The following is a 72,089-nucleotide window of genomic DNA, read 5'->3' on the forward strand; positions in this document are numbered from 1 at the left end:
ACAACTACTAAAGCCCGAGTGTCCAGATCCTGTGCTCTGCAACAAGAGAAGCCACCGCAATGAGAAGCCTGCACACCACAACGAAGAGTAGCCCCCGCTCTCCGCAACTAGAGAAAACCTGTGCACAGCAACAAAGACCCAACGCAGCCAAAAATAAATAAATAAAACTTTTAAAAAAGAGTGTCTATATGTGTAAAAATGAGTCACTTTGCTCTACAGCAGAGATTGGCACAGCGTTGTAAATCAGCTATACTTCAATTTAAAAAAAATGATCACAATGATAAATCAGGTTACCATCAGTCACCATACAAAGTTATTACATTATTATTGACTATATTACCTATGTTGTACATTACATCTCCATGACTTATTTTATAACTGGAGGTTTATATCTCTTAATCCCCTTCACCTCTTTCACTCATACCCTCCCCCCCACCCCTCTGGCAATGACCAGTTTGTTCTCTGTTTCTGTGAGTCTGTTTCTGTTTTGTTATGTTTATTCATTTGTTTTGTTTTTAGATTTCACATGTGAGTGAAATGATACAGTATTTGTCTTTCTCTGTCTGACTTATTTCACTTAGCATAATACTCTCTAGGCCTATCCATGCTGTCACAAAAGGCAAGATTTCATTCTTTTTTATGGCTGAGTACATTCCATTGTGTGTGTGTGTATATGTATGTACACACACCACATCTTCTTTATCCATTCATTTATCAGTGGATACATAGATTGCTTCCATATCTTGGCTACTATAAATAATGCTGCAGTGAACATACGGGTGCATACATCTTTTAAAATTAATGGGTTTTTTTTTTTTTGAAACATATTCAGAAGTGGAATTGCTGGATCATATTGTAGTTCCATTTTTAAATTTTTGAGGAATCTCCATTCTGTTTCCCATAGTGGCTGCACCAATTTACAATCCCATAAATAGTGCACCCTTTTCTCCACATTCTCACCAACACTTTTTAAATGTTACCTTTTTGATAATAGCCATCCGACAGGTGTGAGGTGAGATCTCATTGTGGTTTTGATTTGCATTTCCCTGATGATTAGTGATGTTGAACATCTTTTCATGTATCTGTTGGCCATCTGTAGATCTTCTTTGCAAAAATATCTATGCAGGGCTTCTGCCAATTTTTTAATTGGGATTTTTTTTTTAATGTTGTATGAGTTATTTTGCATATTTTGGATATTAACCCCTTATTGGATATATAGTTTGCAGATATCTTCTCCCATCAGTAGCCTGCTTTTTTGTTTCATGATCATTTCGTTAACTGTGCAAAAGCCTTTTAGTTTGATGTACTCCCATTTGTTTATTTTTACTCTTGTTTCCCTTGCCTGAGGAGACAGATCCAAAAACATTTTGCTAATAAGATTGTTGTCAAAGAGTGTACTGCCTATATTTTCTTCCATGAGTTTTATGGCTTTAAGACTTACATTTAAGTCTTTAATCCATTTTAAGTTTCTTTTTGTATATAGTGTCAAAAAGTAGTCCAGTTTGATTCTTTTACACATAGCTGTCCAATCTTCCCAAGGCCATTTATTGAAGAAGCTATCTTTTCCCCATTGTATATTCTTGTATCCTTTGTTATAGGTTAGTTGACCATATAGGTATGGGCTCTCTGTTCTGTTCCGTTGATATATGTGTCTCTTTTTGTGCCAGTACTATACTGTTTTGATGACTGTAACTTTGTACTATAGTTTGGAATCAGGACGCATAATACCTTCAGCTTCGTTCTTCCTTCTCAAGATTGCTTTGGCTATTTGGGGCCCTTTATGTTTCCATACAAATTTTAGAATAATTTGTTCTAGTTCTGGGAAAATGCCAATTGTGTTTTGATAGAGATTGCATTGAATCTATAGATTGCCTTCGGTAGTGTGGTCATTTTAATAATATTAATTCATACAATCTGTAAGCATGGCATATCTTTCTATTTGTTTGTGTCATCTTCAGTTTCTTTCATCAGTGTCTTAAGAGTTTTCTGAGTACAGATGTCTACCTCCTTGGTTAAATTTATTCCTAGTTATTTTATTCTTTTTGATGCAATTGTAAATGGGTTTGTTTTCTTAATTTCTCTTTCTGATGGTTTGTTGTTAGTATATATAAATACAACAGATATCAGTATATTAATTTTGTATCTTGCAACTTTACTGAATTCATTTATTAGTCCTAGTAGTTTTTTCATAGCATCTTCAGGATTTTGTATACATAATATCATGTAATCTGAAAACAGTGCCACTTTTACTCCTTCCTTTACAATTTGGATTTCTTTAATTTTTTTTCTTGTGTAATCACTGTGGTTAGGACTTCCAATACTATGTTGAATAAAAATGGCAAAGTGAGCATCTTTGTCTTGTTCCTGATCTTGGCGGAAATGTTTTCAGCTTTTCACCGTTGAGCATGATGTTGGCTGTAGGTTTGTCATCTATGGTCTTTATTATGTTGAGGTATGTTCCCTCTATACCCACTTTCATAAGAGTTTTTATCATAAATTGATGTTAAATATTGTCAAAAGATTTTTCTGCATCTATTGAGATTATTATATGATTTTTATTCAGTTTGTTAACGTGGTTTGTTACACTGTGGGTATTGACTTGTGGGTATTGAAGCGTCTTTGCGTCCCTGGGATAAATCCCACTTGATCATGGTGTGTGATTGTTTTACTGTATTGCTGAATTTGGTTTGCTAACATATTGTTGAAATTTTTTGCATCTGTGTTCATCCATGATATTGGCCTGTAGTTCGTGTGTGTGCGTGTGTGTGTGTGTTGCCTTTGTCTGGCTTTGATAACAGGGTGGTGCTGCCTTGTAGATGAGTTTGGAAGCATTTCTTCTCTTTCAATTTTTTGGAATAGTTTGGGGAAAATAGGTGTTAATTCTTCTTTAAATGATTGGTAGAATTCACACAAGAAGCCATCTTGTCTGGACTTTTGCTTGTTGGGAGTTTTTTAAAATTATTGATTAAATCTCATTACTGGTAATCAGTCTGTTTATATATTCTATTTCTTTCTGATATAGTCTTAGGGGATTGTACATTTAGGAATTTACCCATTTCTTCTAGGTTTTCCATTTTATTGTTGTATAATTGTTCATAGTGATCTCTTATGATCCTTTGTATTTCTATGATGTCAACTATGATTTCTCTTTCATTTCTGATTTTATTTATTTGGGCTCTCCCTCTTTTTTCCTTGTGAGACTGGCTACAGGTTTACCAATTTTGTTTACATTATCAAAGAATCAGCTCTTAGTTTCATTGATCTTTTCTGTTGTTTTTAGTCTCTATTTCATTTATTTCTGCTCTGATCTTTTTTTCTCCTACTAGCTTTAGGTTTTGTTTTTTCTTTTCTAGTTCCTTTGGGAGTTTGGTTAGGATGTTTATTTGAGATTTTTTTTTTTTTTTTTCTTGAGGGAAGCTTGCATTGCTGTAAACATCCCTCCTAGAACTGATTTCATCCCATAAATTTTGGATCTTTGTGTTTCTGTTTTCATTTGTCTCCTGGTATATTTTCTTATTTCTTCTTTGATTTCTTCAGTAACCCTTTGGTTGTTTAGTAGCATATTGTTTAGATTCCGTGTGTGTGTTTTGCAGTTGTTTTTTCTTGTAGTTGATTTCTATTCTCATATAGCTGTTGTCGGAAAAGATGCTCAGTATGATTTCAGTCTTAAATTTATTAAGACTTGTTGTGTGCCCTAGCATATGATCTGTCGTGGAGGATGTTCCATGTGCACTTGAAAAGAATGTGTATTTTGCTGCTTTTGGATGAAATATTCTATATATTTCTATTAAGTCCATCTGGTATAATGTTTCATTTAAGGCTAGTGTTTCTTATTGATTCTCTGCCTGGATAATCTGTCCATTGATGTTTGTGAGGTATTAAATTTCCCTGTTATTATTGTGTTACTGTCAATTTATCTCTTTATATTTGTTAATATTTGATTTATGTATTTAGTTTAGTGCTCCTATGTTGGATACATTTATATTTACAATTGATATATCCTCTTGTTCAATTGATCTGTTGAACATTATGTAAAATTCTTCTTTGTTTCTTGTTACAGTCTTTGTTTTAAAGTATATTTTGTCTGACATAAGTATTGCTAACCCACCTTTCTTTTCATTTCAATTCATATGCAATATCTTTTTCCATCCCCTCACTTTTGCTTGTGTGTGTCTTTAGATGTGAAGTGAGTCTCCTATAGGCAGGATATATATGGGTCCAGTTTTGAATTCATTTAACCATCTGTGTCCTTTACATGTCATTTACATTTCAAGTATATGTTGATAGGCTTGTACTTATTGCCATTTTGCTAATTGTTTTCTGGTTGTTTTTGTAGTTCTCTTTTATTTCTTCTTTTGTTTTCTTCCCTTGTAATTTGGTGACTATCTTTACTGTTATGTTTGGATTTCTTTCTCTTTTGTGTGAGCGTGTCTATTTTAGATTTTTGGTTGTGGTTACTATGAGGTTTATATATAACACCCTGTGTGTATACATGATTATTTTAAGTTGATGATCTCTTTTTTTTTTTTTTTTTTTGTGGTACATGGGCCTCTCACTGTTGTAGCCTCTCCCGTCGCGGAGCACAGGCTCCGGACGCGCAGGCTCAGCGGCCATGGCTCACGGGCCTAGCCGCTCCGCGGCATGTGGGATCTTCCCAGACCGGGGCACGAACCCGTGTCCCCTGCATCGGCAGGCAGACTCTCAACCCCTGCACCACCAGGGAAGCCTATGATCTCTTAAGTTCAAACCCATTCTAACATCTTGTATTTTTACTTCCCCAGCCACACGTAATGTTTTTGACATCATGTTTCACATCTTTCTGTTTTGTGTATCCCTTAACTACTTATTGTGGATATCGATTTTACTACTTTGTCTTTTAATCTTCCTATCCTACTGGCTTTATAGGTGGTTACACTACTACCTTTACTGTATATTTGCCTTTACCATTGTGAGTTTTCATTTTGCAATTTTCATATTTCTACTTGTTATGTTTTCTTTTAGGCTTTGAGAAGTCACTTTAAGATTTCTTTTAGGGTTTGTTTAGTGATGTCGACTTCTTTTAACTTTTGCTTGTCTGTAAACTCTTAATCTCTCTTTCAAATCTGAGTGATAGCCTTGTCAGGTAGAGCATTCTTGGTTGTAGTATTTTTCCTTTCATTATTTTGAATATATTGTACCACTTCTTCTGGACTATAGTTTCTGTTGAAAAGTGAACTCATGGTCTTATGGGAGTTGCCTTATATGTAACTTGTTGCTTTTCTCTTGCTGCTCTTAAGAGTCTCTATCTTCAATCTTTGCAGTTTTAACTGTAATGTGTCTTGGCATGGACCTCTTTGGGTTCATCTTGTTTGGGATTCTCTGAATATTTGTTTCCTTTCCCAGGTTTGGGAAGTTTTCCACTATTGGTTCTTCAAATAATTTCTCTGCCCTTTTATCTCTCTCTTATTTTCCTGGGACCTCTATATATTAGTATTCTTGCTGCTGTCCAGAGGTCTTAAACTACCATTTTTTACAATTTTTTTTCTTTTTTCTATTCAGCATGAGTGATTTCTATGATTTTGTCTTACAGTTCATTGATCCATTCCTCTGTATCATCTAATCTTTTTATTCTTTCTAGTGTATTTTTAAAATTTCAGTTATTGTGTTGTTCAGCTCTGTTTGGTTATTTTTTATATTTTCTAACTATTTTTTAAACTTCTCACTGTGTTCATTCTTCTCCTGAGATCAGTGACCATCTTTATGATCATTATCTTGAACTCTGTATCAGGTAGATTGCTTATCGTGACTTTGTCTAGATCTCTTTCCGAGTTTTTTTTTTTCCCCTTTGTTTGGAACATATTTCTCTTTCTCATTTGGCTTAATTCTCCATGTTTGTTTCTATATATTAGGTAGGTTAGTAACATTTCCTGATCTTGGAAAAGTGGCCTTATGTAGGAGACTGACTGCTGGTGTGTGGGGCTGTATCCTGAGACAGTTGCTTGTGGTTCCCAGGGTGCTTAAGGCTGATGCTGATCCACTGGTCAATGGGGCTGAGTCTCTGGGTCGCTGGCTTTGGGGGCCTTTGGATCAGGGGCTGGTGCCAGCCTGGTAGTGGGTGGGCTGGGCCCTTGCACTTCTGGCTGCTTAGCTTATGGGGTCCTGGGACCACGGATAACCAGATAAGCCCCAGTCACTAATAAGCTAGAGGGAGGACTCCAGAATGGTGCTAGCTAGCACCAGTTTCCTGGTGGTTGAATGAGCTTTCACAAATGGCTAGTGCCAAAATTTATGTCCCCAGGGGACATCTCACTTGCCTCCTGCCTCTCTGGGAGGCTCTTCAAGATCAGTAAATGTCTGAGCCAGGCTTCTTTCAAATTACTGCCTCTGTGCTGGTACTCAGAGAGTGAGATTTTGTGTGCACCCTTTAAGAGCAGCATCTCTGTTTCCTGCAGTCCTCTTGCTTTCCCATATGCAAACCCCACTGGCCTTCAAAGCCAGATGTTCTGGAGCCTCATCTTCCTCATGCAGGACCCCTGCACTGGGTAGCTTGATATGAGGCTCAGACCCCTTGCTCCTTGGAGAGGACCTCTGTAATTGTGATTATCCTCTCATTTGTGGGTTGCCTACCTGGAGGTTTGGGTCTTGACTGTACCACATCTCTGCTCCTCCTACCCACTTGTTTTGATTTCTTCTTTGTATCTTTACTTGTGGTAAATCTCTTCTGCTAGTGTTCAGGTCATTTTCATTGATAGTTGCTTTGTAAATAGTTGTAAATTTGATACGCCTGTGGGAGAAGGTGAGCTCAGGGTCTTCCTACTTCACCATCTTTGCCATGCCCTCCAAGGAATAATTATTATTATGTTAAGGACAAGGATATTTTGAATGGGTACTATCTGGCTTATTTATTAAAACTTTTCTTTTACCTTGATTGATCAAATAGTAATACAGATTTAAGCATTTATAAAAACTACAAACTATAAAGCACTGCAGTTACATTAGTTATTAATATTATGAATAAATGATTTTTAAAAACGAAATTTTTCTAGACATTCGTGAAAACAAATCATTACATCATTGCTTCAGCATGGAATAATAGAATTGTTCAGTTATAAGACCCTTGAAGTGAAATTTTCTTTCCAGTTTGCATTGATACACAAGAGGATTACATTTTCATGATCTCAGATGTGAAATTTTATCTCATATACAGAGAACTGAGCCTTCCTCTATAATTTTTTTGCATATTTAGCAGTGCTCCTCTTGTCAAGAATTTCTTGTTTACATCCCAGCTAAATCTCTCTTGCAGCAACTTAGGCTCATAGCTTCTTATTTTGTCCTCAGTGGAGAGGAAGAATAACTGATAAAAATCCACAAGATATTCTGGTATATATTCTTCTTCCACCACACCCTCCCCACCAACGCCAGAATACTGCGATGATGTTTAAAAAATTTTTTTTTCCTCATAAGTAGTTTTCTCTATTTAAAAAAAGTTGGCGAGGGATATTGTACCCTTTTATTTTTTTATATCATTTAGGTTCCTTAGCTTTCATTCTCCATATTGCACACATACTAATAGTTTTTGAATATCAGTTATATCTAGGCCAGTTTCAGGTAATACAAAGGATTTTGTGAGAACTTTATACTCTCTAGAGCTAAGAATGTGCTACCAACCCTGGTCTGGAGCAGTGGGGGAAAATATCTTTCCAAAGGCAGATGGAGAAATTCTCATCTCAAATCAATACGTTTCCTTTCTTTGGTAATGGAGTTGAATTATAACTGACTAAAAGATCATTGTTCCCAGGTGTAGCAAGGACAATAGTGTATAGGACTCCAGAATAAGAACAATTACTCCACTTTGTATAGCATCGCTCACAGTAAACTTCCAAAACCTTTGCCTGATAATGTGTTATCCCAAACTGGATACATGTAAAACACAGTTTCTTTTTGTTTTTTTTTTTTGTGGTATGCGGGCCTCTCACTGCTGTGGCCTCTCCCGTTGCGGAGCACAGGCTCGGGCGCACAGCCTCAGCGGCCATGGCTCACGGGCCCAGCCGCTCCGCGGCATGTGGGATCTTCCCAGACCGGGGCACGAACCCGTGTCCCCTGCATCGGCAGGTGGACTCTCAACCACTGTGCCACCAGGGAAGCCCAAAACACAGTTTTATTATTGGGTTGGCCCAAAAGTTCGTTCGGGTTTTTGTAACATCATACAGGAAAACCTGAACGAACTTTTTGGCCAGCCCAGTATTTAACCCTGGGTCACATTTAGGATACATTGAAAAAGATTGTTGGACTATCAAGAGAGGCTTCATTCTTTTACATGTAGCTGTCCAGTTTTCATGGTACCACTTATTGAAGAGAGTGTCATTTCTCCATTTTATATCCTTACCTCCTTTGTCATAGATTAGTTGACCATAGGTGCGTGGGTTTATCTGTGGGCTTTCTATCCTGTTCCATTGATCTGTATTTCTGTTTTGGTGCCAGTACTATATCGTCTGAATGGCTCTAGCTTTGTAGTATAGTCTGATGTCAGGGAGTCTGATTCCTCCAGATCCGTTTTGTCCTCTCAAGATTGCTTTTACAATTTGGGGTCTTTTTGTCTACATACAAATTTTAATATCTTTTTTCTAGATCTTTAAAAAACGCCATTGGTAATATGATAGGGATTACGTTGAATCTGTAGATTGCTTTGGGTAGTATAGTCATTTTCACAATATTGATTCTTCCAATTCAAGAACTTGGTATATCTCTCCATCTGTTTGTGTCATCTTTGATTTCTTTCATCAGCATCTTATAGTTTTCTGCATACAAGTCTTTTGTCTCCTTTGGTAGGTTTATTCCTACGTAATTTATTTGTTTTGTTGCATTGGTGAATGGGATTGTTTCCTTAATTTCTCTTTCAGATTTTTTATCATTAGTGTATAGGAATGCAAGAGATTTCTGTGCGTTAATTTTGTATCCTGCAACTTTACCGAATTCATTGATTAGCTCTAGGAATTTTCTGGTGGCATCTTTAGGATTCTCTGTGTATAGCATCATGTCATCTGCAAACAGTGACAGTTTTACTTCTTTTCCAATTTGTAATCCGTTTATTTACTTTTCTTCTCTGTTTCCTTGGCTATGGCTTCCAAAATTATGGTGAATAATTGTGGTGAGATGGACATACTTGTCTTGTTCCTGATCTTAGAGGAAGTGCTTTCAGTTTTTCACCATTGAGAATGATGTTTGCTATGGGTTTGTTGTATATGCCCTTTATTATGTTGAGGTAGGTTCCCTCTGTGCCCACTTTCTGGAGAGTTTTTATCATAAATGGGTGTAGTATATTGTCAAAACCTTTTTCTGCATCTATTGAGAGGATCATATGGTTTTTATTTTCAATGTGTTAATATGGTGTATCACATTGATTGATTTGTGTATATGGAAGAATCTTTGCATCCCTGGGATGAATCCCAGGTGATCATCGTGTATGATCCTTTTAACGTGCTTTTGGATTCTGTTTGCTAGTATTTTGTTGAGGATTTTTGCATCTGTATTCATCAGTGATATTGGTCTGTAATTTTCTTTTTTTGTAGTATTGTTGTCTGTTTTTGGTATCAGGATGATGGTGTCCTCGTAGAATGAGTTTGGGATTGTTCCTTCCTCTGCAATTTTTGGGAAGAGTTTGAGAGGATAGGTGTTAGCTCTTCTCTAAATGTTTCATAGAATTCACCTGTGAAGCCATCTGGTCCTGGACTTTTGTTTTTTGGAAGATTTTTCATCACACTTTCAATTTCGTTACTTGTGGTTGGTCTGCTCATATTTTCTATTTCTTCCTGGTTCAGTCTTGGAAGGTTATACCTTTCTAAGAATTTGTCCATTTCTTCCAGGTTGTCCATTTTATTTGCATAAGAGTTGCTTGTAGCTGTCTCTTAGGATGCTTTGTATTTCTGTGTGTCCGTTGTAACTTCTTATTTTTCATTTTTTGTTTTCTTTATTTGAATCCTCTCCGTCTTTTTCTTGATGTGTCTGGCTGAAGTTTTACAATTTTGTTTATCTTCTCAAAGAACCAGCTTTTAGTTTTATTGATCTTTGCTATTGTCGTCTTTGTTTCTATTTCATTTATTTCCCTCTGATATTTATGATTTCTTTCCTTATACTAACTTTGGGTTTTGTTTGTTGTTCTTTCTCTAGTTCCTTTAGGTGTAAGTTTAGATTGTTTATTTGAGATTTTTCTTGTTTCTCGAGGTAGGATTTTATTGCTATAAACATCCCTCTTAGATCTGCTTTTGCTGCATCCCATAGGTTTTGGATTGTCGTGTTTTCGTTGTCATTTGTCTCTAGGTATTTTTGATTTTCTCTTTGATTTCTTCAGTTATCTCTTGGTTATTTAGTAACATATTGTTTAGTCTCCATGTGGTTGTGTTTTCTACGTTTTTTTTTCCTACAACTGATTTCTAATCATAGCGTTGTGGTCGGGAAAGATCCTTGATATGATTTCAGTTTTCTTAAATTTACTGAAGCTTGACCCAAGATGTGATCTATCCTGGAGAATGTGCCATGTACACTTGAGAAGAAAGTGTAATCTGCTGTTTTCAAATGTAATGTTCTATAAATATCAATTAAATCTATCTGGTCTGTTGTGTCATTTAAAGCTTGTGTTTCCATATTAATTTTCTGTCTGGATGATCTGTCCACTGGTGTAAGTGAGGTGTTAATGTCCTCCACTATTATTGTGTTACTGTTGATTTCCTCTTTTATAGCTGTTAGCATTTGCCTTATGTATTGAGGTCCTCCTATGTTGGGTGTATATATATTTATAATTGTTATATTCTTCTTGGATTGACTCCTGATCATTGTGTAGTGTCCTCCTTGTCTCTTGTAACATTCTTTATTTTAAAGTCTATTTTATCTGGTATGAGTATTGCTACTCCAGCTTTCTTTTGATTTCCATTTGCATGGAATATCTTTTTCCATCCCCTCACTTTCAGTCTGTATGTGTCCCTAGGTCTGAAGTGGGTCTCTTGTAGAAAGCATATATACGGGTCTTGTTTTTGTATCCATTCAGCTAGCCTGTGTCTGTTGGTTGGATCATTTAATCCATTCACGTTTAAGGTAATTATCAATATGTATGTTCCTATTACTATTTTCTTAATTTTTGGGTGTTTGTTTCTGTAGGTCCTTTTCTTCTTTTGTGTTTCCCACTTAGAGAAGTTTCATTAGCATTTGTTGTGGAGCTGCTTTGGTGGTGCTGAATTCTCTTAGCTTTTGCTTGTCTATAAAGCTTTGATTTCTCCATCAAATCTGAATAAGATCCTTGCCACATAATCTTGGTTGTAGATTCTTCCCTTTCATAACTTTAAATATATCGTGCCACTCCCTTCTTGCTTGTAGAGTTTCTGCTGAGAAATCAGCTATCTTATGGGAGTTCTCTCGTATGTTATGTGTCATTTTTCCCTTGTTGCTTTCAATAATTTTTCTTTGTGTTAAACTTTTGTTGATGTGATTACTATGTGTCTTGGTGTGTTTCTCCTTGGGTTTATCCTGCCTGGGACTCTCTGTGCTTCCTAGACTTGGGTGGCTATTTCCTTTCCCATGTTAGGGAAGTTTTCGACTATAATGTCTTCATATATTTTCTTGGGTCTTTTCTCTCTTTTTTATCCTTCTGGGACCCCTATAATGTGAATGTTGTTACAGAGATCTCTTAGACTGTCTTAATTTCTTTTCATTCTTTTTTCTTTATTCTGTTCCATGGCAGTGAATTCCACCATTGTGTCTTCCAGGTCAGTTATCTGTTCTTCTGCCTCAGTTATTCTGCTATTGATTCCTTCTAGTGTATTTTTCATTTCAGTTATTGTATCGTTTATTTCTCTTTGTTTGTTTTTTAATTCTTTTCAGCGCTTGTTCTTTAGTTCTTCTAGGTCTTTGTTCAACATTTCTTGCATCCTCTCGGTCTTTGCCTCCACCCTTTTTCCGAGGTCCTGGATCATCTTCACTATCATTATTCTGAATTCTTTTTCTTGAAGGTTGCCTATCTCCACTTTATTAGTTGTTTTTCTGGGGTTTTATCTTGTTCCTTCATCTGGGACATAGTCCTCTGCCTTTTCATTTTGTCTGTCTTTCTGTGAATGCATTTTTCATTTCACAGGCTGCAGAATTTTAGTTCTTCTTGCTTCTGCTGTCTTCCGTCTGGTAGATGAGGCTATGTAAGAGGCTTGTGCAAGCTTCGTGCTGGGAGGGAATGGTGGTAGGTGGAGCTGGTTGTTGCTATGGTGGGTAGAGCTCAGTAAAACTTTAATCTACTTGTCTGCTGTTGGGTGGGACTGAGTTCCCTCCCTGTTGGTTGTTTGACCTGAGGCAACCCATCACTGTTGCCTACCCAGCTCTTTGGTGGGGCCTATGGCGGACTCCGGGAGGGCTCATGCCAAGGAGCACCTCCCAGAACCTCTGCCGCCAGTGTCCGTGTCCCCGTGGTGAGTTACAGACACCCCCACCTCTGCAGGAGACCCTCCAATACTAGCAAGTAGGTGTGGTTCAGTCTCCTATGGGGTCACTGCTCCTTCCCCTGGGTCCTTATGCACACAGTACTTTGTGCTCTCCAAGAGTGGAGTCTTTGTTTCCCCCAGTTCTGTTAAAGTTCTGAAATCCTGCTGACCTTCTAAGTCTGGTTCTCTGGGAATTCCTCCTCCTGTTGCCGGACCCCCAGGTTTAGAAGTGTGACATGGGGCTCAGAACCTTCACTCCAGTGGGTGGACTTCTGTGGTATAATTGTTCTGCAGTTTGTGAGTCACGCATCCAGTGGTTATGGGATTTGATTTTATTGTTATTGCGCCCCTCCTACCATCTCATTGCGGTTTCTCCTTTGTCTTTTTATGTGGGGCATCTTTTTTGGTGAGTTCCAGTGTCTTCCTGTTAATGATTGTTCAGCGGTTAGTTGTGACTCTGGTGCTCTCAGAAGAGGGAGTGAGTACACGCCCTTCTACTCTGCCATGCTGAACCAATCTCTCTAAGGTTTTCATTCTTGTGGGAGAGATAGACAATAAAAATGCTGTTGAAAGAGTCACAAAAAAACAGATTAAAAAGGAGAGAAAGTGAATGAGTTGAAATGATCTGCCTAACATTTGTGTATGGAGAGACAGTAATCTTTGGGTCTATTTCACTCTTACAAATCTTGCTGAGTATGCCAGACTGCAAGTCCCTGACTGCTATTACTGTTTTTTAGGTTTGTTTCTCAAGGTTGAGAAATGAGGTAATGGCTCTCCCCTTCCTTGGACAAAGAACAGACGTGCTTACTGAATTGCTGTTAAAAACTGTGGATTCCCCAAACTCAGTGTTCTTCAGCTGTGGTGAAATCCTGCTGCTCATGTAGCATCCATATTAGTTTATCGTTTTGTCCCTGTGGAAATTGGGGCAAAAAGATCCCATGCAAATGTGATGACACTTATGCTCCTTTTTGTACTGTGAGTAATAAAGACAATTGTCTCTGACCGAGAAATCTCATGTCTTCTGCTAGTATCCATCACATAGTTACAGGCTGACTTGTAAGTAAAGTAAAATCCCAGACCTGATGATCAGAGTCAGCGAGGTGGGCATATGGGATTCAGATCCAGGCCTTTTTGATTCCAGAGCCTACCTCTTAATCACTCTAGCAGTTATATTGGCTTCATACAGAACTAACAATATTTTAATGCCTGTTTACTTTAAGCCTATTTACATTTATCTATTTATGTTTTCAATGGTTTATATTTAATTTCTGTGGATTAAAGTATTTTTTTCTGTCATTATGCTCTTATTGGCTATCAACGAATTTCCCAGATATGTTACTTCATATCTCATAAACATAGCCAAACTTTGTTACTTTTTTTTTTTTTTTTTGTGGTACACGGGCCTCTCACTGTCGTGGCCTCTCCCGTTGTGGAGCACAGGCTCCGGACACGCAGGCTCAGCAGCCATGGCTCACGGGCCCAGCCGCTCCGCGGCATGTGGGATCTTCCCGGACCGGGGCACGAACCCGTGTCCCCTGCATCGGCAGGCGGACTCTCAACCACTGCGCCACTAGGGAAGCCCTGTTACATATTTTGTATTACTAATATAAAATAAAATTATATTTAAATAAAAATAAGAGCATAAGCAAGCTATACTTCTCATTTCATTGTTTTGATCATTTATTATGTTCTAGATACTATGTAATGCTGAAAGACCACAAATATTATTAGACACAATCTTTGTTCTTGAAAAGTTCAGTATGGTTTCTTCTTCTCTACTCCTGGATATATTGACCTATGGTTATAAAAAATAAGCTTGGAATAGCTACATGTGGCCAAATTGTGACTTAATTGGCAGTCATTGCCAAACTTTATTAGGGAGCTCTATTACCCAGTGGTGGACCACAGAAATGAGGACACAACTATATTAATGACAGTGTTACCTATATTGGCCTCTTATTCTTTGTTAAACTATATTTTGAGACTTATGTATAGATCCAGTATAAAGTCAAACAAACATTAATGATTTTATTTTATTTTTTTATTGAAGTATAATTGATTTACAATGTGTTAGTTTTTGGTGTATAGCAAAGTGATTTAGTTATCTATCTGTCTGTATATATATATTTTTCAGATTCTTTTCTATTATGGTTTATTACAGAATATTGAATATAGTTCCCTGTGCTATAAGTAGGACCTTGTTGTTTATCTATTTTATATATAGTAGTTTGTATCTGCTAATCCCAATGTCTTTATTTTTTTTTAATATGTAAACCAGATTCACTTCTGTTGCCTCAAGCTTCTCTCTCCTTGTTATAGTGCCTACTCTTTCTCTATCTGCGTCTCAGCCCTGTCTAGTTTCTGAACCAATCTTGATGGATTTTAGGAGGAAGTATGTTAATGACCTTTGCTTCCCATCTGTCTTGAAATAGCCCATCAAATGTGGGATCTAATGGCCCTAACTGTTAAACTCCAGGGGTTCTTTCTGTGACTCTTCTCTAAGGATAATCAAACATGAGAATAAGCCTAAATTTTTTTCAGAGTTATTGTCAGCATTACTCCCTTAACTTTCACATACTGGTCAGTCCCCAGGATTGAACTTATATTTCGGACCGTGCTCTTCAATTCTACCTGATTCTTTCAGTCCCTTTAAAAACAGTATTCTTCCCTGAACCTCAGTTTTGAATGGGGAAGGTGAAATAGTTAATAGATTTCTTTGGTTTATCAATATATGCATTGTAAAATTGTATCAGTTTCCTGCTATACACATAGAAGTTACTCATATCAACAGTCTTTAGAATTGTTCAACATCTGGAGTGAAAACCTTGAAATTTGGGTTTAAGGACTCTTGTTTTGGGTTTAAGGACTATAAGTTACAATATTATGTCTTAGTACTTAAACTGTTATCTTTGTTCCAAGGTGCAAGATTAAAGAATGATGTTCAATGTTAATTAGAATGACAAGCAAGTTTTCACTTTATTTTTCCAAAGTGATATGGCCTTCTGTTTATCCATCTATTTCCCATCTGTCTATCTACTTTCATATTTTTATGTTGTCTGTGTTTGAGTTAAGCAGATTCTTTTTAATTATTACCTTCTAAGTCCATGCATATAAAACCAGGAGAAAAGGGCAACAGATGCTTTAATTACTCTCCTTATGTATTTGATATTAAAAAACAAAATTAGTTTATCTGAAATATGTACACAATGTCAATCCCATATGATTTTAATTTGGAGTTAGAGTTGGCATTAATAAAATAAGCATTTGTGCCTATCGAGAATTTTAGATTTATTTTGTTGAACTATGCCTGACATTTAGCTTAGCTTGGGAAAGGTAAATAAAGCAGTCCCTTATTAATAGAAGAAATCATGTTTTATGTAGGTTGTAATTGTGAATGCTCACTAAAAGAGCTATAATAATGAAATATTGAAACCAGAAAAAAGCGGTACTTAGTGTTTAAGTAGAACAGACATAAGCCAGTTAAAAATCTAACTTTTTACATATGAAAAAGCCATGTTAGAGGCTAGTTTGCACCATAGTAGAATGGAATTGGAGAGCATATACCTTGCATTTTCAATCCTCCTTGTATATATAAGCTGTACTCTGGTTTCACTCCAGGCTCCAGTCTTGACTTACCAGTCTATTTTTTTCTGTTCTCACTCAAATGAATCCAACCGTCTACCACCTCCACTGCTACCCCTGGACTTTACACAGATCAGTGCACATCTTTACGACTATAAACTTAAGAGTTCTCCAATCTCATTTGAGCCTTCAGAACTATTTGGAATCATTTTTCTTTTCTCTTTTCAACTTCCATTTAAATTTCCATAATATCTATACCAAAACCTTTATTCTGGATCCTATTGTACTTACAGTACAATCACACTCAATAGATCGTTAATTCACAAGAAAGCCAAGATTATCAGGTGGGAAATCCTGTAACTTTGTATTCCCTCTTCTGAATACTACTGTCCTCATGTTCATTCTTCTCTTCTGACCCAGAGGCTGAGGTGCTCTCTCTTATCTACAGAGGTAGCTGCTTCTCCTGTACCCTAGAGACAATCTTCTGCTAGGTCTGTGAAACCCAGCTAGTCTTTTCAGGGGTCACTTCTCCTAAGCCTTCAAGGAAGCTCAAATATTCTCATCCTTTATCTACCTTTCCTTCAAGCCCTACTTCCCTTATTCAATTCTTTACCAAAATTTATGACAATGTAGCCTAGGCTTGCTTTTTCAAATTCTGAATTTCTATCTATCTATTAATTACTCTTAAACTGGGAATGTTTAGTGCCTGATGAAGCTGTCTTCCTATAGTCACCTCTTAATTGCCAATAGAGCTGCTCTTTTAAACCTCATCTTACTCATCTTTTGCCCTTGATACTGTTGATCACCCTCTCCTTGAAGAATTTGTACCATTAATTTCCAGGATTTTTTTTCTTAAAATTTTTATCCACATCTGAAAATTGCTTGTAAGGGTCCTTTAATAGTGTCTCCTTTGCTTGTCCTTTGGATTTTTGTATTCTCCAGAGTTCAATTCTTTAATTCTCTTTTCTTATTCTAACTTTTCTTACTCTAACATTATCCCTGAATATCATTTTGTATTTTCTTTTTTTAAAACATTTTTATTGGAATATAGTTACTTTACAATGTTGTGTTAATTTCTACTGTACAGCAAAGTGAATCAACTCTATGTACACATATATCCCCTCTCTTTTTGATTTCCTTCCCATTTAGCTCACCACAGAGCATTGAGTAGAGTTCCTTGTGCTATACAGTAGGTTCTCATTAGTTATCTGTTTTATACATAGTATCAATACTGTGTATATGTCAATCCCAATCATTTTTGTATTTTCAATTGCCATGTAAACCTGTATATCCTGAAGCTACTTCAAAATTAATATGTTAAAACCAAATGTGTTATTTCTCCTCTTACAGCAGGTTTCTATTCTAATATTTTCTACTTGAATGAAAATACTACAGTCCGCGCCATCTTTTAATCTGGAATCTGGGGGAATGCTAGGCTTTTGTGTTTTCCCTTCTCTTTCCCTCTTTCTTAACCTACTTTAATCAGTTCTAACTCTGAAAAATTATTGAATTCTAACTCTGAAAAATCATTGAATTCTAACTTTGAAAATTTATTGACTTTAGTTCTTCTTTTCATCCTCTCTGAAACTGCCTTTGAAGTCTTCATCATTTTTTTCCCTTTGGGTAAGCCATTTTATCTGATTTTCCTATATCTAATCTCACCCTCCTTTAAACCATCATCCACTCTGTCTCCTGAGTTATTGTCATTTCTCTATCAAAAATTCTCTTTAGTCTCCTTAATGTCCCCAGGATTCAAGTTCCTTGACTTGCCTGAGAAAGCTTTTTACAATTTAGTCCCAACCCAATTTTTAGTCTCATCATCCACTAGCCTGTATATGCAACTTTATTTCAGTTAAGTTCATTTTTTCATCTTTGCTCATCTTTGGTTCACTCTGTCATTAAAGCTACTTCATTCCTTCTTCATCTTACAAATTCTTTTTTCCTCTTCAAAGCCTAGTCCAAATATCAGTTTCTCCATGTTGCATTTTACAACTCCTCAGTGGTAACTGAACATAAGATATTGATTTAGGAAATCAAATAAGGTCTTTTTTTTTTTTTCAGAGGAAATGAGTATGACTAGACATAGTTTTATCTTTCAGAAAGATTTTTTAAAAGTCATGCTTTCTCTTTTACCTGACTCTGCTGTGTCTTACCCAAAGGTAAGGAGGTATTCCATTTTGCATGTTATCTAGGCACGTATTTCAATAACATATTATTTATCATGGGTCTATGGGTTGCCTGGACTAGGCTCAGGTGATTTTGTCTGGGCTTAATCATCATTTGTGGTCACCTGGGGTTGGGTGTGGACATGTTGATATAGGTGATTCTACTGAATAAATTGATTCTGCTTCAAGTTGTATCTCATCCTCCAGAAGGCTGGCCTGAGCTTGAGCTCATGGTAGAGGCAGAGTCCCAAGAAAGCATGGAGGTACACAAAAGCTCTTAAAGCCTGGATTTGAAACTGGCACTCTGTCACTTCCATTCCATTCTGTTTGGACAAAGGAAGTCACAAAGCCAGCCGAGATTCAAGGGGGTAGTGGGACAGATTTTGAGCCATAAAGGGAGGAGAGCTGCAAAGCAACGTTACTGAGAAAAAATGGAGAATTTGGGCATTTTTGCAGTCAATCTACAATAAACTGAAGGGGATATTTTAAAATAAGATATACCAATCACATAATATTCTATAATTATTGAATCTTTTAGGAGTGAATGAGTAAAAAGAATAACATAGGGCTTACCTGGTGGCGCAGTGGTTGAGAGTCCGCCTGTCGATGCAGGGGACATGGGTTCGTACCCCGGTCAGGGAAGACCCCACATACCGCGGAGCGGCTGTGCCCGTGAGCTGTGGCCGCTGAGCCTGCGCGTCCGGAGCCTGTGCTCCGCGACGGGAGAGGCCACAACAGTGAGAGGCCCGCGTACTGCAAAAACACACACAAAAAAAACAAAAAAAAAACAATAACATAGAAATAGGATAGGAATAATATGTTGTTGTTATACTGTGTTATGCTGTGTATATTGTAATTCTGGGTTACCCCTCAGATTTCAGTTATTGTAAAATTTTAAATTATAGGGATTCATTAAAGTTTGATTCTTAATAGTAAATTGAAAGATTTGAAAAGATTAAAAATATAACATTAAATAAAAACCATTTTCCTGGAATTAAAGTTATGCTAAAGTGCATCTTCAATATGATGACAGGGAGTTGACAATAAAATATCATAGTTTGAGAAAGTCAAGGAAAAGAATCTTAGATTATTCTAAAAATATTATCAATAGTGCTCCTGAATAATTTTGAGAACTCTTCTCCAGCAGGTATGTGGAAATTACCTGCAAGATGACTGGCTACAGTTGATATTGTCAATTTGTTCATGGCATGGCTTCCAAGGACTAGGCACCTGAAGCTTGCATTCAGTTGACAGAGAGGCATGCTTCACTGAAGTGGCATTGGAATACAAATAAACTGGATACCACTTAGAGATGTGAAATGCTACTGTGAGATGAAAGGCAAACCCCACTGAAAGTGACAGCAATATTTTCTTTTCTAGCTAGGGAAAATATATAGGAAAAAGATGAGAGACCTTTTTAATGGAATAAAGAAAAATGATACTGCTTCCATAACCCAGGCCCCATGGTTCTTAATACAATTCAGTAAATGCCTCAAAATAGAAGTACATTAAACTTCAAGGCACTCAGAACACAAGTACTGGATTGCACAATGTGGTAAAAGAAGTGATATTGAAAGCTGGTGAAGATACGTATAAGAGCTATGAAGCATCAACGATTTTGGAGTCATTTGACAGTCTCTCTGACGGTGCATAGTGAATTAAATGTGTTGTCATCCTCATTGAATATTTTTTGTGTGTTTCAAAATATGCCAAATGATAGATTTCTTCTTTTCTTAATAAATTTGAAGTTAATTGATCTCAAGACACTGACTTCACATCAAACTTAAAATCCTGACATTTTACCCACATAAGCCATAGCCTGCTAAATAGTCTCATAGAAATGCACACTTCATTTTTAAACTAATCAAGCATGTCTTGCTCATTTCTCAAGACATGGTGGCATATTAAATGTCTAAAGGTTTAGCCATTAAGCTTTTGAGATATGAGTCTGAAGTAGTTGGCAAGAATGGCATATTAGCTACAGTAGAATAAAACTTGTTTGAGTTTTATTAAATGGAATGTGTGATTACAGTTTTAATCATCAAATTCTCATATAGCTACTTTTTACACATCCATTGTCTTGACATGAAATGCATGTGTATATATACACATACTGATATACTTAAGGGCTCATATAATATATATTCCATATAAATATTCTACATGTGTGCATGAAAAATATACTATGCCTATAGCTCTCTTTATATATATCAAGATAATCTTAACAGTTTGTTTGACTAGCTTTCCCATATTGAAAAAAAATCTTCTGAAAAGTTTTTGAGCATTTTTTGATTGCGTTTAAACAACACAAGCATGTACTAACATACTATAGTATAGCGATAATTACTTGTTTTACAAATAGCCAAGATGCTGTTTGTTTTTCTACTTCTAAGTTTTAAGTGCTTGAGTTTTATGTGTACACAAGAATGTGTTGACTAAGTCTTGCTCAGATTGTGAAATTTAATTTTCATGAATTTTAAGAACATATAAAATTTACAAGTATATCTCTACCTACTGATGGCCAAATGAAGACAGGATATTTATTATAAACAAACAAATAGATTTAGTTATAGAAATATAAAGACATATAAATAATTGATTATTATTGAATAATTGCTTCTGCAGGATATGGATTTCTGGCAGTGTTTCAAGGCCCCGTCTGGTTGCAGGGGCTGAATGAGGGTGGGAATGGGGAGGTGGCTCCTAGACTTTTCAGATCACAACACCTAGGTAAGCAGCCTTTTACTCCATCTACATATGAGATAAAATAACCATATTATATTTCTCAGATGTTTATCATGTCTCAGGACTGCTAAAGTTAGGATTTCCTCATATAAATATTTCAATATAATTGCTTTTTTACTCCATTTCATTCTTCATAACAGCATATTATGAAGAAAGAGATTTGTTACTCATCAAAATCTTTGCTATAGGTCATCACTAAATAGTGATTTGACCTTGGAAACTGTGTTTCTGACTTTCATTATTTGTAAAATAAGTTCAGACTAGCCATCAATAAAATTTGCCTAGTGTAAACATTCTTTGATTATGTTAGGTTTTCCAGTAGAGAATAAAGCATTTAAGAATCTAATATAGGGACTTCCCTAGTGGTCCAGTGGTTAAGAATCTGCCTTCCAATGCAGGGGACGCAGGTTCCATCCCTGGTCTTGGAACTAAGATCCCACATGCCACAGGGCAGCTAAGCCCGTGTGCCGCAACTACTGAGCCTGCACATTCTAGAGCCCCTGTGCCACAACTAGAGAGAAGCCTGCATGCCACAATGAAAAATCTCACATGCCACAACGAAGATCCCACGTGCCACTACTAAGACCCAACACAGCCAAAAAAAAAAGAAAAATAAAAATAATAATCTAATATAAAGTCTATGGAGCAGACATTAGTAATGTGGAACCCCTATCTATCTGTCCATCCATTGACTGATGGATAGATACATTAAAAAATGCATAGGGAGAAAAAGAGTGTTACCTTCATTCATATGTAACTCCCATTTCATATACAGACACATATGTAGAGGGAAAAGTGCATAGGTGTTTGTGTAGGAAATAGGAGTTACATATGGATGAAGGCAACACTTTTCAATGAGAAGCTAGATTTTTAACATAGCTCATCCTGACTACTAATTGTGATTTAGAGGAACAGATAAGAAATGATAAATTAGTTTTTGGTTTCGTGCAGTTCTGTGTTGTTTAAGCCATCCTATCACATCTTATTCCTATTGGAGTAACACACATGGGGAAAGTAAATTACTTTTGACATTTTAACACACTTGAAGCACAGAGTAAACCTAGATTATAGTGTAGTGCCACCATTTTCTCCCTACTCTGCCCTATGTCTTTTCTCTCCACCACTTATTTACCTTTTTTCCATTATAGGTTTTTTCTTCTAGCTGCTTGCTCTCCTCACTTTACTCATTCAATTTCTTTTCGTTGAGATTTTGGAGCAAGGTGAAAAGAAAGACTCAGGAACAAGGAAATAGAAGTAAAGTCAATTTTGGAACAGTAATAGAGATAGCCATTGCTTAGAGGATAGCGATTGACTATCCTCTAAGCAAGGATGATATGAAAGAGAAAGCAAAGGCCAATGCTCTTCCTAATTCAATGGGCTGTAACATAAGGACTTGAATCTTTAGGATTACTTACAAAAATGCTATGCTAGGAAAACCACATATGTTGGAAACAGTGCTGCTGAGTTAGTTCCACCACCATGGAAGATTAATACTGCTTTGTGAGGATTTTCAAATATTACCAAATCCTATTAATGAGGACACATCATGATTTCCTTCCTCTCTGCTTTTGACATTAAGATACATCAGCTAGTTGGTTCATATGGTATCATATTGGGCCTATCTTAGAATCTCTTGGGAGTGCTTTAAAAAAATAATTAGATGAGATCCACGAAATCAGAATCTCCAGGTTGCATCACTCTTTTTTTTAAAGCTCCACAATCATTCTCTTTTGCAGCTAGGTTCAAGAACTGCTGAACTATAATAAGAACAAGAAGAGAAAGGAATAGCTTCATCCTAGACCTCCAGCAAATCCCCAGGAGAAGTAATAAATTTTAGTACTCTATAGCATACTCTTAAGGAATGGCTATTTACTGAATGCACTGGACTCTGCTAGCCAGAACCCCCTTTCTTTTAGCAGCTAATCTGTCTAGACAGAGCCCTGGAATATCATGTTTTCCAACCACATAAGAAAGTACATGACCAAGTGCGTTTACCACATGGCAGAAGGAGTCTCAGGAGAGCCAAAGAGAGACCAGATTATTTGACAAAATTTTTCTATAGAAGTTCTGCCTTTGGTTAATGTGGTGTATTGGATGATGTTTTTTTCCCAACTGTGTCAGTCAGGTCAGTTACTTCTCCCAAGCAGTAAAGAAATGGGAGAGAGGGGACAGTTTTGTTACTTGAAAATTGTTTTATCCTGGCATTTAACATGAAAGTCCTTCATGGAAGCATGGTGACAAGGGAATTAAAAAATCCCTGTTGCCTACATTGGGTCCCAATCAAAAACTGTGCTAAGTGTCAACGGGTAGAATTGGATCTTGGTGTCACATTTAAAGACCTTACAGTTCAAAAACTAATTTTAATTAGTTTTTAATTAGATGACAAGATTTCTTCCATTTTTGTAGAATAAGTCTAAAATAGTGATATTGTTAAATGTAAGGACATTTAAAATATAAAAAAATTATATATATTATGTATATATAAAATATAATTATATATATTGTATAAAAATAATTTTTAAAAGTTTCAGTGTATCCTAAGAAAGCTATCAGATATTGATTCACATTATTTAGTGCAATGTCATTTATAATTATGGAAAAAAGAAAAGAATCTCAGTTACCAACACTAGGGAAGAGTGAAAAATAAGTCATATCAACACAGTGGAATAGTATGCTGCCATGATAACTGTGCTACAGAATATTTAATAATACAGAAATGCTCATGATAGTTTAAAAATAAAAAGCAAGTTAAAGAGCATATAGATGATGTTCCTATTTCAGCATATATGTGTATATATGTAGATAGATATAATTATATGTGCATATACACACACACATACACACCTATATGTATACATGTACACATATATATACACTATATTAGTTTTCTGTTTCTGCTATAACAAATTACCACAGTTTTGGTGGCTTGAAATAACAAATTTATTATCTTATAGCTCTGTAGGTTAAAAGTCCAGCACCATCTCACTGAACTAAAATCAAAGTGTTAGTTGGCCTGTGTTTCTTTCTGGAAACCCTGGGGAAGAATCTGTTTCCTTTCATTTTCTAACTTTGAGAGGCCACCTGTGCTGGTTGGTTTGTGGCCCGCTTTCATCCATCTTCAAAGCTGAAAAATATGTTGAGTCCTTCTCATATCACATTACTCTTTCCTCTTTTTCTGCCTCCATCTTCCACTTTTAAGGACTCTTGCCCTTACATTGGGCCCATCTGAACAATCCAGCATACTCTCCTATTTTAAGGGCAGTTGACTAGCAACCTTAATTCCATCTGCAACCTAATTCCCCTTTGCTCTGCTACCTATCAGATTCACAAATTCCGGGGATTAGGATGTGGAAATCTTTGGGGGGCCATTATTCTCCCTACCATGCACACACACACACACACACACACACACACACACACATATACACACACACATACACAGAGAGAAATTCTAAAGATATATATCATAGCATTAATAGTAGGTGGCTGAGTTGCGGTATTCTCCTCTTTATATTTCTGTTATTTAGATTTTCCATAGTAAGTACAATTGAAAAAAGTCTAATAAATCCTATTTTTTTTTTACTGCCTTTAATTTATATTTTGCTACTCATTTACTGGATATTTTCAAGACAAATATCATCCATCGAAGTTTATAACTTGAGCATTTAAAAAGTAATTTATTTTAAAGTTGATGATGCACTGAGTGAACGTCACATACTCAGAGGCTTAGAAAAGAGGCCAACCAGCAGAGGAGATCTGGCCTTCTCGGCCATTGATTTCTGCACAATCAGTTGACTCGGATCATGCAGTTAATCCAATTCAGTAATTAAGAAAATGGAAAAGACCAGCAGTGTGGTTTTTAGGTCCAGTTTTCTTTCTTTCTTTTATTTTTTTTATGAGACAGAGAAAGCAATGTCATTTTTTCCAGCCTGTCTGCAGAGTCACAAAAGTGAAAAAACAAACAAATCAAAGGCATTTTTCCCCTTCTGCAGTGAAATAATATTTTCTAGAGACAATAATAAAATATATATCACTAATTCTCATGGGAACCCCATGTAAACAGAAAATAAAGCTATAGTAATATTATAATCTGTGAGTCATACTAAAGTTATATGAATACTTAGCTTAAGGAAAATAAATGTAAGTCAAAATAGAGCAACCTCAGCTTGTTGAAGCCTTTACAGATACCTTTTCATATCTGAAATGGAATAATTCCATTTGCTCTGAAATAAGAAAAAATATAAACAAGTCAAATTTGAGTGCCAGTAAGTATGATGGTAATAAAGTAAGTGTGGTCTGTATGTCACTCCTCATTATAATTTGATGAATAATTACATTCAAACATCATGTAGAAAAGAAAATAAATATTTGTTCTTTTATTCTCTTAAAATACAGAAAATGGCTTAATTAGGTACTGTGCTAAAAGATGCATGTTAACAACTATTGGAATTATAACTAGTTTGCTCTTTGTGAAATTAATCCTTTTTTAAAATCATAAAATAAGACCTTTACTTCTCTCTACATCTTTATTAATTACACAGTATTTCACAGGCTTTTGTTGAATTGAAGAAGGAAAATTAGTCAAGAAAAGGTCACTTTATTTCTTTACCGGTTGTATGCTAATTAGGAACAACTTGTGAGGTGATAGAATATTTGAACTGTGGTAGATAATAAATGATAAAATATATAGATGAAATGAGAAACATGGGAAGAACATGAGGTCCTATTATCACAGCTGGGAAAGTTTCGCTCCTACTTGAAGCCTTAATTCTTTCCTAGGATATGTGGCAATTAGTGGCCCCAAATCACCTCTTTCACTTTCAGATGTATCTTTTTTTATTGCTTTAATAAGATCGTTTGACATGAGCTTTCTAAACTATCCATTCATCCACCTGAAAAAGTTCCATATATGGTCACCCAATTCCTCCTGCTAGTGAAGAGGAAAGGTCACTTTACTTTTCTAGGACTAATCCTTCCACCTGGATTATTTCCCCTCTGATGACCTTAAGGACTTCAGTCTACAAAATACACGTTATCATTAAAATGACCATCTAATATATCACCCCCAACGTGACACTTTAAAGCTGCACTATTCAATATAGTAGCCACTAGCCACATGAAATTTATGTTAAATGAAATTATTGAATTACACTAGTCACGTTCAAGTGTTCAATAGCCATGTTGGCTGATAGCTACCATGTTGAATACTCTGGATATAGAACATTTCCATCATCACCAAAAGTTCAGTTGGACAGTGCCATGGTGGAGAGTGAAGCTGGGCACTATTAATAATAATTCTAGGAGAGCAGGTGTAAACTGGCCACTGTCACCAGCAAACCAGGACATATGGTCCACTTATCTTCAACTGTCTTTCTACTGGCTCCTTCTTTTCTGTGTACAGATGTATAAGTTGTCCCTATATCAAAACATAATGAACATTAACAACAACCAGCTGATGTACTCCTACATTGAAGTTTATTTGTGTATTTAGCCAACTAAATAAAGGTAAAAATTAGCCAAACTGTTTTTTAGCTATCAATAGACAAAGCAATTACTTGATTCAGTTTGTTTCTATGCTACAACTAGTTGTTGCAGAACACTATAGCTAGTAATAGTGGCCATTAACTGAGCATTTGTGATATGCTTTAATATGGTGGTGAATGTTTCATATTTATTATTATTGTATTATTTAATCTTCATAATAAGCATTGAGTGAGTGATTTGAGGCCAGCAATTGCTATGGGAGTTCTGAGGAGCCAGTAAAGATGGAGAATCCTATCTGAGATTACCTGAAGTGAGTGAGAAATTGGAAGACAAAAATTAGAAGCTGGAGGAACTCAATGCTGAGGCTAATTGCAAAAAGGAGGAGCTGAATTTTAAAATAAATAATAGAGATGCAATCAAGAGTCTAATAGAAGATAATCATGGACTAAAGCAGGGAAAGCAAGAGGAATCTTGGACAATTTATCTAAACAATTTCATACCTTTGGCTTGTTTTAATGGGTAAGTATAGGGTCTGTGGATGTGTCAAACTGGCAGACTTATATAAAATCATAGCACAAAGGAGGGCAAGCCCTATGATGACATTACCTGACTTATTGTGTCACTAGTACATTTCAACTTATTGGATATTATTAAATCTGAACTCAACCTAAGATTTTTATGCATCCCTTGACATTGCCATTTGGACTCTTTTTCAAGCTGGTCAAGTCCTTTTTCAAAACTGGAATTATGCATTTAAATATGATGCTGTAATTTCCTCCAATAGATCTAAGCAAGATTTTTGAAATTCATTTTTTTTCTAAGTAATATCTGTCAAATATAGGAAGTAATAAGGTATTCAGAGTTTTCTTGGGAAGGGGGTGTGTGATTTATAAGAAAATAAAGATAAAAGTGTGAAAACATAAAGTCACAAAATTGCATTTTCAGAAAGGATCTTGCATGGAAAACTCAAAAAGCATATATAGTATACCTGGCAACAAAGAAGTATTTATATTTTGAGTTCTGTATCAGGCTTAAAATACAGGCTAAAGAAAACAACTCTGAATTATTTCCTTCCTTTGAAGAAAATAGAAATGTGATTTGGGAGTTTAAAAGAGTGGGCGAATTATGTACAGGTGCTTCATCACAAAACATTTGGTATTGTAAAATGTAAATGTTTATAATTAAAGAAAGTGTTGCAATATCATTTCTTTTACAAAACATATCAGATATCCGGAGCATTTTTTTTTTTAAAGACAAGAAATTGAACTTACCATAAAGACGTTGACCAAGATAAAGGAGAAAATGATACTTTCTCTTCTTCATTATGCACCTATGCCACTTCGATTCAATATGCTCTATTCCAAAAACTTACATTAACTCCAATCATGTATACAGCTAAAATCTTGGTAATTTATCAAGTATTAAACTTTTTTCTTGAGTGACAACATGATTTTCAGTTCATCTGAAAGAAGGAATGTGAGAGGATAACTTAGATCATTTCAAAAAATATGAGTTATGAGGATAGATTTTCCTTATTAGATATTAAAATATATAATAGAAGTCCAATAATTGAGAAAATAATTTGGTACTGGACCAAGTTCAGGCAAGTAAAAGGAGCAAAATGAAAATTCCAGAAATAAGCCCAAATTAAATAAGACTAAGCATTTTATAAAAATGGCATCTCAATCAGTAGATAAAGGAAGGATTATCTAATAACTAGGCAGCCACTGGGCAAAAGGGAGGGAATATCCATTATTGACATCTTCACAAATTTCAGACATATTATAGACATGTAAAAATGGGACCCTAAATTCAAAAGAAGGTGAATATTTAGCTAAATTTGAAAGTAGAGAATTACTGTATAAGCTTATTAGCAAAACAAAGAAGAAAACGGAAAAGACTGATTTATTAATGCCCGAAAATTAAATAGCTCTGTTCCAAAAATAGCGTAAAGAAAATTATAGGACAAACTAAAAGAGGGAAAAAAGTTTTCATTAAATATGTCAAAAAACTATGGTCCCAATTTTTCAAAAATATTTTTTCAAATGAGTGGTCAAGCTAAAAATTAGGGGTCCAACTTCATACCTCATCCTAACACTTCACACCCAATCCATCAATAAGAATATCACTATCTCCAAAGTATTTCCCTACTGTGACCAGTTTGTTTCATCTCTGCTATTGTAGCTCTGGTCAAGCCTCATTCCCTCCTCCTTGAATTCTGACAACAGCCTTCTGACCCCACTCTTCCCTTCTGAAAGTTTATGCCCCCTGGAACCCAGCATGACCTTTTAAAAGTTTAACTCATCATTCTCCAGTTTAGAAATCTTCAAAGGTTTTACCTTGCAGGTAGCAAAATAACCCCCTGCCCATGGCCACTATTATTCTTGGCTCAAGGCTTTTGCAATGACTGTTGCATCTGCTGTTCCTCCAGATCTTCCCCTGATTAATTCTCATTATTCACATCTCAAACTATGTTTCCTCCTCAAGAGATACTCAGTTGCCATCTGAGCTAAAGCAGTTTCTCTTTCCTCCTCTATCACATTGTGAACTTTTTCATAGTACTTGCTACTTCATTTCTTTGTGATTTTTTGTGGTGTTTGTTTTTTTAATCCCACTTCCCCCTAGAAAGCCAACTCCTTGAGAAGAGATTGCTCTCTGCCCATTTTACCTACCTGTCTAGCAGGTAGAAACTGATGCTTGGCTAAATATACTGCAGTACATCAGTACAAAGGAATGTACAGTAATATAGAACCTATGCATACCAAAAACTGAAATATACACACAGAGGAGTTAAAATAAGATCTTAGCATGATAGAAATATGCTGGTAATTCTTTTCCTTTTTTTCAATTTAATTGAATTCTTCCCTTATGACTAGAAACTAAAGATCTTTGCTAAAGAAAAAGTAGTTTGATGTAAGAAGTGGAAAATAGGCTTTTGATATCAATCCTGTTTTTGAGCACTAGCCAATTCATAGGTCAAGACAACTGTTTTGAACTCCTAACAATATAAGAATTTTAAACTCCTTGATGACATATCTTACACTGTAAATAGAATCCAAAAGTAAGTGAAACTTTTAAATTTATTTTCTTTAAAATTTAAAAAGGCCCAGTGGTATTCTATTTATGATTCCCTAATAAAGTACCACTGAACTCTAATTCTTATGTAGTTTTTTCATTGGAAGCTGTGCATAAAAGTGTTAACATAGCAGATCTGAGACTGCTTATCCTTACAAGGCCTGTTTACAAGGTTGACCCTTTGCTGACATCTGGGAACTTTGATTTTACACCATTAACTGGTAAGAGGGCTCACCCTGACCAAACTATTTGTCTAAACAATATAGTTTTTGCTGAACACCTGCTTCCTTTCTGAGTGTCTGGAATTTCGGTATGTACCAGGCAGAGGCTGCCTACTTGACAGCCCCCAGTAAAAACTCTGGGCACTGAGTCTCTGAGCTTCCCTGGTTGGACAATTTCGTACACGTTGTTACAACCCATTTCTGGGGAATGAGGGACTTGTGGTGTGACTCCACTGGGCCAAGACCCTTGGAAGCTTATGCCTGGTTTCCCCCGGACTTCACTCCATGTGCCTTTTTCCTTTGCTGACTTTGTTGTATATATTTTTTTGCTGTAATAAATCATAATCCTGGGTACAATTACATGCCACATCCTGTGAGTCCTCCTAGCAAATTATTGAACCTGGCAGTGGTCTGTGGTCTTAGGGAGACTCCGGCACAGAAGCTAACTTGCAGAGTAGGATCTCTAGCCCTTCTTTTATATGTTTGTGTTAGCTATATTATGATTAACATATAGGATTTCTCCTCCATAATATGATATAATGAATCCATAGCACACCTCCCTGCATGGTGCTATTGCACTTAACTGATTCTCACAGGGAGAATCTCCAAGTGTAATCAGACTCCAAGTAAAATACAGACTCCTGAGTCTGACTGGGCCGAGTCCTAGGTTGGGTTGAGAAACCAGGTTCTTCTTTTTTTTTTAAACCAGGTTTTTCTTGCTGGAATGCAATTTAGGTCTTGGTGACACCCCATGGGAAACTATGTCCCTTTATTTCTCTAACTGAAATTTATATTTAGTGCCATCCAGTAGGAAGGGGAGTAGTAGCTAAGAGTCATATTATGTAGAACAGAATTGGGTAAATTATGATATCTGATTCATAAGTAAGACCTGGTGATTTTTTTCCCCTTGTTTTTAAAATTTGCTTAGGCGGGTTATAATGAGTGCCATTGTTCTCAAAAGGTGTTTTTCCCCTTTAGACTTTCCACTACTATGGAAAACAAGCTGTGCTCTTTGTTTATGGAATCAAACACATAGCAACATGATGTGTCTGTCTTAAGGCATTTGTTACCTTGTATTGTGGTCTGGAATGTGGTCAAGCACAGAGATTTAGCTCATGGTTCTCCTCTGTCACCAAGCAGCTATGTTACCATAGGTAAATTCCTTAATATTTTAAGTATCAGTTTCCTCACTGGGAAGAATAATAACATTATTGTCTGTTCTCTATGGTTCTTAATAATGAGGTAAGAGACACAATGTTTACACGGTCATTAAATAATGATTCTCTTCCCATACTGAGTATAGATCCAACTGAGATTAGACATAATCAGACATAAGGAAATAAAGATGTCAACTGTATTACTAAGAAAGTTAGTTGGAGGACGTGACTTTAGATCCACAGCCAGGTGTGTTTACCAGTATTTCACCCCTGAGTCAAACTCACTAATCCAGTCACTGGCACAACTGAATAACTATAGGCTTCCCCTTCAGGGGACACTCCACAGCAGAGAGAAGACCAAACTGCACCCATCTGCTTGGCAGACTAGCTTGTGACAGGGTCAGTTGGAGTTCAGTCATGCTCCTTCAAAGCTCACTAATTGGAGAAGTCATTTTTTTCTCTTTGGCATGAGTGAGGGATGCAAAGAAGAATCAGAAGTAATGCTCTACTCTGGTTGAAGTCTCTTCAGAAGAAAAATAATTTTTCATAAAACAAGGCTGAGTACTGTGTATAAAAGAGAAGGTGTCCAATAATGTTTACTGTGATATTTACTATGAATGTTCCATGAAAGGCCAAGGACCTTGAGATCAAGGCCATGTCTAATTTACCTCTTATCCTCATGATGCCTTGGCACCTGGCACTAATAGATGCTCTGGATGGGTTTTGTGAATATGTGGAGGAATATTATGCAGAACACTGCTATTCCATGCCTTTATTCTGGTGGTTTGAACAAATACAGTGGTTAAGGACATTGAAACATGTGCTGGGAAATGTTAATTCTAAGCTGACTCAGTCTTAGTTGTTTGTTTGAATTTAGCAAAGTCACTCAATTGTTCACTAAGATATAATGTTAATGATAGCCCTGCTCCATATTTCATGGCAATACGATAAAACAGTGAATGTGAAAGTGTCTTGGAAAATATGTAAAATGTATGATGCAAATGCTAGAAAATTCATAGGCCTGCTTTTCACATTCAAAGAAAAAGAAAGGAAGCTGTAGCATACTTATGTTATTCACACTGGCTTGCTCATATCTTATTCTTAAAAACGCTAGTGTGATTCATTTATGTCTCTGCTCATCCATCATTTCTATGAACAAAAAACCTTAAATGACTCAAGGTGGTACAAAGATGAGTTATATTTCCCTCTATTTTCCAAATTTTTGAAAATGAGCATATGCTTCTTTTTAAAAAACGGATGTACTATAGAACCTGTTTATTTAAAAACAAACACCCTCCAGCGGATCCTTGCTACCTATAGATAAAAGTTCAAACCCCTCAACATTGTATTCAGTTGGGTCTTCTACAATCTGGGCCCAATTTTTCTTTAGCAATTATCTCCTTTCATTCTTCTATATGTACCTTGCTCTCTAAAAAATTTAGTGCTACTCTGTGTTTTTCAAATGCTGTCAAGCAATTTTTACCTCTCCATAGTATTTCTTCTTCCTTGAGTGCCATTTTACTGTCTGCCTTTTAGCGCTCTGTTCTTCAAGATTTAGACTGAATCCTAGTACTTTCACATCCTTGTCTGATCTCCTCATCCAAATCTTGTGTCCCTCTCCATATGGAACTTCTACTTTGTTTGGTGTCATGTGTTTTCTGACATGTCAGCTTCCTTCTTGCTTGCATTTGTATTCATCATAGTGCCCAGCAGTGTGCCTTGTTCCTCGTAGTCATTTTCTAAATGTTTATTGAGTTGAAAAAAACCACAGTAAAACAGATGACCCAATGACGACTGTCCCTCAGTGGTTTTACCTGAAAGCACAAAACTATTGCCTTAGGGTAGCGTAATTTAGAAGAATGAAAGCACCGAACATTAGCCATTTTTAAACGTTTAAACGTCAAGAAAATCTAATAATCAGCACGTTAAAATTTGTTTTTTTTGTTTCATTATTTCCCTGTTTTAGGTATTACTGATTAACTTGTAATCAGCATGCTAATGAGGTCCCTTGTGGGCTACTTTACATCTTTAAACTATACCCATAAGGTGAGCTGCAAATATACCCCTTAATCACAATTAGAATCTAATGAAATACTAAATGCAGCAACCTGTTATTGACCCCATTTCTGGGAAATAGTTTAAAACACATCAAAATGGGTAAACAGTATTTGCGAGAGAAAGACACTGCTTCACTTAGAATATGTCTGTGTGTGACATATATATATGAGGAAATCCAACTGAATAATACTGTTGTCTCATCTTACAAATATCATGTGAGATATAGCTAACATTAAAAGGTATTATGTGCCTCAATATTGTAAAATAATTAGAATAATAAAATTAGAAATATCACAGCAATAGCCATTAGCTACATATTATACAAAATGAAAGAGAAGAAAATATGATGCTATGTTACATACATAGCATATATTTTACATAAATATAATGGCAGAGCAGGTTATCATCTTAGCACAAAGAATAGTCAGTAAATATTTTGCAGGTAGATAAGCTGTCATGATAACATTTCCATCTGTGTTTTCCACAGGATATGCCAAATATAAGCACCATATTCATCATTTGTGGCTTAAAAAAGTTAGCGCCTTTGTCACCGGACTTAAATGACATTGTCCTTAATACATTTTACAAATAAAATATAAAAGAATAAGATAATTAAAATCCATTTGGGATAGTTGAAAATGAAGGTATTTTCTTATTAAAATTTACATTGCACACGTAAATGAATTTCACCAAAATCATCTCAAGTGCCAAATGTGAAATCTCTGTTAGTTATTCCAAACTGTCTAGTTTAAAAATTCTTTGCCTTTCAGAAAATATATTCCCTGCTCTCTTATCCTGATAATAGGAATATTTAAGCAGTAAAACAGTTCTCAACATAATAAAACAATTATGCAGAATTCCTCAAAAATATCATGCAGCTCCTTTCCTGCGACATACCGTTATAAATATTCAGTGTGCATCAACTGTTTACTTATTATTTTCATATAATTTGTAAAATAAAAATTCTTCCCCAGTCGAAATTGCTCTTTAAATTTTTTTCTTATTATCGAATTGGATGGCATAGAAAAGCATTCTCACAGACAGCCTCATTCAAGTTGACTTAATTATTTTTTTCATCCACTTTTATTTGTTGCAGCACAGTGTAAGTTAAAGAGTAAATATGACATTTCATCACAAGAAAAAAATTGTAACTATGTATGATGATGGATATTAACTAGACTTATTGTGGTAATCACTTTGAAATACATACAAATATTAAATTACACTGTTGTACACCTGAAACTAATATAATGTTATATGACAATTATACTAAATTTTAAAAAGTTTGAAAGTAAATATGACAGTGCATACTGAACAGAAAAAAAATTTCAAGTCATATACATCTGACTCCTAGTGAAAGTCAAATTCAAACATTCTTATGCAAGCTTTTAAAGAAGGTTAATGGGATAAATAAGTTGGTGGATCTGGACATCCTAAAGGTGTGTAAGTAATTTCTTTTATCAAGGAGCAACATTGTTCTGAAAGTAGAAGGTTGACGGGGGAGGCTTATGTTCCACATAGTTCTAAAATTTGTATATTTTAGGATTTTGAGATTTCGTTTCATAGGAGAAATACAAGCACTTTCGTTATAAAATCTTAAGTCCATGATGACAAAGGCCTTTGCCCTATGTCATTTGGAAATTTGGAAAGTGAAGATTTCAATTAATATGACTTTTTATCTGGCTAATGGTAACATAAAAATATCTGCTGCAAGTATTAGATAAGTTTATAAAACTTTAAAAATTTGTCCTTATTAAAAAAATTTATTATTAATGTAATTTGGTATTTATAGCCTTCTCCAAGGCTCTCAGGAGTATTTTAGGGAATAGAATTTCTTGAAAAACAGTGTGAGAGACAAAACTACACAACTCAAGCAGGATCAAATGACATACACTTCAAATATTGGATGAAAGGGTATCAACATCCATCTCTATAAAATTTCTATTTTTTGAAACAATTTAGAATTTGACAAAAAATAATGTATAGCTTTCAAGGCTTAGGAAGGAGTAAAAGATATGTGTTAATGGTCATGATATGAATTTTAGGATTTTAGGGCTCATAAAATGAACTGGATGCAGAAGTTGAAGGGAGGAAAAGAAACACAGGAAGCACTCATTTTATTGATATTTTGGAAATCCAACAGGCGAGGCATTTTCACATATATTGTGTCCTCAGCCTGCATTAATAACTCTTGGCCCTGTCCGTTCCCCTGTTGACTCCAAAGAATCACAGTCATCATTAGCAGTCTCAGAATCCATGTCCACTTTCTTCTAGTGACAGTTCCTTGTCTTCTGGCTGTTGCATTTTAAACTCATCCTTTGTGTCTCCATCTTAGGGAGCTTGAAGTTGTTGGAAGTTCCTACTCATAACAACCCATAGTTCAAAATTGTTAGTAATTTTGCCCAACCTTCTTCTCTCCTTGATGAGTAAATTATTTTTATTATAATGTTAACTTAAATATATACATGTAAAATTAATAGCAATTTTATGCTAGTTATCCTTACAAATTACAAAATTAATTTTTGCTAATTAAATACGAACAAAACTTCAAAACCAATGAAATCCAAATAATCAGCCTTAACTTGATGAGCTAATGATGATATTTTGAATGTTATTATTATTTTTTTAATTAAATTTATTTATTTTTGGCTGCATTGGGTCTTTGTTGCTGCAGGTGGGCTTTCTCTAGTTGCGGCGAATGGGGGCTACTCTTTGTTATGGTGCGTGGGCTTCTCATTGTGGTGGCTTATCTTGTTGCAGAGCACAGGCTCTAGGCACATGGGCTCAGTAGTTGTGGCTCACAGGCTCTAGAGCACAGGCTCAGTAGTTGTGGTGCACAGGCTTAGTTGCTCCATGGCATGTGGGATCTTCCCGGACCAGAGCTTGAACCCATGTCCCCTGCATTGGCAGGAGGATTCTTAACCACTGAACCAGCAGGGAAGTCCCTGATGATATTATTTTGGAGGAACTAAATGAAGTAGCAATGTGAATAAGGTGCTGAGTTTTCACATCCACATTTTACCCCTGAGGTTTTAGTGATGGCTGAATTTGGTCTCTCCTCTTCTCTCTTGCAACTACTGTTAAAACTTTTCTCTCAGGAGTGTGTCTTGACATCACCCGGCCTCAAGCTGATATAGAATGCATTTTCCACATAATAAATCTGCTCTGTTTTATCATTCATAATTCTTTTTTTAAAGGGTTAACTGTTATTTTATTATTTTTTAAATTTATTAATTTATTTTTATTTTTGGCTGCCTTGGGTCTTTGTTGCTGCACTCAGGCTTTTCTCTAGTTGCGGCGAGCGGGGGCTACTCTTTCTTGCGGTGGGTGTGCGGGCTTCTCATTGGGTGGCCTCTCCTGTTGCGGAGCACGGGCTCCAGGTGTGCGGGCTTCAGTAGTTGTGGCACATGGGCTCAGTAGCTGTGGCTCACGGACTCTAGAGTGCAGGCTCAGTAGTTGTGGCGCACGGGCTTAGTTGCTCCGCGGCATGTGGGATCTCCCCAGACCACGGCTCGAACCCATTTCTCCTACATTGGCAGGCGGATTCTTAACCACTGCGCCACTAGGGAAGCCCTATCATTCTTAATTGTTGACAGTAATATTTTTGTTACCTGATACCAAAGAAATCTTAGTCAAAAAATGCAAACTCAGGCACCAAATTCCCATACTTTTTAAGATGGTGCTTGAGATAGTCCAAAACATACTTATATTTTTATTACTTTCTGAGATTAACAGAAAATGACAGTACAAAATGTGAAAGTTCTCATATGAAAAGCTTAGATCTAAGAAAACATTGATTTCAAGCACAGAACGTAGGCTTTCTCTGGTTTCACTAGGAAGGTTCTGTATTTCCTAACTTTTTATCATTAGTCATGTAGCTCTCAGGATATTATTAGAAATGGAGATGACAAAACATGCCTCACTATGTCATTAAAAGATCAAAGTTGCTTAGCATAAAGGAAATACTTAAAATATGTTACTTATATACATGTATATATGATGTCTCTTAGTAATATTCAGTAAGCTTTTTCTAGGCATTGTACTATGTTCTTCAGATGTATTTTCTTATGTAATCCTTACAGCAAATCTCGAAATTCTTAGATATAAAACTAGGTCCAGAGAAATTGGTATATAGTGCTATCAGTAAGTAAGCTAGTAAACTGTAGAGCTTTGACTCACACAGAAGTGTCTTACTCCAGAGGGCATGTTTGTAATTGCCACACTATACTGATGAGAATTTTTAGTATTAAATGTAGCTTTCAAGATTTCAGATTAAACATAGCAGGTTGAACAAATATGTTTATTTTTGCTTCCTTTCCAAACCACATTAATATGACAGTAAAGTAATTTTAAAAAGAGATAAACCCATTAAGGCCCAGGTAAGGGGAGAATTGAAGGCAGTGATACAAAGATGTCAACAACATTTTGGGAGACTGAAAGCAGATGAACCAGTTGCTAGTGACATGGCAGGAGGACAGAGCTGAAACCTAATTTCATACAGAGGAAGCAATGAGAAACAAAAAGATTTGTGTTTCTGAAGCACTAGAAAGGTTCAGGAAGTCTTTATACTGGACTGCAAGGATCAGTTGAAAGTTTGTATAAGAAATAGTTAGGCCCTTAGGGTTCCTCCCTGGTCCAAGTATTCTAGGGATTTTATCTCCTTGACTCTGCCAGGAGGCTGATACTTTGGGGGTACTGAACCAGAAGTGTTCCATACAGGGACATGAGGAATCCCTGAAAGTGGAGGGGAGGGACTATATATAGAGTAATGGTGATAAGTGGTGAAACCATAGTTCTTGCACTTGCTCAACTCTCAGAATGCCATCAGCCACCCTTACAAGTATGAAAAGTCAAATTTGGTTTTCAGGGTCATAAATATCTTTACAGAGGAGGCGTTGTTTGAGAAGGGACCAATATGATTTAATGATCAAGAATTCCTTGACTTTAAGCTAGACATCATGATTATGTTACTTTTATAAAAAACATTTATTATAAAAATAGGATGATTTACAGAAATGAAGGAAATGTTGAAAAGCCGATCTTCAAAAGACAGAAGGAAGCTTCACATATCTGAAAGTCAGGAATCAGTGAGCCATGATCATATGAAGTTATCTTAGTGTGTCTGATATCCAACAGATTTCAATCCTGGTGTAATTCCAGGAGTAGAGCATCTTCCCAGCCTAGTTTGGAACACATATGGTCCCCCTAGCAAGAGGAAGGCAAGGCAGAGACCAACAGCCTATCAAGGTTCTGTCCTGGGGGCTTGAAGTAGTTCTCAAAGTGCAACTGGGATACCATGACTAGAAGAAGAAGGAATGCATGCCAGAGGAGCAAAGATAGTGGATACCATTAGAAATGTCAGATTTATCCACTCCTCTGTTGATGGACACTTAGGTTACTTCCCTGTCTTGGCTATTATAAATAGTACTCCAATGAACATTGGGTGCTAGAGATTGTCATACTGAGTGAAGTCAGACAAAGATAAATATATGATATCGCTTATATGTGGAATCTAGAAAAATGGTACAAATGAACTTATTTACAAAACAGAAATAGAGTCATAGATGTAGAAAACAAACTTATGGTTACCGGGGGGGGAAGGGGGTGAGGGATAAACTGGGAGATTGGGATTGACATATACACACTACTATATAAAATAGATAACTAATGAGGACCCACTGTATAGCACAGGGTACTCTACTCAATACTCTGCAATGACCTGTAATGGGAAAAGAGTCTAAAAAAGAGTAGATATATGTATATGTATATTTATAATTGATTTACTTTGCAGCTGAAACTAACACAACATTGTAAATCAACTATGAAGGAGAATGAGAATAGAATATTTGGGAAATATGGAGTAGTCCATTATTTTGAAGTATAAAGTACAAGCATATAAGTAGTGGAAGATAAAGTGTAGGTTGGAGATACTTGTGAAGGATGTTGAATTCAGGGAAGAAAACACTGTCTTGATTAGGATTGGAGGAGGTCATCCAGAGGATGTGACTGCCGGTTGACCCAGAACTGGTTGCGGGAAATTGGCAGCTTCCCATAGGTTTCTCTGTCCTTGGAATGAACGTTTCTACCGCTCTCCCCATACTAGGAGCTGTTTCAGGCACACAGCCTTGAGAGAGTAAGGTGTTCTTGAGACCATCTGTACCGAATCCGTGACTGAACCCGGTGAAGACCTCTGTGTAAACGTTTAAGATTCTGTCAGCACATGCAGAGACCTACTCTTTTAGCCACCGGCTGCTGGAGACAGCCGCGTAGGTAAGTCTCCTTGCTTATGAAACCCGCCACCTACCAGTCTGGAGTGGCCTGCCTCTTTCTTTGAGCTCTGCTTGCCTTCCGTGTTGCGGGACTAATTTTGAATTCCACCCAGGGGTACTCCCGAGGTTGCGAACTAAAAATGAGTGAGGCATTTTTGAGCAAGTCAGTGATATGTTCAGAAAGCAACAGTGTGATTTTTGCAGGGAGGAAATGGAAACGGGAACCACCTGGGAGAGTATTCCAGGATTCAGGAATCAGGTGAAAGATCTTAATTTAGGATGTTAACAACTGAAAGAAAAAAAAAAGGAAGATACACACTTTTAAGAGAGAATCTATAGGATGGATTGATTGTAGGGTTGAAAGAAGAGGAGAAATTAAACCTGAAACTTATTTTAGAGATCAGCATGTAAATCTGAGCAGCAAAAGATTGGTTTAATGGCTTCTGAAGTACCTTTTATCCCTGTCATTTTCCAGGCCTATGTTTGCCATATCTATCAGTGGACATCTTAGGTTAGCTTTGGAGTTCTTACTGGGAAATAGTCCATTCTCAGTTTTCTGTCGCGTTCATGGCTACTGAAATATTTATCATCACAGCATTTAAGTATGGTTTTAAATGTGCTAGTGTTATATGAATGATTTTTCTTGTTTATTTGTTTGGTTAAGCTATTCTGATCAGTTAATTTAAAAAAATCTATGTTTTATTGTTGGCTAAAATATCATAAGCAAAGACAACACTTACATATAATTATACATATAATTATATACATTGTGTACCAATTCTAAATGCATGTAATAGTATTTTGTTAAAGTCACATTATTAAAACTCAAGGTTGATTGATTCATTTTGTATGATTATGGAGCAAAATTTGTCTTGAGCGAACATTTTTTGACATGCTTTTGAATTTTTGAAATGTATTTTCTAATATATATAAATGTGATATACACCTTCTGGTTGCAGAAGTGTATGACTGAGAACACTAAATATATTTTGTTTAATCTAATAAAAAGGGCATTTGCTCTTGAGGATATATTTGGACTCAGACTATCTATAACATTGTTACTAATTATTAATTCCAGAGGACAGATTTTAATGTCAGAATGAAGGTAGATTAAGCAGATATTCCCAAATGTCTCTTTGAGATTTCTGAGGGTCTAAAACCAAGGCACAGGGACTAATGTTTGTCATCTCTTTTTCGGGTACAGAAATGTCAGGGCGGGTAATATTAACTGTTTAATCAATTCACGTAACCTTGCTGAACTGCTTTTGTTATCTGTGAAACAGTAATAAAAGTGCCTATAATTCATGAAGAAGTCAAAACAAAAACACAAGAAATTTCTGAGTCATGAGATAGCATTCACTTATGGTCATAATTAGACTTACAATTTTTGAGGCAAAATCTTCAGTCATAACAGCATTCTGCCTTGAAACTAAAAGTCTGTGTTTAAAAAATATTTAGCAAATTATTGCTATTGGCATTTGTTTTCAGGCAAAGCGAAAACAAAAGAAGGAGAAGTCTCTTCATATTCAGCCAGCTGCTTGTGATTTGGGTTTTCAGAGTAGTCAGTTCATATTTCTTAGTTACAAATCAAGGGCAAGCTTTCCAAGAAAGTGCAAAACACTCAAGGAGCTGATACATCAGAGTTTAACCAAGTCTTTGATGCAGCATTTCTTTGAAGCTTTTTGGAAGTTATTTCATCTCAGTATGATTTTTTTCCCTCTAATTCTAAACTGAGATAAATTTAGTTTATGTTGGTGCTCTACCTGCTCTCAGTCAGGTTGTGCTAAGCAGGGTGCAGTGAAAGTTATGGTTTAGGGAAAACCCTCCAGAACAGACTATCTGGGTTCAAATCACAGCTTGACACCCGCTAGCTGCTGCCTCTGGACAAGATACTTCACTTCTCTGTGCTTCAGTTTTCTCACTTACATGACGGTGATTATTTACCTCATGATTTGTTGTGAAAAGTAAATACAGAGATTTAGTACAGTGCTTAGAAAGTAGTAAGTAGTACATAAGAGTTTGCACATGGAAATTTAGACAACTGGAAATGCATATCACAAAATGAAGTTTGATCTGCTAATTTCCTGGAAGTTTTTTTTTTGTTTTGTTTTTTTTTGAGGTACGCGGGCCTCTCACTGTTGTGGCCTCTCCCGTTGCGGAGCACGGGCTCTGGACGCGCAGGCTCAGCGGCCACGGCTCACGGGCCCAGCCGCTCCACGGCATGTGGGATCTTCCCGGACCGGGGCACGAACCCGTGTCCCCTGCATCGGCAGGCGGACTCTCAACCACTGTGCCACCAGGGAAGCCCCCTCCTGGAAGTTTTAACTGAACATAATAAATAATAATAACCAGGGCAATGGAAGGGCTCTAAATTCATTATCTAATTTTCATATCAGTCCTATGACATTAATATTGTATCTTTATTCCACAAATAAATAACTGAAAATTAGAGAGGCACTAAATACTCGTCCAAATTCATTAAGTTAAATGGTCAGTTTGGGCATCAAATTCATGTATTCTTGGAGACCTAGAACTTAAGTATTTTGCTATGCAACTTCCAAATCTAAGAAAAGTACCAGGAAAGGTGAGTCATCAGTAAGGTTGGGCAGTAAGGTGATAGGTAAAATGAGTTAGCAAATGACAGGAACAACATTTGCATGCTGTTTCTTTGAGTGTGAGGCCGCAGTCTTGGCCTTCCTGATTTTTCTTTAAGAGCTTCCAGAGTTAACAATACCTCGAATAGAAAGAAATGAAATACATTTGTGAGCACAACATTATTAGCAACACACTTAATTTTCTTCTTCAGATATGAAAAATCAAACTGTCAAGTAATCCTCCTACATCTGTTGGCTGCTAATAAGTAATGAACCAGTTCGTTTTTACTTCACTAAAAAAATATTTTTTTCCAAAGAATGAATTACATGTTATTTGAGAAATAGTTTTTATTATATTTTACCTGTCTTGATGTTATCATTTGAATCCCATCATTTGGCTGTACCTTCCAGATCATGAGAAGACTTTGAAACAGTGAAAGGTACTTCTATACTAGAAAGAATTAATGAGCTGTCTTTATCACCTTCAGCAGGAAACTAAATTAGACTCACACTAATGATCATTTCTATTCTAGGAAAAGTCGAAATGCCTACCTAAGTATACTTGTTACTCAGAAATATGGCAGATTAAAACAATGAAATCCACACATTTGCGTGGCACAAAGAAGCAATTATGGAGAACCATTTCAAACTCCTTTCATCTCTTTAAATTTTATTCTAATTTTCCTATATAATTTAATTTTTATTTAGGTATCAAGAGTATTGGTTTCTTTACTTTTTTTTTTTTTTCATCATAGGGAATACACCATAACATGCAATCTGTTGGGAGTGGGAGGAAGTGAAAAAGGTTGGTCAAGGTAGTAAATCTGGGCAAAGAACTGGAACTGGTGATTAGGAAGTTCTCCTGGTCATTTCATTCCATAAGTAGTTTTTGGGCACCAACCATATGCCAGGTACAATTATAGATACTAAGGACCCAAGAATAAAAATGTGGTACTGACCTTGTGGGTTTCATAATCTAGCAATGAAAACAGTTACGAATAATTGAGTATAAAGTAAGGTGGTAAGTGCTTTAATGGGGGGGTGTGTAGAGGAGGGGGTTAAAAGGAAGGCCAAGAATATTTGTCATATGCTATATAGTCACAATATTTGGTCACTGTGCTAGGTCCTGATATATGTTATTTAATTAATGAAGTTAAGCTTATCTTCATTGTACAGATGAGAAAACCAGGAAGTTGAGTAAGTTAGTTGGGTGTCACACAGCTAGTGATTCTAGCTCTGATTAGAATGCAAATCTCTCATCTTCCAAAGCATTTGCTTTTTATACTGTTAGCAGTGCTTACAAAACTTGCCTGATCATAATAAATCAGCTGGGGAATTTCTTAAAGTACAGATTCATAGCCCCAGTACCATGGGTACCAAGTCAGACACTCTAGGGCGGGGGCTGGAGAATCCGTATTTTTAATAAGCACCTCTGAAGGTTTTGTTTGTTTGTTTGTTCCAAATCAAGTTTTAAAAGCTTGGATTATTAACCAGCTACATTTGCTATGTTCTATGCTTGTTATGAAGGACAAAGAGGTTGCATCTGGGTGGAGGAGGGAGGAATATATATGAATGCTTTGGAAGGGAAATGTTTTTTTGTTTGACCTTGAGAGCTGAATAGGAATTTGCTAAGTGGTGAAGGGAGAACTTTTGATAATGACTTTATTCAGAGAGATATTTTATAGCTTGATGTTGGTAAAGGTAAAATAGATTTCCTGTCTTCTTGGGTTATCTGATCTCTAATTCACCATGATAAGCCTTAGAGAGAGAGATAAATAGATAGATAGACAGACATATACATACTTACATACACACATATATATCCAAATTAATCTCTCATACTTAGGAGTGTGTATATAGATAGATAGATGTTGTATATTTTTCAAAGCCACGTCTGAAACTCCAACATGATACAACAGATGTAGATGAATCTCCGTTAATAAAGAAATAAATAATTAAATATTTCCCTTAAATACCAGATTTCACAAATGCATTGATTTATTTACATAAGCTTATTCATTATCTTTTTAAATTAAAAATATAATGAATAACTTTATAGAAGGCTTGAACATTGGGTATCTTTCTATATTCTACCTATATTCCTGTATATAAATATGTATATATATCTAACTGTGTTCCCACCACCTTAACATAACAATGAAGTTTAAAGTATTTCCTCTTATCTATCCTTAAAAGTATACATTTACATGTTCTTTTGTGTGTCCTGCTGTTAAAAATTATCATTTTTATCTTTGTCAACTAATAAACAGAGTAAAAGCAATCAAATAATACCAGTGGGCTTAAAATGGGACATGGCATTCCTCTTTAACCAGCTTTAGACCAGCTTCTCAGAGGCAACAACTTTCAGCTCTTTTAACTGTTTCTTCAGATACTTACCTTAACATTTTCAAATAATACACTTATACTTCTGTGGTGGAGGCTATGATGTACTGTGCAGACTCCCCTTCATAAATAAAGGAATTATTACTCAGATGCTGGACATACCACTGGCAGATAGCCTCCAGTCACCAGCGTCTTCCAGGAATTGCCTCAGTTAAGACAGCTACCTCCCTTAAGATCATGCCCCATCCTTGGTTAATCTGTGTCCACTGATAAATTTACAGGGCAGAACAGGGAGGATGGCTGGATGGATATAAATTCCTCATTTGCCAACCCCCCATCCCCCCTCCACACACACATACTTCAAGACTCTTTCAAAGAGTCTCTCTAACTCCAGACTGCTCTAAATGGTCATCCAATCTTCAGGGCAGGGTTAGCTGAGATGATTGATTCAAAGTGCGTTAGTTTTTCCCTTTGTCCAATCCTATTCTCTTTCCTCCCCTTCCATAGATATTGAGCCCAAGAGCACTTCTTAAAAAGCTACAAGCTAATTTTCATCTAAAGTCGGTTTCCCAGGGAACTCAACTTACATTATTGGTATTTATTTATTTCTATATTCTAGATATTATGTATTGACTTGCAACTATAATTCAGAAACTTTTAACTGTTGCACCATAGAACCTGCTTACCCCATGTTTCTAATTTCTTTTTTTTAATTAATTTATTTTATTTTTGGCTGCGTTGGGTCTTTGTTGCTGCGCATGGGCTTTCTATAGTTGTGGTGAGTTGGGGCTACGCTTCGTTGCTGTGCGCGGGCTTCTCATGCGGTGGCTTCTCTTGTTGCAGAGCATGGGCTGTAGGTGTGTGGGCTCAGTATTTGTGGCGCATGGGCTTAGTTGCTGCACAGCATGTGGGATCTTCCTGGACCAGGGCTCAAACCCTTGTCCCCTGCATTGGCAGGTGGATTCTTAACCACTGCGCCACCAGGGAAGCTCTCTAATTTCTTTTCCTCTCCCCAAATTGCTATATCAGAACTCTGAATTAATGAAGGTTAGAGTACATATTATTTTAACTAGGAAAATAGTGCTCACAGTTTAGTCAAGTGGTCTATTCTAATTAATGTTTTTCTTATACAACTTTGTGTAAGAGTTAATAATTGCCTAATCTTTTAATTTATTTTTCTAATTCTTCTCAGATAAACCGAGAGATTTGTAATCACTCAGTCCTGATTTTTACAAGGCCAACTGCATCACATGATTTATCTTTTACTCCCCAGAATACCCTACTGCTGGGACCAACTCTATGCTGTCTAGGTCTGTTGCATGTTTATCATTCTGAGGCTTCTCTTCATCATCATCTACACTTACAGGATCCCATGTCTCCTCTTTTAATTGTTTACATATTCATTTTGTTGGAGCATATCTTTCAGTAGATTTCCTAAGAATGAGCAAAGGGAACTAATTTTTTTGTCTAACCCTTTAGTATCTTCTCTTTATCCTTTTGGTCTGCATTTCACGATTCTAAGTGTTGCTCTAGGTTAAAAAATATTTATTATGCTAGACAGTCGATCTAGGAGATATTTTTCTTTTTTCTATTGTTTTCTTACATAATTTCCTGCTTTCTTATTAATGACAACTAAATTATCGGTAACTTGACTTAAAAGTCTTCTTAATTACATATGGGATTTTTGTATGGATCCTTTAACTTTCTAATTTTTTTTCCCAATATTTTTATCATTTTGTTTTATTTTTTGGAGACTTTCCTGGCCCTTCCAAAATTGCCATTAATTTTAAACTTAAAAATATATATATATATTTATTTATTTGGTTGTACCAGGTCTTAGTTGTGGCAGGTGAGCTCCTTAGTTGTGGTTTGAGGGCTCCTTCGTTGGGACATGAGAACTGTTAGTTGCAGCATGCGTATGAGACCTAGTTCCCTTACCAGGGATCAAACCCTGACCCCCTGCATTGGGAGTATGGAGTCTTAACCGCTGCACCACCAGGGAAGTCCCTGCTATTAATTTTAAAATTTTAATTGCCATATTTTTATTTTCCAAATTCTTTATTGTTCCCAGTTTTTCCTTTTGTATAGCAAAGTGGTCTTATTTATTTATTTATTTTTTTTGCGGTACGCGGGCCTCTCACTGTTGTGGCCTCTCCCGTTGCGGCCTCTCCCGTTGCGGAGCACAGGCTCCGGACGCGCAGGCCCAGCGGCCATGGCTCACGGGCCCAGCCGCTCCGCGGTATGTGGGATCTTCCCAGACCGGGGCACGAACCCGCGTCGCCTGCATCGGCAGGCGGACTCTCAACCACTGCGCCACCAGGGAAGCCCTGGTCTTATTTTAAAAACACAATTCTCTTATTTCCTCAAGAATATTAGGTGTATTTCCTCATTTAGTTTTATTCTGCTCCCTGCATTTTCTCTATTTCTTCTTATTTCTGTTTATTTGCTTTTTGTCTCTGTTTACTCAATGGCTTTCCTCTTCTACCTAGTGATTTCTTTGTTGTTTATTTCAATTTAAAAGTGAGACATAAAAAACTGCCTGGAAGTTTCATGTGTATGGCAGAGCTTATCTGCTGGTAGGTTTCACTGTATGATTATGTGACAGAGCCAGCCTTTTTGTGTGGGAAGATTAAGTTCTTGGCATATTGTGGTTTGTGCTTTTTCCAAAGAAGAATCCTGTGCTCTCGAGCCTCAGAATAAATGAAGATGGTTATGTATGTGTGGCTGACAACATTCTGATACCATGATCTTGGGGTCCATTATTTATTTACTAATTTAGGGGTTTTTTTCTTTATATTTGTGAGAGAGATTGTCTTATAATTCTTCTTTCTTTTACTGCTCTTTTCAAGTTTGGATGTTAAAGTTATTCTAGATACATCTAACAACTTGTAATATTTGAAATATTTTATATTAAATTGGTATTTTTCCTTCAGTCATTAAAAAAAATTTCGGCACCCACTGAAATGATCTGGGCCTGAAGTGGTTTTGTGGAATAATTAATTTTATATTTGATTCCCTAAATAGATACAAAACTATTCAGATTTTTTTTTTCTTGGATCAGTTTTGGTAGGTTTTGTTTTTCCAAAATTTGTCCAGTTCATCTAGATTTCCTAATTTTTGGTACAGGTCCTTCAAATCTTTTATTATGATCTTTTTACTGTTTCTTGGCTTTATAGTGATGTCTTCTTTCTCATCCCTGATATTCCTGCTTGTTTTTTTCTTTTCTTGGTTTTACTGGATAGTTTAGTAGTGTTTTCAAAGAACCAAGTTTTGGCTTTTTTTTTTCTTATTGTATTTGTTTCTTGTTTTATAACTTCTGTTTTTGTCTTCATTATTTCTCCCCTTCAACTTTCTTTGCATATACATTTTGAAATGGATGCATATTCTGTATATTTTCATACTAGAAAATCTGCTCAACTTTGGAAATTAAATTATATACTTCTAAATACCAAATTTATCAAAAAGAAATCCAAGGAAATTTAAAAATAGTTTAAACTGAAAGATGAAAAAATATGAGAGTTACTTCTACTTCTGATGGGGTTTTCAAAAGTCTCAAGATTCTGTCACTCTTAGCCTAAGAATTGAACAAGGCAGATAAACAATAAAGTCATTTTAAAAAATCTATTAGTTGAAAACACAAAGAAACCTAACTGAATAGAATTCCAGAAAACAGTAAGGACTACATAGGAGAGAAGAAATCCACACTGTTCACATTCCCCTTCTCTTATTGTCAACCTTTCTGTGTTCTTATATGTAAGATGTTTCTTTTGTAAGTTGCATATATTTGAATTTCCATTAGCCATGTTACTATTCATTTTCTGTTCATCAAATGTGTTCTTTTTTATTCTTTTCTTTTTTGCCTTTTTTGGATTAATCTAATATTTTCTATGATTCCATTACCCTCCATTAGCTTGTAGGTTAGAGCTTTTTTACTATATATTTTCTTTCAATCTGCCACAACCTGGAAGTGGATGAGGAATTTAGAAGTCATTTAACAGTTTTAAAAGTGTTGGTCAGATACCTAACCTTGGAATGTCATTATCAATAAATCTTGGTTCCTCAGGTGAAATGTCAAATTTAATATCATTTGCAATGGGATTTGACAGATATGCTTTGCATTTAAAGGAAACACAATTGTTTCCTAAATTGTTATACTAAAGTTTTGTGTCAAATTACTTAAAAACACAATCGTTATACTAAAGTTTTGTGTCAAATTACTTAAACTAAAGTTTTGTGTCAAATTACTTAAAAACAAGGAGGGAAGTTATGTAGGAAATTCCCTGAAGCTTCATTATATTGAAAAGATCATATTTAGATACAAATGAATTTTTTATGTTGTGTGAACTGTGGGTTGTTGATGAAAAAGGGGGGAGGTGGCTAAATTCTACCTTCTCCAACTCATTCCTTAACACCGTCACTAGGTCTTCGTTTAAAGTTAAGAGCCATTTGCTTTTTGTGTTGATGATGGCGATATTTCTGTTTTTAAAAAAATGTTGGGTGTTTTTTGTGAGTTTCAAGGTAGGAAATAGAGTAAAAATACTTTACTTCATATTCCTTATTTGGAAGTTCATCCCACAAAAATATAAGGGTAACCACTAATCAACAGTGACTAACAGAGGCTCAGAGGGAAGGCTTGACATGACTGAGACTTTGTTTTAACTTCCTGACTGTTTCTATGTCCACTACAGCAGAATATTTCTTTTCAGAAATTTTATAGCTAAAGGGGTCAGCCTAGTTTATTTATGCTGTTGAGTAATTGGTTCCATTGATTTGGATCTGTGATGATGATGATGATTCAAAAATTGCTTATTGAGCACTTACCACGGGACAGGCATCGTTTCGGGCACGTGAGCTATAGTAGTGACTCTAACAGGCAAAAATCTCTGACTTCATGGAACTCAAATCCTAGTATGTGGGAGGTTTGGTAAAAATTAAAGAAAACTACTAACATTTATTGAACATATGCTACATGAAAGACGCTCTTTTAAGTGGTCTGCATATGCTAACTCGTGTAATCATCACATCAATTCCATGCAACCATATGTGTAATAAAGCGCAAGTATTGGGTTGGCCAAAAAGTTTGTTCAGGTTTTTCTGTATGATCTTATGGAAAATCCCGAAAGAACTTTTTAGCCAACCCAATACATAAGAGTCAAGTAATTTGGCCAAGGTCATTTGTTTAGTAAGTAGCAGATTCAGAGTTCAAACTTAGGGTGGTTTCAGAGCCACACCTAAACTCTGTAGTATGACCATGACAATATGTATTGATTTTGATGATAGTTTTGAAAGAAAGTCATGGCTGTAAGTTAAGTCCAGATAGAATATCATTCTAAGGTCATCCATGACTTAGAATTTTCTCCTTGATGGAATTAAGGAATTTATAATAATATTGAAGATTTTACTTTAACTTGTAGCATTGTAAGACTATTATTTTTAGTGTAATGGATTAAAGATATTTGAATGCTTTTATAGTCTTTCCTTAGAACTTAAAAAATCATGCAGTGGAGTATTTCTTAACTATAAACATATTTTGTTATATTTGTAATTACCACCTTTTATGTAGACTTTAATTTTTAGTACAGTTTCAGATTTATAGAAAAATTGGAACGATAGTATAGAAAGCTCCCATATACGTTTGTACACCTGTTTTCCCTGTTATTAATGTTGACATTAGTATGGTACATTTGTTATAATTAGTGAACCAATATTGATATGTTCTTATTAAGTGAAGTCCATAGATTATAGACAAATTTTACTAGTTTTTAACCTAATGTATTTTTTTCTGTTCGAAGATCCCATCCGGTTTACTATATTACATTCAGTCATTATATCTTTTTTAGGCCTCTCTTGGCTGTGACAGGTTTTCAGACTTTCCTGTTTTTGATGTCCTTGACAGTTTTGAGGAATATTAGTCAGGACTGTAGGATTCCCCTTGATTAGAATTTATATGATTTTTTCTCTCATGATTATGGGTTACGGTTTGTGGGAGGAAGATCACAAAGTAAAGTACCATTTTCATCACAATATGTCAAGGGTACCTACTATCATCATGACCTTGCACTGTTGCTGTCAACCTTGATTACCTGGCTGAAGTAGTGTTTGCTGGTTTTCTCCACTGTAAAGTTCCTCTTCCCTTCACTTGTTATACCCTTTCCATACAATACTCTTTGGATGAACGTCAGTCTGTACTTAAGGAGTGGTAAGTTATGCTTCCCCTCCTTCAGAATGGAGTTTCTATATTAAGGTTATTTGAAATTCTTTTGCACAGGAGGTTTATCCTTTCTGCCCGTTTATTTATTTATTCAATAATTTATTTATATCAATATAGACTCAAGGATATTTGTTTTATCATTTGGGCCATATAATTCAATACTAGTTTATTTATTTCTTCCAGCTTTGTTCATTGGGAGCTCTTTCATTGGCTCTTGTGTTTCTTTGATATATTCTCATCAATGTGCGTATTTTTTTGTTTTTGTCTGTGTTTTGTTTTGAGCACTTTCTTACTTTCTGGCACTACAATTAGCTCCACACTCATCTTGTATATTTCCTATGCCAGTCCTAGAATCAGCTGTTTCTCCAAGAAACCCTGGTTCCTTTTGTTGGAGAATGGTTGAAGAAACCAAGATTCAAGCACTAAGTGTGCTTGTTTCTACTGGGGTGTTATTTCTTTTAGGCTCTCTCAGTTGACAGAGCTAGGAAATAAATGTGTATGTACCATCATACACAGACACACACACACACACACAGACACACACACACATACATATATATATATATAACCATCTTATCTATATTAAGTTAAACATAAGTTCATACTGATGTTTCCGATTCTAATACCATTTAAGGGAGCAAAATTTGCCACACCAAATGTGTCTCTTGGGCATGAGGGTTAATTTAGGCTGGTTATTTTTAAGAAACAGAAGATTCAGAAAGTTATTGTTGTTACAGCCCCTTTAACTACCTGAAAGAATTTAAATAAAGGGCCTGTGTCTGAGATAGAGTTATTACTAGAGACATCTGCAAAGAATACAGGCAAGGCCTAGAGATCAGTCCACTCTACATGGCCCAGCAAACATTTGTTTACCAAACATTTGCTTTTCCATCTCCATGTGAATTGCCTTCTTCCACTTTGAGGTCCCAAACCACTACCCCCAACATCCTCCTTTGTCTTTAGATGAAGATGGTATTTAAGGTGAGAGTTTTGGTCATTTTGGCAAGTTACTGAGTTTTCCCGGTCTCTTCCACATATACATGTTATTAAACTTTTGTTTGATTTTTTTCCCTGTTAATCTATCTCATGTCAATGTAATTCTTAGACCAGCCAGAAGAACTTAGAAGGGCAGAGGAAAATTTCTTCCTCTCTGACAACCACGTGGATCATTCTAGCCTCCTCCCCTTGTTTATCCCTTAGTTCCCACTCTAATAGTGGATTTCACCATTCACCATCCATACATGTAGTATTCAATTCCAGTATACGTGTATAGTAGTATTGAGATTATTAACTTGTACTCTTATGGGAAGGAACTTCATTAACTAAAGTTCAGTGCTTATATATAGTTCCTTTTGATTTTCTCTTAACAGACTTCACTCATTTCCTAAGTTACTTAGGTCAGCGACTTTTCCCCGCACTTCCTTCAGTGAGATCATTTCATACATTTGTAAAAGATTTAGATTCTCTTGTCACAGTCTCAGTTATTTTTATGATAAGGCAAAATCTATTGAAAAATAGCGATTAGTGTTTAGTGATAAAGAGTTGAATTTTAAGTAGCTCTGTACTACTTACTGAACATTAAATGAGAGTTTCCTTGTCCATTTCCTGTTTTTATTCTAAATTTTTTTTATAGATGCTCATTCAATGTAGTTGTTGTTATCTATTGCTAAGCTTGTTTTAGTACTAATGTACTAAAGCAAGCAAAGTCTAAATAATAAAGTATGAGTTAATTTATATAACAACTTTATCTTCCAGTTTATCCTTTATTTTATGTAGTATGAGAAGTCAGGCAGCCCTGAAGTCTAGGCTATTGGGAGAAAGTTGGTAGATGGTAGAAGTAAATCCTAAAAGATTGACCCGGTGAAATCAACCTTTAGTTCTCCAAGCTTTACAGCAATCACACAGAATATACTGGGTTGTTACTTGCTGAGTCAGGACTCCAGGATAGTTGAGAGGACAGTCTTAGTAGTATCTGGATGCTTTTGTGGGGTCTTGAGAACAGGGAAGTTTGCCTTTCCACCTGGGAGTGCTGCTGAGTGTCTGGTTCTGTTGGCTTTCTGTGTAATGTCGAGTTATCTTTTATTTGCATTAAAGTAACTCATTTCTTTTCACTTTGATAGTATTTCTGAATTAATCACATCACTGTCAGGTTATAATGACAACCACATATTTTATTATGTGGTTTCAATCGTAACACTTCATTTTTTTAAAACATTTCTCCCTCATTCTCAGAGTTAGTCTTTATACTTCTCACAGTTCAGTCATAGCTTATTTTCATCTGTAACCTCACTCCTCTTTCTATGCATGTAGCCATGGAAACCATCACAGAATGCCTGCATTTTACAAATCGTGGTATAAATTACAGGCCATTACAATTGTTATGTTACTGTTCTGGTAAGAGTGCTGCATTTTCACCTATGAAAAGGGTTATGACTGCTATTAATTCTAAGAGGATTTGCAATGATTTGGTGTGGGAGGAGGTCAGGAACGCTGTGGTCTTCTCCTCAATCAGTGTCACAATGAGATAAGTTATTACTGGATAGTTTTAACAGCTGCTTTTAAGTTTACTGTGAATGACTATGTCCCTAATTAAGGTCCTTGATTTTGTTTTAATTTTCCATTAAGTATTAAACCTCACAAAACTCCCTTTAGAAATGCAATTCCACATATTCGTGAAACATTTACATTGTGCTGGGCACTGTGCCAGGTGTTACAAAGAATAATGGAGAGTATGAAACAAATATGCAAATCAGCATAACACAGAGCAGCATACAGGGGTATTAATCAGTCAGGGACCAATGAGGAAAATAGAAAACACTCAATGTATTTAAGACAGAGGGAATTTAATGCAGGGAATTGGTTATCTAGTTGATCGAAGAGAGTAAGAAGCCAACCAGGGAACAGTGAAGCATCCGGGAGATCTGCAAGAACAAAAGATGCTACCAGATGCTCTGGGCTGCAGGGGCAAAAGTAAGAGCCGGTGTTGCTGGAGCCCAGAGACTCAGGTCGTTGGGTCACTGAGTACAAGATGGAATTGTGGAGAGCTTGTCTGGCAGGTGCTAAAACCAAGGAAAGACACAGCAGCTGTCAGAGACACCTGTAGCATCAAAGGAGAGGGCAAGCATCTTACTTCTCTCTTCTTCCTGAACCCCAGTCTCTCACCAGTGCTTTCAGCTGGCCAAACCCAGGAGCTTGGTAAACGCAGACTGCCAGGATCAACCCCCATTAGGACACTGAGAGAGCAAGAGAAGGGCAAGGAATGGATCTGAAGAAACAGAGCCCGGCCTGATAGTGAGTGCTACTGAAAGTTCAACATGGACATAGCTGAGATGCAAAGTTCCTCCCACATGCTAAAATTGGCTTTATTCTATATTTGAACTACATCATCAAATATACTGACGGAACAATTTCTACTTCATTCGAAAGACAAATTTTGGTAATATTGGGCTGCCCAAAAGGTTCGTCCGGGTTTCAACCTGAATGAACCTTTTGGCCAAACCAGTAGATACCAACTGTTGTAAAGTGTTGGCTTGTGAATTTGGTCTCTGTTCCTTTCTGCAGACATCCTCCTCACCTTTAGTTCTAGTCCCTTGCTTAAAACAAAACAAATAAGAAAAGCAATGCTTTAAGCACTTCCCACACCCCAGTGGTTTCGTTAAGCTGGCAAAGGGTTATTTGTAATATCAGGGCTATTTCTGTTCAAAACAAAAGGAAAATTATTAAAAAAACACACAGAAACCAAAAAACACAGAGTTGATCATGGGTAATTCATACCTTTCCATGCTTAGGCCAGCTATTTTGCATTATATAGAACTATTTTATTTTTGTATTAAAACATGCTAAATTATATAATGTAAAGTTGTATTAATACATATACAGATAGCTAAGTATATAAGGACAGAAGCAAACAATTTGTTAAAATATTTTTAGAAAAGATAGTCACACCCATTGCATACTCAAATATGAACACTCTACTTTTTGATGTTAGAACAACAAGATTTAATAGTTTTGGGAGGCCAGAGTCACCAAATTTCCTAAAATTTATGATGTTATTGTACAATAAAAATGTTAAGTGAATTTGGGTTGCAGCAAACCTTAAGATCTGTTTGATACTTAATTTTTTTCTACTTTTTGCTCTTCCTTTCATTCATTCTTTTCCGTTTGTTCTAAATATGAATACATCCCACAGTTTGTATTTAGTTATTTACTTTGTACTTCCTGTTCATGCTGTTCTTTAGAGATTTCATCCTCTACTGTGGATTCCATTATCACATTTGCACAGATATTTTTCCAAACATACATTTTTAGATCTGAATTCATTCCTTTGTTTCTCCAGTTCAGTGCTGCCGTCTCACTGTTCGCATGTCGTGCTGTCATTTCAAACAAAACACTTCAGTATCAATAAGGGTCCAGACAGGAAATAGATGGCTTATTCAAAGGGTTAATTGAAGAGATTTAATGTGTAAACTATTTACAGAGATGTGGGCAGGAATAAGAGAATCAACAAAGGATGGTCTTTGATCCAGGGACTAACAATATTAAGAAACTCAGAATGTCTAGGTAAGAGAGTGGTTACCAGAACCCAGAGAGAACGGAAGCTATGAAAGAAGGCCTTCCTGAGAAATGCTCTGGCCATGGGTAGAGGAATGCAGCTCCTGCTAAAACTGCAGTCCAACTTGGAAGAAGCAGGGAGAAAAAATACCTGACCTCTATTTCCTCCCACCCTCCTATTTCCTGGAGTTCTCATTGGCCAAGCCTAACAGGAATCCAGAGGATGAGGGAACATAAATGATGCACACCGTGCAGATCAGTCTCCGCCTGAGTAGACCAGAGAAGAGCAGAGAGTAGGTCTGGAGGCACGAACGGAGACTATCAGCCTGAAATCTAAAACTTAACTCATTCTCTTCCCCAAATCAGTTGCTTTTCTAAATTTCCTTAATTTTACTCATGTTCTGCTGGTTTACTACTGAAGGGAGTCGAATCACACTTTTCAGAGATAATCTTGGATGGCAGCTTCCAAGAATACCTTCTGGTTTCCTCTGTCTAGGTCTCCAGTAACGAGGATGAAGTCTTAGGCATCACCAACATTAGGGGGACACTTTAGATAGATGAATGAAGCCTAGAGATAGAATATATTAGAACATTAAATGCTATAGAGAATCAAATCAAACAAAACCTGAAGAGTGTTTCTTGCTCATCTGTTTCCTGTTCATAGAGATATAGAGAATCTGGTGAGCTGATGTCACAGAGGATTCAAGGAATTGAGCTGGTAGAGGTTGTGGGTTAACAAGACTGAATAGACGAAGGCAGTGAAAGGACGCACATGAATGAAGCCAGCAGTCATGAGTATAGAAGTGGTACAAAGCGTTAGATAAGAGGGGACATTGTGAGTCTTTTCATAGGAAACAAGGCAGAAACAGAAAATAGGGAACAGAGAATGTAAGCAGGTTGAAGTGAAATGATCTGAACAAAAGCAGACTCTCAACTTAGAATTTATTCAACTCTGTCTCTTTTACCTAAAAGCTCATCTAAATCTTTTCTTATATTCTTTTCCCCTCTATTCTCCATTTAGTTCTTCCTTCATAGGCACCTCTGATCTCATTTCTTACCTCTTTTTCTGATACTTTGATCTACAAATTGATGCTTTTTCTCTCCTTTATTGTCAGCATTTCCCTTCCTATTAGCTTCTTCTTTTTAGCCTGTAACTGTGTTCAAATATCATCCATTTTAAAAAAGATTTTGCAGACCGCATCTCTTTCTTTAGCTATCATTTTATCTTTCATTTCCTCTACTGCCAGTCTTCTTGAAAAGATATGTTCACTGTCTCCTGTTTGTCACCTCAGATTCATCCCTTCATCTACCCTGATTTGGCAACAATTACTCCACTGAATATGTTCTGTCGAAAATCATGATTGAACTGTGGTCTGTGACTTTAACCAGCACATCATTCTCATGGCACTCCACCCAAGGCCTTGAATAAATGTATCTTACTCTCCTCTTCCTAGTAGCCTATCTTCTTTCATTACAGAATATTTTTAATATCAAGAATACATAAGAATTTGGGCATTTCTGTAATAGTGCTTAGGTATCTAAATGTTGGACTGGTGAATGGAGAGATGACAGTTTGTAGAGAAGGCATGAAAAAGAGTGAGGCTGTGGGGAGTTGAAGGTACTGATGGAAAGATAGTTAACCTTATCAGCCATGGGGTTCAGGCTGGCTAGGGAAGAAGGTGAGAACAGGAGAGCACTGAAAAAGCTGAAGAAAACAGGTTGTGTGAGAGGGATGGAGAGTGAGGAACTGGTCTGGATGTGGTTAAAGAGTACATGAAAGTGATATATTGGCATAGAGAAGTGTGGTAACAGAGAGGGATATTATAGGTTTACATATTTACCAGGAAGCAATTCTGGGTGATAGTAAACTCTAAGGCCATCAGGTGATTTGGTGGAGATTGAGGTGAAGAGTTTTAACTTGAAATGTTAAAAAATTGTGAGATTATGTGTTTGGGTGTTGAATGGGTAGAACATGAAGACTGTGGCAATTCCATGCAAGTATTAGTCTTTGGTGATGAGAGAAACAAGGATGAGAAAAATTGAGCAACTACAATCCAGACGCCTGTCACAAAACACTGATGGAGGGGAATAATTTGACAAAAGTTGAGGGATTCATGATGAACCTTCTCTCTTGCCACAAATTCACAATAATCTCTCCATTCTTAATTCCTTTTTCACTTGCATTTATTGCTGCACATTTCTTTTATGTAGATGTCTTATATAGCCTAGCTAAAATCTGTACACAGGTACTCTCTTATTTGTAATTTCTTTCATGTGTGCTTATTATTTAATCTTAAAATAGAGTGTAATCTTTTATTTCAGTGGGGAATTTGTATATTGTGATTTTTTTTTTTTTGCGGTACGTGGGCCTCTCACTGTTGCGGCCTCTCCCGTTGTGGAGCACAGGCTCCAGATGCGCAGGCTCAGCGGCCATGGCTCACGGGCCTAGCTGCTCTGCGGCATGTGGGATCTTCCCGGACCGGGGCACGAACCCGTGTCCCCTGCATCGGCAGGTGGACTCTCAACCACTGCGCCACCAGGGAAGCCCTATTTTGATTTTTTTAACTCTAAGTATGTGCCTAGGTCAGTGTCTTGATCACTGTGTTTTTCTTTAAATAATTGTTGATGAGTTCATTAAAGACCATATTCTTAAATATTAATCCATCACAAAAGCTTAAAATGGTCTTATCTTTGAGTAGTATATTCTTGGTTATTTAGAAAATATATTTATGACAAAATATTTACTTAGGAGCACTGACATCTTTGTTTAACAAATTTAAATCATTTTTATCAGTGATACTAATTAATCAGAATTTTTCTCAGGTAATTTATTAATTGGAATATATTGGTGGATTAAAATAATTGACAAAAATGTCTTAAATTTTACATTCATAACTTCTGTTTGAATTTTTATTAAAATTTTGGTAAGAATTTTTTTGGCTATCATAGTCATGGGTCTTTGAGAAGGAAACAGCTGCAGTTGTTGGGGGATGGAGGGAAAGTTTAAGAGTATATTCTGTTTCCTCCCTGAAACAAAAGGGAGAGAAATCTGTTAACTCAGCAGGGGAAGGTTGTTTCCCAACTTGAAAAAGCCTTTGATTTTCTTTTTTCTCTTTTTTTTTTTATTTGGGAAACAGCTGTAAGGCTGTATACTAGCAGAGATTGTGGAACCAGAGAAAGTCAAGTTTTTAAAGATAGACTGGAAACTGAACCAGGTTGGAGTCAGGCACAAGGATGCTTCCAGTAGAGTAAGCTGTGTACGCACATGGGAAATTCTGACCCCTTATTGGGCTGGCCTAAGATTCTTTATCCCGGGAAGCTCTGTGAAGGAGAGATCATAATCTTATAATATATTGCATTTGATCCTGAACCCAGAAATCACTCACACTTAAAAAGACATTTAAAAATATCTACATGCAGTATTCTCTTTTGTCCAGCATTTAAAGATATTGAAGTGTAAATGAGCCCACTTCTGCACTAACTGCATTTCCATTTGATTTTTTTTAAGTGCTGTGTTTTGAGTATGTGAAAAATAAAGACTGATTTTTAAATCCTTAGGGAGAAAATTGCTTCAAAAAGCCCATTCCATTCTTTACGACTATTATTACAGACCAAAACATTAAAATGCCAGAGAGCTGGTGGAGCAATAAAGTAAAGGTCAGTCGGCATGATACTAACTTAGTCAAAGAAAGTACTTTCCAGGTAAAAGCATTTCTGCTTTTTCTAAAAAATGAAAATGGTAAAGAAAACAATTCATTCACATAAGGTTCATTTGATTTTCTCTGAGAAATATATTTTATTTTTGCTGCCTGGACTAGGAAGCCTGGAAAAAAATCACTGTGAGCTGCTATTTGCATTTCACAAGTTGACTGATTGACTGACTAGTAGCCACATCTTACTCTATAGGGGGGAGAATGAGGGGAAAAAAGGAAAATGTAAGTGTGCCCGTGTGTGTGTGTGTGTGTGTGTGTGTGTGTGTGTGTGTGTGTGCGCACGTGCACATGCTCATACCTGCTCCTGCATTAGAAGATTCAAAGGATAGCTTTGGAAAATAAGGAATGCGCTCTATTAGTAAGAGATTATGAGATGGTGTCTGGATTTTTTTTGATCCTTTTGCATTATTTAATAGTTAAAAAAAAACAACTTTTTTTTTTTTTTTCTTTTTCTGAAGCACAGTACTGCAGTTGTTACGTGCAAAACATGGTGTTAGGAATTCAGACCGGAGGTTTAAAAAAATCTCTCTGACTATATTAAGATGACTAAATACTGCATTTTAAATGAAAATATTGAGCATAACTTTTCACTTATTCATGCTACAAATATTCATTAAGCAACTGCTGTGTGCTTGGTGGTATGCTCTGTGCTGAGGACAGAGATGAGGAAGCAAATTCTCTGTCTTCAAACTGCATGCAAGTTGTGATTTCTGTAACTGTTTATAGAGATTTTGGCAAGGTACTTGGCAGAGCAGGGTCAAAGATCAGGAAAAGCTCAAGTCCCTAGGATGGTGATGGTGGCTAGGGCCAGGAAGATGGTGATGGTAAGGTAGGGCCAGGAAGACAAGCAGAGATGGAACATGGAGGAGTCTTGTACATATGGTAAGAGATTTGGAAGTCAAAGCATGGATTCATGCAATCTTCATTTTTTTCCCCTTTCAAAACCTCTTTGTCTTTGCCTCTCTCAAAGCAATGCATTTACTTGTAACTCTAAACCATATTTCATTTTCTAAAAGAAAAGCGAAATATGAAAAAAATTCCAATTAAGATGTTTACAATTCAGTCTGACACCATCAAAATAATACATTAAGTTCATAGACTTCAGGAAAACATTGTAAATTGGCTATTTCTTTTAGTGTCTGAGGATTGTCCACAGTTCAGTTATTGGTTCAGTGAAATGATTTTGCCTTGAAATCCATAAATATAAGAAGCAGACATAGTTGAGCTATGCTTTATCAAAACATATAACTGCTACCATGTTTCCATTAGTCACTTTCTGAAGCATGCATGTATGTGTTGATTTAAATATAATGTTTTATTTGCATATTTTAACACTTATTTCTGTACTATTTCAGTTTAATAAGAACTTTATAAACCGATGTGTTACTTGTCTGAGTTTTTGAGCTTCTAGCAGGCAATACAGGATTTAGCAGACATACAGCTTCTTTGTTACTTGTCATTGCCCAATAATGGCTTGATTATGGGTTTTAAGGACTGTTTCTTTGATTGGTACATGTTCCTTTCAGCAGTGTTAATGTGCTGGTGTATGTGGGTGCATGTGTGTATGTATTTGTATCCTTTTTTTTTGACTTTTCCTTGAAGGGCCATTTGTAAGCAGTACTTTGGCAGAAAGCTATATTAAGAAGGTAATTAACAAACCAAGTGATATTTCATGATATTCCTATAACTAACCAAGGAGTCTCAGCCTGACTCTCAGAGATGTCTAGGTAAGTGAACTTTGCTTTCCAGTCTCATTGCTGAATGCAGAAAGATCCTTGGACCAAGCTTTGTTAGCAAAGAAAATCTAATGGAGGGTTGTGCTTATTTCTGAGTGTTGTGCTTTCTCTTTTCTCCACTATCGTGCAGTATATGACAACCTCAAGATTAGTGAAGATCACCTGGCCTAGATGAGGGGACTCCTTGACACACACACATCCTCAGATATCACACATGCATTTGGTCTTATTATATGTACATACAACCTAGAAGAACAGTTAAGTTTTCAGAAGGCTCATTTTTAGGGTGATCGTGTAATACACTATCCAAACAGGACACTTTTGAGAGACAAGGGAGTCAGTAGTACACTTATGCAGGGATAACATGTGTAAACCAGGACTGTCTTGTGTGAACTGTAATATCCAGTTATTCTAGACTCAGATACAGCACTCATTTACTCACTCACATGTACCCTTCTCAGCTGTATGTTCAATTGTGAACATTTTGGGGCACAAATGCTTGCATCTGTGCCTTTCCTGAAAAATGTTGCTGATTTCTCATTTTTCTATCCTTACTATGGTGACTTATTTCTGTATTCTTTAGATGAGTAAACCGTGTCTGTATCTGCTTTTTTTTTCTGTTGATGTAAGCTTGCCATTGATATTTCTGAAAATGGGAATTATGCAGATATAATATGCAGGTATTGCATATCAATACAAAGAATTATGACCTTGGGCAAATTGCTAACCTCTCCCAGACTTAATTTATTTGTGAAATTGAATGATAATAGTATTGATCTTAGATCCATTATAATATTTACTAGTATGTAAGTATATTAACTATACTTAGAGTTCTTGTGATAATTAATGGAGTTAATGTATTTGAAGAACTTTGAACAGTATCGATCATGGACAATGCTTGAAATAATAATAGTAACAATTATTCTTATTCAGTGCCTCATTGCCTAACACACAGTCCTAGACTCTGTGTTCTTTCACCAGGTCTACTTAGAAGACCTTGTCTGTAAATGATGCTTATTTGTTCACATCCTCAGATCTTCTCAGTTATGATAACACTCGACTGAATATACCATTTTCTCCCACACTAGATTTGTTATCATTGGGATGTGTCACTTATTTACTTCCTCATGGCTCAACTTCACAAGTGTTACAATCTTAGGGAAGCCAGCAAGAAAACACACAGATTCATTAGAGTGACCTGCTGTCGTTTCTGTAGCTGACGGTCATATCACCTTTCTTCTCATCTCTTTCTGAGGGACACAAAAGAGAAAGAAAACAGTGTCATCATGCTTGCTCGAGTGCCAACAGCAACACCTGGTGCACTGTAGGTACTCAACATATGTTTGTTGAATTAAACTGCATTTTTAAACTTTGTTAAATCTGTCTTAGGAATACACCTAACAAATTCCACAATATTTTCCTTTGACTAGAGGTAATTACATGGTTTGTATAATGACGATTTTGATGTTGTTGACAGATAGTTTCCCATGACCTGTGGCAGTGTATTGTTAGTGAAATTAATGCCAAATATCGTTGTGTACTGGCTTCACTTTTCTTTTGTCAGCAATCAAATGAGCTTAAGCCAAAAATTTCAGTGGAATTGTTAACCATAGTATTTATGCTCCTAGAGTGTGTACACAGTAACCTTTGATGCTAAATGCAATTGGGATAAAATAACTTTAATTTTTTTGGAATGTTTGGTTTTTATGTGAAGTGAGAAATTTACAAGTTCCATCAGTGAAAAAAGTCAAATGACCAATTTACTATATGTTAGCCACCAAACTAAACACTCCTGGAATAAGAAAGATAACACATGGGCCCAACTATTGGCATAATAAGTTTTAAGATGTCCATTAAACATGCAAGTGGGGATGGAAGATGTCAAATGGGTAGTTAGTTCAACAAGCCCAGAGGTCACTTGAGAGTTCCAGGCTCAGGACATAAGTTTAGAAGTGTTGGCTTATGGTGACATTTAAAGCCTTCAGACCTGATGAACTCACCAATGGAAAGAGTTTAGATTACAAATGAAAACCATCCAGGCCTGAGCTCTGGGATGCTGCAGTGTTAGGGTGCAACATTCTTTCATGGTCCAAGGGGAGAGGCTTCCTGCCAGTGTCATTCATTGAGGTCAAGGCCAATTGAATTAAATTTGAAAGCATAATGTTATATTATCTATAATTTACTTTGACATGTTAGCAAAAGCACGGTAAAATATGCATCTGTTATTTAGCTTTGATCCTCACTAAAGGGTGGTTAGTTACTTTTGAACTGCAGTGATCAGGAATTTGAAAGACTCGTGAAAATCTTGTACTACAGAAGTAATTCAGCTATCTGAATTTTCCATCAACCCCACAGGGTGTGCCATGTAGTTAATGGAGAATAGAATTTTACCATTACTGAAGTTTTGTTAGTGAAATGAGTACTGTTCAAGACATGTGGATTCACTAGAAATACACAAACAATCCCACTCTATGAATCAGGTAAAATAGTCTAATGAGTCCAATAGCCTATATCCTTCAGAAACGTACCCTAGGCTTAAGATTTCCATCTGATCTGTGTTCAGAGACTTTTGGAGGATTCCGTTATCTGACACTTGGCTAATAGTTTAGCTTAATCTTGCTGCTAGAATTATTACTGCAACTGCCTTGACCGGATTTTCATGTAGGTACTTTTTAGAGTACTTGAAAGGACAGAGAATTGAGACTGCATCGAGTTACTGAGTTTAGCGTTTTGTGTTTGCTTGATAAGACATACTTGTATAGGTGGCAGAATGTGGTCAGATACTGTCTTTTGTCAGATACTGGCTTTCATTATTATATATGACCTAGTAGCAAGGGGTGTGTATGTGTATTTTTGTGTGTGTGCATGTGCATACACATGTGCCCTCACCTTTAACTATTGGAGACTATACTGATTTCTATCAAAAGAACTTTCTAATTATGGTAACAGTATGTAGTTGTTGTAGGTTAGTTTGAAATATGACATTACTTGAGCATCTAGTGTGATAGAGTGATTCAAACCTATTATAGCAGTTTATAAGGGGGCATACCCCAAATATCTATGGTGTATAGAGATAGAGAAATATAATTAAAAACAAAATCTTCCAACCCAGAAATCCCTTCCACAAAGATAGTAGGGAAAGAAAACACTTTTATTATTGAATAAACAATTAAACCAGAATGTGATGTGTATCACAGGCAATTGGCAAATACAGGAAGGAATCTCACCCTTTTGTGTACTCAAGTAGATACGACCCATTACATATATCTTCTCAAGATAAGCAATAACTAGTCTTCAATAAGAAGACTTCATGGCACCATTTGTCACATATAGTTCATCCCAGCTTTACCTGGTAATTGATTGGGGTGTTAGCCAATTGGCTTTATCAAGAGGCAAAGCAAACATATTTCTTATGACAGGAAAAAAATTTGCAACTTGGAGCTAGGTACCCACTGAAGTTAAACTCCTACCCTCTCACAGAAACTGGGAGATAGGGGCACTATGTCTCCTGACATTTACATTTCAAAAAGATGGCTCCCAGGTCCTTGAGAAAGACATTCCCAGGTCTTAATGCTAACAAAAGGCCTATTTAATTTATTTAGTCTTCAAAAGGATAAGGAGAAAGGAAGAAGATACTTAAAAGTACAAGTAAATAAATGCTCAAAGAAAAAGGAGGGGAGGAAAATCTGCTTCGCTTATTTTCAACAGGGAGAATTAAGCCTCTTATTTTTCATTTGTATTTTACAAATAGAGATAGGATTTTATTTGAAAAGCAGTTACATATTTCAGAAGAAGGCTGTTTGGTTACAGGAGGAATGAGGCTTATGAATGACTACATGTGGGAGGTAAATGCAAGGAACTGCAGATTGGTTAGGATTTAGAAATATGTAAATTAGAGTGAATGATGATGAATACAGCTGACCATGCTTTCATACTGTGAGAAGCTGGTGTGTCTAGAGTGGATGGCTCAGGTTGATATAATTGATCTACAAGTTTGTCTAAGCAGCATAACAGTCATGATAATAATTAAAAAGAGTATGGTCATTTGTATAACTCTTGCATTAAAACAAAGGAAACCTACCAAAGGAAGCAATACTTTAACACAAAGTTTAAAAAAATTTACATGCAATCTTTTAGAAAAGGTTTAGGCAATGTCCTCAACAATGTTCAGACAGTTAAAGCAGTGAAAAGCAGTCCGGTAAATAAGTTTGATATGTTGACGCGAAGTGTGCATAAATTGAAAAGACTGGAAAGATAGATTATGATTTGATCATAGAGGGCTATGATTAACAGGTTAATCAAGGTGTTTGAACTTTATCTAATTGGCAATAGGAAGCTATGAAAAGTTTTTGAGTAGAGTGAATGACATGACATCATCAGTGGGAAGATAGATGAAGCATTGTGTTCCAGATAGATTAGAAAGAGGAGGAAATGGAAAGCAAGGGCTTTCTTAAGGACTGTGCTAAGGACAGATTTTGTGGAGGAGGTAATATTAGTTTTGGACTTAACTTTGAGGTGTCAGTTGGTAACATCAGGGTGGAGATGTTCAGTTAAGAAATTGGGGATGCAGACGGTTGCTCAAGACATCAGGGCTGGACATACAGCCGGTCACGTAGTTATCTATATAGAGGTGATAGTGAGAGCCATTCTGTTAGATGTAGATATTATGCTAAATTCTCTGGAAAATTTTAGGACTATCGAGTCTAAAAATTACAACTTAAATTTGATGTCTAGGGTATACAATTTTTTCTACAGGTCTCTAAATAATTATAGTCATTTGTTATTATGAATAACCACATGGCAGGAATATGAATAAATGTTTTTGAAAATAGGAGCATGCATTGTTTTGTGGGAAAAGAAAGTATTAATCATTTAGAAGTGCAGAATATCAGTATTTTCCTGTGAAAACACTGACACCCCAATGTGTTTGTAAAGTCTTCTTTCCCCTGGGATTGAAACATTGAAACAGGAATATCTATGAGTACTGTCACAGGAGCTGATATTTAATAGTGTTACCATGAAACATTTTGCCGAAAGTACCTCTGTCCAGTCGTAAATCTATTTTTTTGCTTATTGTCCAAACTGATAGAGATTCGTTCAGATAAAGGGAATTGAATATCGCCATTCCAATCACTCTATTGTGTCACAGAGCATACAAATAAGGATCACATTGGACAGAGCTCAGCAGAATATAAACAACTGAAGGTGACAAAGTTAACAGCTGCCATTTTTAAGAGTATATTGAAGGAAAACACTTTACTATGTAGTTGCAAATGCCGAGATTTACTAAACCAAATTAACTTAGTATTCACTCAAAGTAGAGCTCACACAGAACACTTTAAGATCTTTCATTAGGTAAAACGATGTCTTAGGTAATCACCCATCTTCCATTTTGCCATTCCTGGTCCCAGGGCCTTTGCCTGGGATGTAGTTTCCACTTTCTGCCTGGAATTCCTTCTATTCTCTGTTCTCATCCTGCCTTTTCCTATGCATGTTATCATCGTCCCATTTGCCTGATGCCCATCCTCCTAGGGCTACCAGTATCTATTCATGGCTAGATTCCTGAGTCCTGTACTTGTCCAAGATGGAAGTTCACTTAAGACTAAAAATTTTCTGTAAATTGCAACAAGGGCACTGAAATAATTTTATCACAAGGATTTGATAGATACGGGACCAGGGAGCAAAGCTGCTAGGGGCGAAACTAGAGATGAAGAAGAGGTAGGGAGAAGGATGAGTCTTCTGTATCTTTATTTTGTGCAGATAACACATACTGCTCTATTGTGTTTTCTTTGTTTTTAATCTGGGCCAGGGTTCAGCTGGTTTCTGAACCCCTAAAAATCTGAGTCCGTAAAGTAAACGTAAAGTAACAGGAGTAACTGCTAGGTTGTTTCCAGATAATTACCAGGAAGATGCCTGGCTTCATGTGGGATAAATGGAAAATATACCTGTTTGAATATTATTTGACACCAGAAATTCAGGGCTTATATTAAACTGCACCTTAACTCATGATTACCGGACAGCTTTGGAAGCTAAACAAAGTAGCTATGAGAAATCTTGGTATCTCTAATAGTTTAAAAGAAATTTTTTCATCACTATATAATAAAAAGTATATGTTTACTACATTATTATTCTTTAAAAAGTAAAAACAAAAACCTTTGTTCTCTTCAAAAATCAGAGTTGGAAACCACTCTATGTCTCATAGCATATGGATACTTGGATTTGGGGGATATGATTTGACCATTACATTAGAGTAGATAAAATCAGAGAAGTTGGGGACCCTATAAATCTCTTTTAAATAGCCTATTTCTGTCAGGGTGTGCTCCATGCTGTTACATGCACATTCAAGTTCTATTAATTGGTCTACTATATATATATATTTTTACATTCTTATACATATATATATTTTTAACATCTTTATTGGAGTATAATTGCTTTACAATGGTGTGTTAGTTTCTGCTTTATAACAAAGTGAATCAGTTATACATATACATATGTTCCCATATCTCTTCCCTCTTGCATCTCCCTCCCTCCCACCCTCCATATTCCACCCCTCTAAGGGGGTCAGAAAGCACTGAGCTGATCTCCCTGTGCTATGCGGCTGCTTCCCACTAGCTATCTATTTTACATTTGGTAGTGTATGTATGTCCATGCCACTCTCTCACTTTGTCACAGTTTACCCTTCCCCCTCCGCGTGTCCTCAAGTCCATTCTCTAGTAGGTCTGCATCTTTATTCCTATCTTGCCCCTAGGTTCTTCATGACCGTTTTTTTTTTTTTTTCCGATTCCATATATATGTGTTAGCATATGGTATTTGTTTTTCTCTTTCTGACTTACTTTACTCTGTATGACAGACTCTAGGTCCATCCACCTCACTACAAATAACTCAATTTCGTTTCTTTTTGGTCTACTGCTTTTTGACTATCTTCATTTTTATTTTCCTCAACATGAATTCAGTGTTAGGGTGAATTATGCTGGTCTCAGAAAAAAAAAATTGTGCCTTTTCTATTGAAGGAAATTTAATCCTAATACCTATCTATGAGGTAGATGTTAGGATTTGCCTCATTTTACTGATAAAGAAACTGAAGCTAAGTTAGTACAACTTTTTCAGAGTCTCCTAGCTGGGAAGTGGTAGAGACAGGATTCAAGCCTTGGTCTGACTAACTCTACACTGTGTTGTTTACTGACAATTAGGATTTGTTTTTTTTTTTTTTTTTGGCTGAATTCTTCCTGCATCTTATTTCAAATAAAGCATTAGCTATTAATCTTTCTTCTTACACATTAAACATGGCAGATCTTTGCTTTGTACTTAATCTTTGTTGTCATCTGATCTTGCTTCTGTCCAGCCCCATTTCCACTAAGCTTTGAGTTTTTCAATTTATCTGTTTGGTTTCAATTTCCAGTTGCTCAGCACTGTTAGAGGAAATCGGCATATAAACAATCCTGACCTCAAGTATACTTATAAATTTATTATAATTATATGAAAAGATTTTTCATTATTTCTTTGCTTATTTTACAGTGTTTTTCACCTGGGTAACATGGTGGTAAAGAATTGCTGGTAAAGAATTGCTCAGGAGTGCCAGAAAAGCAATGGAGCCATGTTGTATGAATACAGTACCAAGGCAATTAACTAAAAGCTAAAACGTCAATCATGCCTTTCTTTTTTTCTCCAGCCCAAGTCCCCAAATTAGTTGGAATGACTTTTTCAACTAATCTATTTGTTGATTTTTCTTTGTATAGGCAGTTCAGTAGTCAAATATTGTTTTCCTTTTCATATCACTTATTAATTAAAATATGATTCTTTCTTTTTTGAAGCCAATGCCTAGTTTGTCAGAAACTGCATTCTTTCATTTTTCTAGGTACATAATTACCATGAGAAACAAAGCTATCAGATGCAAATTACATTTAACCCCTTTGAATCCTAACAAGCACATCAGTATTTTACATCTAAGGAAAAGTTGAGACTCAGAAGACAGCTACAAAGATTTATCTCATCCATTTAGGCAAATGCACTACACATTAAAATTATTTTATAAGTAGGAATTTTGAAAGTCATGGAAATGTCTTGTTTTTATTCTCAGGATAAATACTATTAATGCTAAACATACGTAATTTTGCTTTTGAGTTGTACCCCAAAAAGATCAAGTGGTAAAGAGGTGCTAAACATTGGTACAAACCTAATGTATGATAGCTTTTAACAACCAATAGTCCCATAAAATATTCCATCAAAAGACCTTTTAAATTAAATGTTGTATGTGTGAATGTGTGTGTTTTGCCTTGTGTGGAAAAATTTTTAGACAAAATAGAGTGATTAACCCAGTCTCTCCTGCTTTCTTTGATGTTCTTGTTTGCCTGTCAACAGTTCAAAGGCAAAAGGTGCCGAACATCAAGCTGACTTGATGGCATGAAATATTAACCCCCGTTACTGATTCTCGTACCCGAGATCATAGTTTTACAAATCACCCCTACATTTGACTAAACCAGAGTAATATTGAGAGATTATTATAATTTGAAGATTTTAACTAGTAAGTTTAGAAGAGTAATGAGTGTATGAGACTAAATTATAATTTATGTTATAAAGTAGCAGCAGAGGTTGGTTTATTATAAACTGACTAATAATAATTATGGTAAATGTTCTTTTCAACTAAGGTAGTTTGACTTAAATCAGAAATAACACAGAATGGACCTACTCTTATGAAGGATAGAATTGCATTGTGATTATGAGTAAAATATAGAAATGTATACCACAATTCCATGATTCTTTTCAGCAAGCAGAAACCATTTGGATGGTTACTTCTAGGAATAGCATATTTTGTACAATAATTGATTTTTGGTTCATGATGTACAATACACAATCTACAATAAATTTAAAATGTAAAAATTAATTGAAACCATTAAAAAATGGATGAACAATTTAAGAGGAATGGCAAAATGCTTTCAAAACATGATAAATATACATAATTAATCTGATACTAATACTTTCTGTGGGCATATAGAGGGGAAAAAAGCAGTAAACATTTGGTTAAGAAAGGGAAATTGGCTATTACTTTCCTATTCCAATTGCTGTAGAACTCTCCATAGCCCAGAAAGACTACACAGACTCCCTGCTCTATGAAGAGGAAAATACAAGTAATCCTCCTGTAGTGGATGATTGTCTATGGCCAGTCACCATCACTGAACATTCTCCTTTATCTTGTTACTTTCTCACGTTAGTTCCACCTTCTGAAAATGCACATCCTCAGATGCCCTTGTGGCTAGGGTGTAGGTAGCCACAGTTGTTTTACAAATCAGATGTGGACTCAGAGATTAGCAATGTTACGAGGTGGCCTCGCCTGGGGAGATAGTGTTCTGACAAGCATGATGGTGGAGGTGCACAGTTCCCTGGGTAGCAGTAGCAAGTGTTTTGGAGTTCAGTCGCAGATGCGAGGATTGCTGTCTGAGGCAGGGATGTTTCAGGTAAGATGTCATGCATGTGTGTGGGCATGGTGCGTCACACATGTGTGTGGGTATAATTTCAGAGCTGAGTTCACCAACCCTCTCAGGGGTTCTGTGAGCTACCTAATGTCCTTTAATAATTAGTTGTTTTGGAATGGAAACTAGCCATGCTGGATTTTCTTTACAACTAAGACTAAAATAGATACTCTTCCCTCAACCCTACCCACTGCCAATGAAACTTCCTTTGGAAGTTAATGAATTCTTTTGTCGCTTCTCAATTCACTCAAATTTTACTTATATTATAGCATGTCTTAGGTCAGAATTCCCTGGAATCAGACTCTGAGATGGAGATTAGCCTTCAGGATGGAGGTCAAACTCTCCTATCTGAGATGGAGATTAGGGTGCAGGATGTTTATTAGTGAGTATTGCGAGGATTAATACCTGTGCAAGCAAAGGGAAGGAAGCAGGGTTGAGCAGAGGGCGATACTAGCCTGTGATGTAGTTTCAAAAAGGACTCCAGTGAGCTCCATGGAAAGATGTGAAACTTGAATGGCCCTCCGAACAGTCCTTTATGTCCATCAGCCATGGGATGTGAGCTGCCCTGGAGAGAGGGTTGAACTTGGGCAAGGTGATTGTTTTCATCGAGAGCAATTATAAAGACAGTTGATGGCAGAGGAATTCCCAGCAGTTGGAAGAATACATCCTTCAGGGGACAGCATTCACTATGTGGCTCATATGTTTTATTATTGTTATTTCTTTCCACATCTGTTGCTCCATAAGACTAGGGGCTCTCAGTCTCATGGAAGATTTCTCAAAGTGGTAAAGTTTATAATGCTTAAGCATGTGAACTCTAAAGCCAAGCTGCCTGTGTTTCAATCATGGTTTCAGCACCTACTTGCTGTGTGACCTTGGCAAGTGTATTGAACCTCTCTGTTTCTCATATATAAAATGAAGATAATTTTTCCTTACTCATAGAGTTATCATGAGTTAATTTATGTAAAGGGCATAAAGTTTTTTGGAATGGCATAAATACTCAATAATGTTAGCTAAAATTAACTTCTAAGTATCTAGAATCTGAAAGCATGCCTAGTACATATTGGGTGTTCGATTTTCACTTTTTTGGATGAATATGTTATTGGAAGTTAGACGTGGAATGCAGAGTTTATGGCTGCATGTGCAACATAATTTAAAGACACTGACAGCCTTACCTGTTCTTGAACATCCCCCCTTTAGGGAAAGAATCTGTTGAAAAAAAGATTTACTAGAATTGAAATGACTATATTTGATCTCTATAATATCTTATCATCTTAGCCAGAAGTTAGTCATATATTCTCAGGCACCAAAGCTAATAGGATAGTTTTGATAGAGTAAGAAAAAGAAAAAGAAAAAATGTACAGAGGAAGAATTATGGTTCTGAGAGAACCACCCTGGCATGAAGATATAGACAACTGATGAGAAATGTCCAAGCCAGGAGGAGGAGGGGAAGGAGGTGTTGGTCAAAGACCGGCTATCAGACCAGGAACTCCCTGAGGGTAGTAGGCATGGTGTCTGGCACTTGCTGCAGAGTAAAGAAATAACAAGCACATTGTTTCCTGGGGCTGGAGTAGAAGCATTTTAGAATTCTCCAGGTGTCTGCTCTCTAAATACTCTTTGCTCCCTAATTAGAAAGTGAATTATGAAATCCCTTTGGTGGGACACTAGTTGAAATGAAGAAGGTGTTCTGCCTCTCTTTTTTTTTTCCTTAGGGCCACAAACAACAGTGATTTTTCTCGGGGACTTTGTTGGGGGTACCGAGGCAGTCTTCTCTGGTTAGACTCTCAATAAGATAACACTTTACAGCTCTTTTTTTGTTTCCCTTTTCAAACTTGAGGGAAAATGTGAAATATTTTTGTTGCTCAGAACAAACAGATCCATGGCTATACCTTGTGATGCTATTATGTTTCTAACAGAAGAAAATGTTTTTCTCTGGGACTTCGGGGCACTATATTAAGACATAGGGAAGGGTCAATATAATATGGTGACACGAGAGTGGTGTCTTCATTCTCAACAGACACTATGCTTATGATATTTTCCTCTCAGAATTCTGAGAATATTCATCATCTCAAACAAAGGAAAATTAAACACATGAGGAAAACAAAGTATTTTATTGTTGTTGTTGAGATTCTGAGCTAATAATCATTTAAGCACCTGCAGGATCCCAGCACTGTGCAAGATGTTCCACTAGGAATATGCTCTTTTAGAAATGTAAACAGTTATTAAGAATAAAAACATCTAAGAAAAGTGTGAAAAGTTCCCAGCAGAAAAATATGAGCTAATA

The sequence above is a fragment of the Delphinus delphis genome, chromosome 7 (assembly GCF_949987515.2).
Source record: "Delphinus delphis chromosome 7, mDelDel1.2, whole genome shotgun sequence".
NCBI lineage: Eukaryota > Metazoa > Chordata > Mammalia > Artiodactyla > Delphinidae > Delphinus > Delphinus delphis.